Raw genomic sequence first — 72,089 nt, forward strand, 5'->3', positions numbered from 1 at the left:
TACAATGATTGGTGTTGGAGTCCAGCCGCAGCTGGAAATGCACAGGGAAACAATAAAATTTTAGAGTTGTAAGTACTGATCTCATTGTAGAAATCTGAGCATGGCCACACCATGCTCATCATAGCAGTGGGAAAAGAACCCATGTCCAATTCTCCTTCTCAACCACTAAGCTAACCAGGCAACATTGTGCCAATCTCATGTTCAGATCAATCAAACATCAAATTTATTAATAAAAAAATTATTCTTGCTTCCATACCTTAACACAAACTGCCTTTTTCAGAGTAGATATGACTCTAACTTCCCTGCTGAGAGACACATATTCTTTGTGCTAAGGTGGTAATTGCTGGTAAGAATCAGTATCCATTCATAAGTAAAAGAAGACAGATTTAACTTTTCACAGAACCATCATTGTGTCCTGAAACAATAGGATTTTACAAATTCGAATGTTGGCTGTCTATGAGAATATCTGTAGCTGAGAATTTACTGGTGCAGTTTGAGAGAGAGAGAGAGAGAGAACGAACCAGCATAGCATAGTGGTCAGAATGCTGGACTAAGACTGGGAAGACCTGAGTTCAAATCCCCATTCAACCATGAAACTCAATGGGTGACTCTGGGCCAATCATTTATCTCTCAGCCTAACCTACCTCACAGGGTTATTGTGAGGATAAAAATAACCATGTACACCACTCTGAGCTCCTTGGAGGAAAAGCAGGATATAAACGTAATAAATAATGTAATAAATAAATAAATAAATAAATAAATAAATAAATAAATAAATTTTTAGCAGTTCTTTCCTGCTGCAGAATATTAGGGGGGAAATCAAACTGTAGAATATTCTTTTCCAGATCTAGTCCCAACATCACTTTAGTTTAAGCATGAGACACAAGTTGAGGCAGTTCTGTGTAACATACAAAGCTGCCTTGCTTGTTCCCTTGCAGCAGAATCATAGTTCTCCAAACCTGAGTGGAGAACAGATCTGTTCAGGCAAGAAAATGAGTTTTCTGTTTCTTCTCTTTCAGCCCATTCACAATGTGTTCAAAGCCCACGTTTATATACTACTTTTCAACAAAAAGTTCATGAAGTGGTTTACGGAGGAGGAGGAGGAGGAGGAGAAAGTTCCCTATCCCCAAAAGGTTCACCATCTAAAAAGAAACACAAAAGTAGACACCACCTTTGACTCCAGCAACAGCTACTGAAGTGATGTGGTGCTGTGGTTGAATAGGGTGAATTGCTGTTGTAGGGAGGAGAGCTGGTCCTGTGGTACCAAGCATGACTTGCGCCCTTTGCTAAGCAGGGTCCACCCTAGTTGCATATGAATGGGAGACTACATGTGTGGGCATTGTAAGATATTACCCTTAGGGGATGGGACCGCTCTGGGGAGAGCATCTGCATGGTTACATGCAGAAGGTTCTGTTGCTAGCATTACTCTTCTGCGGGCTCCCAAAGGCCTCTCTACTTTTTTCTGAGACCACAGGCTTCTGGCTCTCACTCAGGAGCCTCACGGGATCATGAGCTCTCTGTTTGTTGGCACTAGGGCTATGCACAAACCCAGCCTGGCCTGTTTGGTTCAAATTTGAACCAGCTTCGAACCAGGGTGGGTAGATTCAGTTTTGGTTTTGCTTGAAAAACTGCCCCTCCCCCCGTTTAATTCAAATTTGAACCCAATTCAAACCGGTTCTAAAATGAATACATAGAGTATAATGGGGACTTGAACTGGCCCATTAATCCCTATGCAGAGCACCTAGAATCACAAAACCAGGGTGGTTGGTAGGCACCCTGAGGTGCCAACTACCACCCTAACCCCAAAGCAAGCAGACACTCCTGTGATATTTACTGATTTTTTGAAGATTTTTACAATTTTTGCATTTCTCCAATAAGGAATAACGGGGATTTGAGGCAGCCTCTTCCCCCCTTTGGGTGTGTGTGTGCCTGGGTACCCCAAAGTGGGTTTGGGGGCACAGCAGCTTGTGCCACAACTCCCCCAAGGGAGTCCCGAGCTGGTGGGGATTATGCCCCCCCCCGAATCTTTTAGTTCACACACTAACAGTCTATCAGAATGGGTTCTTAGGGTGTGTGTGTGTGTGTGTGTGTGTGTGTGTGTGTGTGTGTGTGTGAGAGAGAGAGAGAGAGAGAGAGAGAGAGAGAGAGAGAGAGAGAGAGAGAAGTTCCTCTTAGGGATTCATTGAGAGAACTCATACAGCAAACAACAATCCAATTTGTGTTGGGCTTGCTGTTATATGAGTTCTCTCAATGAATCCCTAATATGAAGAACTTTCCATACATATATACATAAACCTAAGAATCCACTTAGACTGTTAGTTTGTTAAAGAGGCCAGAAACGGAAAAAAAATCCTGGGGGAGGGACCATAAATCCTACCTATTTGGGATTCCTGGGGGCGGGGAGTTGTGGCACAACCTGCCATGCCCCCAAACCCACTTTGGTTGCCCAGGAACCTGCCCAAGGGGGGAATGGGCCAGCTGGGCTCCCTCAAATCCCCATTGTCCCCTAAGGGAGAAAAGCAAAACATGAAATAATCTTTTTTTTAAATCACTTAAAATCACATGAGTGCCTGATTGCTCTGGGGTTTGGGTGACACAACATGCAGTGACACAACTAAAAAGACACCAAGCTGAAAACCAAAAAACCACCACAGAGACAGATCTGCTACTGTGCCCACACAACTGCAAAACCAAGGGAACCAAACCAAACACCACAGACTACTACAACAGCCACAGACAAGCTGGACCTAGCAACAAGAAGGTTCAAGGCAGTAAAACCAAACCAGCACGCAAACTGAAAAGAAAGAGGGGCAAGGCAAAAATAAAACATCACCTTGAAGGAGAACTTAAAGTAACACACTTTGGTTTTCTTCTCTTCGTGCATGTGTTTTGCCTGTAGGGAAAAGCGCCTCGGAGTGGCAGGTCCACCACATCTTTCCTGGAGGCCACACAGGCCCCAGACGCATAGTGGAACCAGACCACATAGTCATCATCGATGTGCATGTGTGTTTAGTGTGTGTGTGAGTGCTAGACTGAAGAGAGGAAAGAGAGGGGGCCCTAAATAAATTAAAAGGAGAGGAACGTTGGACTCAGAGACGGGTCCAGTGTAGGCCAAATACGACATAGTGTGGCAGCAGACCACTTACTCATCATTGCCGGTGCATGCATGTTTGGGGTGTGTGTGTGTGTCAGAACTAAACTGGAGAGAGAAAAGAGAGTGGGGTCCTAGATAAACACATTTCACAAATACATATATACAAGTATATACAAATCCATCTATACAGCTATTACACACCAACTATCTACACAAACCAAAGCTAACAAAACAGTGAAGCTATTCTCACGATGACTGAAAAGAGGGCTAAGGGAGCTTAGCCCACTTCCCAGGGATCATGGGAACCATTGGGCTTGCAGGCGAGCCCGGTGCTCTCAAGGTGGCTAGCCCACCTAATTACCCCTCCCCTTTGATGAGGTTTACGGAGCGAGTGCTCCGTTAACCTCATCTTTTTGTTCATGTGTTGCCACGGCGTACGGTGACACACGAACAGACCCCCGACCAAGAGGCTGCAAGTAGCCTCCCAGGCTTGGGGGTCTCTCCAGAATGCCCATACACTTGTGCAGGGCACCCTGGAACTTCTGGGGGTCATGCAGCCCCTGATCCCCACAGCCCCCACCAGCTCCGTGACAGAGCCGGCAGTCGTGTGGGTGGCCAATCCGACCGCCCAGGGCTGCCTCTTGACGGTCTGCGAGGAGACTGGGCTAAGTCCGCTCTCCCCGCAGAACCCCGTCGGGCGCTTCACACCGATCATGTGAAGCACCTCACTATCTACACAAAAGAAAGAAACCTTTACTGCCACCCATGCAGTATAACCTCCATGCACACACATAGCACTTCTACACAAGCACCTACGTATATGTGTTTGTATGTGCACCCATCCTCCCCCTGAGTGCTGTGGTTAGGTGGAACCAGGGGCTTGTTCAGCATCGGGTTACACCAGTGGGGGGGGAGGTGTCCCATTTTCATGTCATAGCACTAGTGGGCACGCTGTGACATGGCACGGCTGAAGAAGGAAGGGGGAGGGGAGGGATCAGTAGAAGCTGTTTCCGGGCCGGTGAACAACACCATGGTTCAACCATGGGCCAATCTCTTGTCCAGCTCAACCTCCTGCTCAGGGTAACCCAGAATGGGGGAGGTTGGATCTCCTTGACTCTGCTGGCAGTGCTACTGTGCCTAGTGTGACTGTGACTAGCGCTGACAAGGGCCCTGCCAAAGCTTCCATGAAGCAGGGCACACTGCCAGTCAAGTGGTGGATGCAGTCATCAGGCAAGAAGCCTTGTCATGTCATGTGGACCCACGTCTCCTCACACACCTCATAGGGGAAATTATGGCCACCGAAAACCAACCTTTTCAGTTGGTCGAGAATGAAATTTCAACCTCAGAAAATTACATAAGGAGATGAGTTGACTGATGGAATTTACTATGTCCTTGGAACATACACTATAGGGACAACTACCTCACCAAGTGGCTAGAGCCAGCATGTGGTAAAGCAGCAGTCACGGCAGTTTGCAATTACACATTTGAATAGTGTTCTCCTCAATTCACATATTGTTCTTTATAGGCAGTGCTCTTTTATCACAATTCAAGTTTCTCTCATGTACACAGGAAATATCTTTAGAATAGGGCTGTGCATTACATTGGAACAATTTTGTATCAGATCAGTTCCCATACAAAATTGTCTAAAATTGGGTGATTCAATACAAATTTGTCTAGTATGTTCCATACCAGAATGGAATGGATACATTTCTTCTATGTATTTTTGTTGTTGGTGTTCAAAACTTTGCATGTTTTTAAAGCTGTTAATGGGGTGGTTTTTCGATCGTGGAAAATGCTGAGGCAAAGGAGAGGTGGCCAATGAGGGAATGACTTTTCAGAGCATGCTGCAGTTGATTGATCTGATTTTCCATTCCCTTCCAATCACAGTGGTTCACAGAGAAATGTCATAATAGTGCAAGGGGGAGGGGCAATATTTGCCCTTTCCTCTGTTGCCCTGAAAATATTCCCTGAAGGTCCCACAACCCTCGGGAACATATTTTCAAGTGGTATAGGGGGAAGCAGAGAGATGCAGGGATTAGTTAAAATCACTCCTCCTCCTTGTGCAAACATGATACTATAGTTCTTCTAAACTGCTAATCACCTGCAATTTGGGAGGAAACATCCCCTCAGAAGAGACTACGATGTCTCTAAGCATCCAAATAAAGTTTTTTTTTAAAGGTAAGGGTGTGTGTGTGTGTCTCATTATGACTTAAAACAAAAAAAGTTATAGGGATTTCTGTGATTTCCTATTATTTCCTGTGAATGGTACATCAGTTCCAATCCAATGCATCAAAACGGTTTGACGTGGATTGCCATTTGTATCAGTACCAAAACAAAAATTGCCTGAATGAGATCAGAATAGGATCTGGGTGGTGGTGCTGGTTGGCTCGAGATCAAGCTGAACAGGGGCAGGTTTGGTTCAAGGCTGGCTCAACGTCTAACCCTAAAACCGGGCATGTTCGCCACTGAGCTGGTTCGAATTCGAACCTGTTTGCACAATCCTAGTTAGGCTGATGTTTCTGCTCAGCCCTTATTAATTATTATAAAAGCTATATTATTGCAACTATTAAACCATTTACAGGACCACACCCAAATAAATAGCGAAGCTGTTGTAGAACCTTTAGAGTCTATGTAACTTCAGCAGTGTTAGAAACCCATGAAAATAATTTTCGGGAAGGCATTATGCCATACACTGCTAGCCATGTGTAAGGTTCTTTCACAATATTTTCCTGGATAAATTGTGCATAAACATGACATGTATGTTTGTTCAGAGGTCCCATCGAGTTCAGTAGGGCTTACTCTTCAGTAAGTCTGCAGCCTTAAGAATTGCCACACAATACTTCCTAAGTAAGCAGATGGCAAAATCAACTTGTAAAGTGATGCAGAGAAAAATGTTACAGGAAAAAAGAATATCTCTGTCTTCATTTTCATGGGTTCTACAGTATACAGATATATGTTTTATATGAGATGCTGTAGCAGCTTCCTGCTTTGAGGAAAGGGTTGGAATGGAAGACTCCACAGATTCAAAATTCTATGATGTTATACAAATCCATGTAAAGACTTGGGATATTTTCATAATTAGTAAAAATCTATTAATATTCAGGAAAATGATCTGTTATAGCAGTCTGCTTAGGAAGGCTTATGACTGGGATCTAAGGAATTATCCAGCTGGTTCTGTATGTCGAGTAAAATGGGGCTTTGGCTTTGTGTTTTTCAAAATGCAGCTCCCCTATGTCACATGACTAAGTACTTTCACACAGGAGTTGCAAAGGAGTTTGCTTTATGGTATGGAGTCAATTGTCCAAAGTAAATAATCTCACTGGACATGTCCAAACCCTTGGGCTCATTTTATTAACTCTTTGGATCCCAGTATATAAGCTTACTCTTAAAAAATCTTGCTCATTATAAATTTTTATTTATCTAAAATATTTATACTCTACCCCTCCAGTACACTACTGCTCAGGGTATCTTACAACATTAATGAAATAGATACAATTACTAAAATAGATACAATATAGAGCAAAAAAAAAAAATTAAAAGACCAGACTAAAACCACATCTAAACATTGAACTTTACAAGTTTCAAATTATAAATTATAAATAAAAAGCTAATAACTAAGAAACCTACCAGATAACAGTGGATAAATTATTTAAAAGCCTCTCTAAAAATATGTGTCTTCAACTGTTTCTTTAAAACACTGAGGGATTAAAAGGACATCTAGACTAGTGTGTTGATAGTGCAATGAGAGAAGTTCCACATACTTAAGAAGTTTGCAGAGCTGCACAAAGTTGTGGTGCTCCATAATATTGTGCACCCATAAGTGAAAGATATCCTCTGGAACATTGCCAAGGTTGGGCTACCTGTTGTGCAACCTGTCAACATCTTCTGCCAGCACAAGGGCTAGTCTGAAACAGACATTCCTTTATTTGCTCAGTGTCCTTGCACTATGTCCTTGTCATGCTAGTGCAATACTAATCTAGACGTAGGCCATGGTAGTTTTGCATTCTTTTTAATACATATAGAACGTGGCTGCCTTTGGACATAACAAGGAACTGTGGGTCCACCTGAAGTTCTGTGCCCCCTCTGCCCTTGCTCTCCCTTTTGCATTTGGATGTACTGGAGAGCATCCTCATTCATGAAGGACAGCCTGCACAGCCAACAGCAGCTAGTGATGTACAAACAGGTTTGGCATTGATATACAAACAGGTTCATCAAACCGAACCCACCCCCCTCCCCCCACCCCTGGTCATTCAGGGGGTTCATGAATTTTTTTAAAAAAATAGAACTTACCCCCTCTGGGGGACTTGCTCTAGGTGGTAGTGGGTCTGTGGGGGTTGCCCCTACCCCTGCCAGCCTCCTTGCCTCCCAAACCAGCCTGATTGGCTGGTTCTTCAGCCCATTCAGGCCTTCACCCTTGAGTGCGGTGGCCATTTTGGAGGCCGCTGCACCTGCACAATTGGCCTCTGCATGGCTTGGGCCTGGGCAAGGAGGCTGGCGGGGGAGGGTGAACCTCCGTGGGAACACCACCACCACCTAGAGCAAGTCCCCTGGAGGGGGTAAGTTCTAAAAAAAATAATTTAAAAAATTCATGAACCCCACCCCCCCAGACCAAACCAAACCAGGGTGGGGGGAGGTTCAAGGGGGTGCCAGATCGAACTGGCCCAGTCTGGTTCAGGTCCAGCTCAGACTCAAACCAAACCGGGCCAGATGGTTCTGTGCACACCTCTAATAGCAGCCAGAGCAAGCTTCCTCCCTGAACTCTGATTGGGGAAAAGGCTAACGGTGGTGCCAGTGTTCAGACGTAATGTTGGCTCAGCTAAACCAGAAGTACAGGTGGCAAAACTTTATGCAGACCGAAGGTACAATTCTCTGTTTGGGCAGGGAAACTGGAGTCCATTTTTTGCTTAAACTGTGGTTGGCCTCATTTGGACATGCAGTTTGTGAAACTGCAGGTGAAGGGACTGGTTTATAGTTCTGGTTTATAGCTCTGGTTTATCGTTCTGGTTTATAGCTCTGGTTTATAGTTCTACTATAATAGAACTATGTGACAGTGGATTCGGTCCAATGCAATTGATTCTATCATTCATGTTTGTTTGATATAAATTCCCCTAATGAGGAGCTAATTGGTACAAAACACATTATAATTCACTTATTTGTTGTAATAAACTCTTCTGTGCATCCCATATTTGTTATTTGCTATTGTTCCATAAATTTAACAGCCATCCCAGATAATTCCACATTGTTATGTGACCAGGCCAGTGCTATAGTCAAGGTGGCAGAAAGCAGCCTGATGAAATTTTGATCTTGATGCCAACACTTTCAATGGGCAAAAAGTATAAAGTATTCCAGTGGTGTCCAGTTTCAATTTCGTGAGGCCCCAAATACCTTGTGGCTTCACTGCTCATTTCCTACTATGGTGTAGCACAATAGGAGACCCATTAAACTATTAAAACACCTTAATCATCTGTCATGTATTTCACTATTAATTGTTAGTCCACATCATTCTGATATTAGCATGCCTCAGGCTAAGACAAATATAACATATTGAGCAAGTTCTTACTGAAACAGGAGGAATGCATTCCAGAACTGTGGACCAGACACCAAACATGTCTACATAGATACATATTAATAGTATTTATTTGTTCTACAGTTGCTAGTTAATTCAAGAGCATATTCTGGAATTATGAGAAACTGACATAGAACACAGGGTAGAAGTAATCTACTGAAGAGCCAACTATGAAATTGAAAATTTGAACAAGGATTTGAAATTCAATTTATGATTGGCAAAAATTCTAGTAAAGCAGGCTTTTCTCTTATACAACAGACCTTCCAAAACTAGTCTGAGACAATAGCAACTATGTTTCGTGGCTGTAGGGGGATGGGGAGATACATCACACTGAAGGGAAGGAAGGTGAAAGTCCATTTTTTTAAAAGATTCTCTTTTGTGTCAGTATAACAGGGAAGACAACAGAAACAACAAATGATCACAAATTTGAAGGGAACTGGGAATTTGGCAGGATCAATATGTTGCAGCTTACTTTCATTTTGGTCTAGCAGATAGAATTTTATCTTTGGTAACCACACCAATTATTTATAAGGGTGGCAATTGGCAGTGGAGCAATGAGTACAGCAAGTAAACATCATACACCTGGTACTTCTCTAAATGTCCATTTAAAATTTTTCTTTAGGTAAGAATTTTACTAAATGATCTTTACAATAAACACCTTCATATGTATAAAATTGTAGGAAGCATTCAGTCTAGCATTTCTGTGAATAGAAGAAATTCTGCTCATGTATTTTCTACCAATTCCCCTCTGCTGTTTCCTGCATGCACATGTGCATGTGTGCGTGCACACACCAACCCTCAGGGACATATTTCCTCTGGGCACTGGGGGCTGCAGAACAAAGTGGGATCTATAAAAATCTCCTTTCCTCCCTCACACAAGCAAAACCATTTTTCCATTTACTGGATATTATCCTGTTTTATTTCTAACCATGAACTTGTTCATTGTCTTCCATCATGATCTCTTTGAGATGTATGATACCCAGGATTTTTAAAATAAACTTCATGCGTTAGTCAGTATTCTACATCATTGCTGAAAATTGTTTTCTTGAACTTCACATGAGATACAAAAGCACAATATATGATATGTCTAGTCATTGTTTAATAAAAAGCTATTGTCATTTGCTAAAGAAAGTATTAACCTTAAGTACTTTGGCATTTCTAGTACTATCTAAGGCAAGGAAACAAGAAGGTAGCTCTACATTCTTTTATTTGAATGGTTTGTAGCTGGGCTAGAGGCCTTGGTATATGCATATTGTCACAAATAAACAGAGCTCCTGTTCCTTTCTCATTTTCCACCCTCTTGAAACTCAGGTTTCTTAAAATATGTACATTAAAAAATGTAACAAGGAATAACTGAAAACTGAAACATTTGAAAGTTTATGATGTTGTATAATTGTAAGTATGTGCTGTATAATGTTAATTTAGTAAGCAATCCTGTGGGTACTAATGTCTAAACTTCATGGATGTTTTTAATGGATGGAGAAACCATAACCAAATAAGATAACTCTGGAATTCATCCCACTTCAAAGAAAGACTATTCTTTTCCACTTTGTTTCTTTCAAAAAAATCAACTATTAGAAATTTGTCTTTTAGTGGAAGAGACAGGAGAATGAAATTCTATTAAATTCTTTCATTATTCTAATATTTTATGGATTTAAATAGTGTTTCTGTTCCTAAATCTTATTGACTTGACTCACTATATCATGACAATTTTACCCATTTACTCTGAAACAGACCTAAAACTAATAAACATCTCTAGGTTAAGACTGTTCAACTTTTTCCATAATGCGTGCATACAGACAATTAACTTGTCTTATCTGATAAGGTCCTTATCAATGTCAGTGTGCGTGTGTGTGTGTGTGTATGTGTGTGTGTGTGTGTGTGTGTGTGTGTGTGATGGTATTGATAATCATGTAAACGGAAAAGGAAATAGCTAATTATTAGGCCTGTGTATGCTGGAAAATTGTCCGATCTGAACCAATCTGATGCAACAGGGAAATGGTCAGGAAGGACCAACATGGACCACCATCCCCCGCCCCCCCCCCCCAACACTCGGGTCAGATCAGGTAAGAAATCCAACCATTTTCTGACATTCTGTCAGAATTTGAAAGTAAAAGAGGTTGCCGGGCAAAAACAGAAGCCTCCTCTCAGCTGAGAAGCAGATTCTGTTTTCCATGCTTGGGTCCAATGGGCATGCTGGAACTGTGACAGAGTTCCTCCATGAGAGTAGGAATTTTAGATGGAGTTCCAAATGTTTGAGATTACTCCTGTCATGGCAGAACTCCTTCCAACAATGCCCCAAAGAAGGCATATCTGGTCCAACATGACATTTGGACTGACATGACTGCACAGACCTATTAGTTATCAGTGGGGACTGCATGTTACATTTAAGGGATGAATGTGTGAATTGAACCCAGGTGATACTTACATAATAGCATATCTCACATTCTATGTTTATAACTCAAACAGACTCTTTAAAAACTGATTAATCCAATTGTTCATCACACAAATCGATTGTAATTGAGACTATTTTAACCTCTAAAGTAAAGGTAAAGTTGTGCTCTTGAGTCAGTGTTGACTCCTGGAGACCACAGAGCCATGTGGTTTTCTTTGGTAGAATACAGGAGGGATTTACCATTGCCTCCTCCCACGCAGTATGAGATGATGCCTTTCAGCATCTTCCTATATCGCTGCTGCCTGATATAGGTGTTTCCCATAGTCTGTAAACAGATATGTCTGGGAAATGTCTAGGAAACAGAAATGTCTGGGAAACATACCAGCTGGGATTTGAACCAGCAACCTCTTGCTCCCTAGGTAAGTTACTTCCCCACTGTGCCATTAGGTAGCTACTTTAACCTCTACTTATACCATTTTTTATTCTACTTGTTTTTTTCCTAGCTCCTCACATTCCACTAGCAACAGCAAAAAGAAAAAAGGAAAGAAAAGGTATAAATGATAATTACATTCCTTAATGGGTGTCATTAATAGCAATCATAACAGGACACAATAATGGTATAATGCTGAAGGTGAAAAGACCAAAGTAAGAGACTCATTAAAGGCAAACCACTAATAAGGACATATTAATACCTCTAGTTCCAAGACAGGTGCCACAACACTTTTCCTTTCTGTGAAACACTCTCTCTACAATCTTTCCTTTTCAAAAGACTCTGCAGTGTTCATTATTTTTTGATATCTTAATTGAAATCCCATTGCTTTAATGTTAATTATTTTAGCAACAATTGTTACCTTTAAGGATGAACAAATTCCTGTGAGTCAAAACTGCAAGAGGTTTGCACTGAGGCGGACTGTCAGGTGAAAATCTGAGAAAATCCTTCCATGCTCTGAGCTGAGTAAAATAGCCCAGGAAAAGGTAATATTCCTCCCATACCACCACCATATATACTTTGAAAATATATCTCTAAGTCTGAGTTCGGACGTATGGGATAACCACAGTTATGGCTGGCCGAGGTTGTAACTGCAGTAACGGGCCAAAAGCTAACTCTGGTTTGCCTCACCAAACTCCAGTTGGACCCTTCATTTATAGGCTTCATTCAGACATCACAGGAACTGGCTTAGAATTGCAGTTTACAGATAACATTCTACTGGGGATCGCATTGCAGATAATCTGCCATTCCCAGTTTGGGAAACTGCAGAGGCTGGTTAGAGGTTCCCCTACCATTTTATGGTGCTCCAAGCTTTGTTCCACCCACCTGTACAGCCATGACAGTTCCAGGCTGTGGGCATGGCTTCACAGCTCCAAGAAATCACTCATGGGGGTGGGGCGAGGTTCTACAGGTCCACTGCATCGAGCACAGATCTACCACTGCCGTTGCTGCAAGGATCACAGACTTCAGGCAGTACTCCCTGGTAGTGTTGCTGGCCCTTTAATTATAAGAGCAGCAGGGCCTGGTGTGCCTGTTGGCAGGCAGAAGAAGAAAGAAGTGTGCAGGGAAGGGTGTGGCATTCAGTCAGGGAACACACACTGGAGTGCTGGGTGAGCCCTAGAGCATAACCGCTATTGGTGCTGCTCCAAGCTGGCCTCTCATTGGTCGCATAACCTGTAACCACAGTTATAGAGGTGGATGCATACAGACAACACAACAGCCCCTTCTAAGAGAGGTTTAGAGCTGTGAAACTGAGGAGTAATCCCAGCTCCAAATTCCAGTTTGGTAAGTAAACTGAACCCTGTAGTTTGGTTGTGAGGCCGTGGTTGAATGCATTCAGACATGGCACGAAACTGGAGTTACAGATTTGCTGGTAACCTGTAACTCATCACCGACAACTAGGGTTTTGTCGCTGAAGCATTAAGCCCAAATGCTGACTCACCTATAACCATGGTTTCATGCATATTCCAAAGTCCAGTCACAGAGGCGGTGGTGATGTGCCTCGGTGGATGGGCAGCAGGGAGGGGCTCCCCTCTCCTTCAACTGGATTTTGGCTGGTCACAGTTTGGTGAATATCTCTGGAGCAGAGTTCATAATTAAAACCTCGGCCACGCTTAACTCCATTTAACTTGTACGTCTGTATTGGGCCTAAATATAGTGGAACTGACACTCGTCTACTCATCCCTGTGAATGCAATGCCTTGATCAACATAGGCTGAGCAGCAAGTATCTGAAGCACTGAAACGATGCATCTAGTCTCTGAAATTAATCATCCTTATGGTCTAGATCAGGCCTGTATAACATAAGGCCCGGAGGCCGTATCCAGCCCACAGGGACCTTTTTGCTGGACCACAAGTAGGACTATCCTGCAGCAACAACAGTTACCCTGAAGAGCTCTCTCAATGCAGTTGGCTGCTTGATACCAGCTGTCTCTTGCCCCTGGGCCAGAGTCCACTGACACCATCCCTCTTTCCCCTCACCTTTACCCTGATTCCAGCCCTCTGCGCCCTCACTTTCATTAATAGTTTTAATAATTAATTTTAATGTAATGATTAACATGCCAAAAATTGACCTCAGCCTCTGCACACTGCATCATGGTTGGCTCTGGCCCACCAGCGCATTTGAGTTGTGCATCCCCCTGGTCTAGATGTTAATAACTACCTAGATGTCACTAATTACCCAAGTTGATGGAATCAATCTACCCATCTAGCCATTATGCAGCAGACCACCCAAATCTAGTCCAATTATTAAGCAAGACTTAGGCAGCAAACCTGGGGCATAATTTAGGCATGGCAAATTTAGAAGAAATATTTTTAGGCACATATGCATGCCCCCAAGCCTAACATCAGCAGCTCCAGCCTCTTTTATTTAGGACATGAGAAATGCCACCCAGAGAGCACTTCATATGCCATTGCTTAGAAATGGTGCATCATTCCATGAGAGAACTTGTGTTGCTCCCATAGGATGTGGATGCCTCAGTAAGAAATAAATACATCTCATGTCAGTTGTGAATGGTGCACAGATCTTCAAATCATGGCTGTTCCTCAAGGAAATACACAAAAAAGCAATCAGGAAAGGCCTACTTTTGTGTATTTTGCCACCAGAAACTGATTGAAATGTGCACGTACCATTCATTACTATTGTGAGACAAATATGTATACCTGAATAAAAAATGTCAAGGGGGAAGAAGCCTTTCGACATAAACTTTTTATCTTAGAAAATAATAAATCATATTATACTACATACCTTCCAAGCAATCTGCATCTTATCAATGTGGCTCTATTGTGTACTTTTATGGCTGTACTTGTGTCTTTTATGGCTGACTTCAGCTGACCTTTCTGTCAGTTCACTTTCAGAATGAGATATTTTCATTGAGAAGTGAAAGAGAAGCAAATCTGACATTTGCCTTGTATGATGTTTGTGATTATTGATGCCATTATGATGTTTCCAAGACAAATAAATGTTCCTTCCCCCTACCAGTGGTCTCTATGGGTGAAATTTCTAGCTTTAACAGTTCACACTAAATACAGGTCAAGTGTAATGATTTAGAAGCCTTCAGTGTGTGGCTTGCCTGAGGAGCTTAAAATGAGATTTTTATATACCACCCTGAGATCTTATATATATTGCCCTGAGATTTTTATATTTATATACAGATATTTTTATTTATATACTGCCCTGAGATTTTATATGGGGCAGTATAAACACATTAAATGAATGAATGAATGAACAAACAAACAGTGGAAGAAATCTGTACTTTATAATAAAAACACAAAAGGATAGCATTCTTCAGCTGTAGGGTAACTTCTGTTTCATAACTCAAGCAATTTGATGAACTCTGAGGAATCAATGAGAGATGGGCTTTATGCTCTATACTGTCCTCTTCTGCACGATGCAAGTAAACAGAATCTCATTCATTATCTTTTTGCAGCTGCTTTCTCTACAGTCTGATGTGAAATCTTATTTCACTGTAAGCTGTGTGATCAAAGAAGGAAGGCGGCAATTAAAGCTGAAGTTCTACTGCTACTGTTTATTGGGGCTAGGTTTCCTGTTAAGGACATGGTTTCTTTTGTCTTTGTAGAAACTCTGAGTTATATGCATTAGCTATAGCACCTTCCTGAATGGAAGGTGAACACTGAACATAATTTGTAGGAATGGTAAGTGTGAAAGAGACAACAGGCTGCCATTGCATGTTGGTCAGTGGGCTTACGCCGACTAAGAAACAAACTCAGACATCACAGAACATTAAGTCCTCTAATTATCACACTTATAGTATGACATACAAATCTATTTCCTGAAGCCAAAATTTATTTATTTATTCATTCATTCCTTTGATTTCTATACCTCCCTTCCAAAAATGGCTCAGGGCGGTTTACACAGAGAAATAACAAATAAATAAGACCGATCCCTGTCCCCAAAGGGCTCATAATCTAAAAAGAAACATAAGATTGACACCAGCAATAGTCACTGGAGGTACTGTGCTGAGGGGTGGATAGAGCCAGTTACTCTCCCCCTGCTAAATAAAGAGAATTGCCACATTAAAAGGTGTCTCTTTGCCAAGTTAGCAGAATGAGAAAGTCTTCCTGGAAAAATTTCAGGTAGTATCTTTCCTCCAAATCATGAAGGAGATACTGGATCCACCACAAGGTATACAGGGACACTTCAGAAGTGACTGCTTCCAAAAAGGCAAAAGTATTTTTTCCCTGAGCCTGTTGAAATGAGCGGCCATAGTCCTAGGGTGAACAATTGCAACAAAATACAGATTACTTGTTCATTTAATGGCCAGAAACCTTGCAGGGAAGAAGACACCTTAACATCTGCTTCCCAGAGATGTCTGCTGCCCAGTGGTGAGAGAGCCTGTGTTGCTGACATCTACTGTTGTCAGCCTGTCAGCCTGTGTGCCCCCTAACTTGTGGGGATGTGGCTGTGGCCCTGTGGGTGAGTCTGTGCAAGATTGTGGCCAGGGGGAGTGAGTCAGCAGTTCCTGAGGGCCATCTGCCCAGACTAGCCACCTTTCTGGGCTTATAAAGTACTGCTGCCCTGTGATGGTGGGCCCACCACTGGCGGGGTGACATCATAGGGGGCCGCCCCTTTGGGGGACAATGAGGGCAAGATATTCTTATTTTGGCTTCTATTGTTTTTAGGCCCTGGCTGTTTTAGATGTGTCTTGCTTTGTCTGTGGATGGGGAAACAGGGGATGGCTACTCCAGTGATGGTGGGGAACAGAAGAAGTAACGTTGGCAGGTTAGGGTGAGCCATTATAGGGGAAGGGAAATAAGAAATCTATTAGCCATTTCCTCTTCTGCCTGTCTCCCTAAATGCCTGCCTGGAGGCAGTGATGGACTGGATGAGGGATAACAAACTGAGATGGAATCCAGATAAGACGGAGGTACTTATTGTGCAGGGTCGGAACTCGGGAGATGATTTTGATCTGCTTGTTCTGGATGAGATCACAGTTCCCCAGAAAGAGCAGGTATACAGTCTGTGGGTGCTTCTAGACTCAAACCTCTCCTTGGTGTCCCAGGTTGAGGGAGTGGTCAGAAGTGCCTTCTATCAGCATCAGTTGATATGCCAGCTGCATCAATTTCTTGAGATAAATCACCTCAGGACAGTTGTACAACTGCTGGTCACCTCCAGATTTGACTACTGCAATGCGCTCTAAGTGGGGCTGCCTTTGCACATAGTCTGGAAACTGCAGTTGGTCCAGAATGTGGCAGCCAGGTTGGTCTCTGGGTCATCTTAGAGAGACCATATCACTCCTATCTTTAAAAATCTACATGGGCTGCTGATAGGTTTCTGGGCAAAATACAAGGTCTTGGTTATAACCTATAAAGCTTAGATTGTGAGCCCTTTGGGGACAGGGATCCATCTTATTTATTTATTATTTCTCTGTGTAAACAGCCCTGAGCCATTTTTGGAAGGCTGGTATAGAAATCATATTATTATTATTTCTTGTTTACACAGTCAGACAGGTGTTATTGACTGGTTTGTTTTATCTAGACATCGAGTCCTTCCCAAGGACCTGGGATGGCTGAATTTTATTGTCAGTTGTTATAGATATCGTCGCAGATTATAGGCTGTTCCCAGTAAAGCTGCTTTTTGTAATTGGCTGATGGTGATTTCTGTGGCCCCTATGGTGTTGAGGTGCTCTTCAAGGTCTTTTGGGACTGCACCCAGGGCGCCAATTACCACTGGGATTATTTTGGTCTTTTTCTGCCACAGCCTTTCAATTTCAATTTGTAGATCTTTGTATTTGGTGATTTTTTTCTATTTCTTTTTCTTCTATTCTGCTATCCCCTGGTATTGCTATGTCCATTATTTTGACATCTTTTTCTTTCTTCTAGACTACAGTTATATCTGGTGTATTGTGTAGCAGATGTTTGTCTGTTTGTAGTCGGAAGTCCCATAATATGTTTACATCTTCATTTTCTTCAACTTTTTCAATTTGATGGTCCCACCAATTTTTGGCTACAGGTAGCTTGTGTTTTTGGTCAATAATGAGAAACTATTCAACACCAATGAAACAAAGCAGGCCTACAAGAAAGAACAAGCCAAGAACCGAGCAGAAAAATGGAAAAAATAAGCCACTGCATGGTCAATATTTGCACACTATAACTGGAAAATCAAACATCACCAAGACCTGGCAATGGCTTAAGAATGGCAACTTGAAGAAAGAAACAGAGGATTTAATACTGGCTGCACAAGAACAGGCACTAAAAACAAATGCAATAAGAGCAATAGTCGAAAAGTCAACAACAAACAGCAAGTGCCGCCTTTGCAGATGAAGCAGGTGGGAAGCAGATGAATAATCAACATAGCAATAACAGGGGATAGCAGAATAGAAGAAAAAGAAATGGAAAAAATCACAAAATACAAAGATCCACAAATGAAATTGAAAGGCTGTGGCAGAAGACCAAAATAATCCCAGTAGTAACTGGTGTCCTAATTGCAATTCCAAAACAACTTGAAGAGCACCTCAACACCATAGGGGCCACAGAAATCACCATCAGCCGATTACAAAAAGCAACTTTACTGGGAACAGCCTATATTCTGTGACAATATCTACAGGTATAAAAATAACAGCAACAACACTGATAATAAAATTCAGCCATCCCAGGTCCTTGGGAAGGACTCGATGTCTGGATAAAACAAACCAGTCAATAACACCTGTCTGACTGTGTAAACAATACACACAACAAAACAACAACAACAACAACAAACAGCTTAGGCACTCGGTATTTAAGAGAATGTCTTCTCCGCTATGAGCCACACCACCCACTGAGATCTTCAGGAGAGATTCGTCAGCAGTTACCACCGGCTCGTCTGGTGGCTACTCAGGGACGAGGCTTCTCCACTGCTGCCCCAAGGCTTTGGAACACACTCCTTGCTGAAATAAGAGTCTCCCCATCTCTTACATCTTTTAAAAGGATTCGGGTTCGGGCCAACTTAGATGGAGACTCCACAATTAATTTGATGTCTGAACTGGATATGTCCAGCAATTCTTCTTATATGACTTAATCGACTAGATCAATTTCAGTTTGTGACTCCTGAGGATGTGGACAAGCTGCTTGGATCGGTGAGGCCTACCACTTGTTCTCTTGACCCTTGTCCAACATGTTCTATCTAGCAGGGAGGTTGTTGTAGGTGGCCTGGTAGAAATCATAAATGCTTCTCTGAGGGATGGCAGGATGCCTCCTTGTCTTAAGGAGGCAATTATTAGACCTCTTCTAAAGAAGCCTGCACTAGATCCCTCAGAGTTGAGCAATTATAGGCCTGTCTCCAATCTCCCGTGGCTGGGCAAGGTAACTGAGAGGGTGGTGGCCTCTCAGTTCCAGACCGTCTTGGAGGAAACTGATTATCTAGACCCATTTCAAACTGGCTTTTGGGTGGGCTATGGGGTGGAGACTGTTTTGGTCGGCCTGATGGATGATCTCCAATTGGGAATTGACAGAGGAAGTGTGACTTTGTTGGTCCTTTTGGACTTCTTGGTGGCTTTCAATACTATCGACCATAGTATCCTTCCCTAAGGGGGTCGGGGGTGGGAGGCACTGGTTCTGCTCCTACCTCTCGGACAGATTCTGCTCCTACCTCTCGGACAGATTCCAGATGGTGTCGATTGGAGATTGTTGCTCTTCGAAATCTGAGCTTAAGTATGGTGTCCCTCAAGGCTCCATACTCTTTCCAATGCTTTTTAACATCTACATGAAATTGCTAGGAGAGATCATCAGGGGTTTTGGAGCTGGGTGTTACCAGTACGCTGATGACACCCAGATCTACTTCTCCATGTCAGCTTCTTCAGGTGATGACATATCCTCCCTAAATTCCTGCCGGGAAGCAGTAATGGGCTGGATGAGGGAGAATAAAATGAAGCTGAATCCAGATAAGACGGAATTACTTATTGTGCGGGGTCAGAAATCCAGAGATGATTTTGATCTACCTATTCTAAATGGGGTCACATTTCCCCAAAAGGAACAGATTTGCAGTCTGGGAGTACTCCTGGATCCACACCTCTCCTTGGTTTCTCAGGTTGAGGCGGTGGCCAGGGGTGCTTTCTATCAGCTCTGGCTGATAGTGTCATGTCCCCTAGCTCTGACAGCGAGGAAGAAAGGGAAGCTGTCGGCATTCCAGCCGAGTCTGGAATGTCTGAAGGGCAGAGCCCGACTGCAGTGGAAGTAGCTGACGGTTCAGAACAGACTCAACAGCCTGAACCAGCAAAAAATGTCAGCGACCAATCGGGGGATGATTTAGGCATTGGAGCTCCACCAACGCCACGGCAACGCAGGTGTTTCAAATGCAGGTCACAATTGGAGGCGGTGCGGAGGAGCAAGCGCCTGTTATCGAAGGCTGACAAGCCGTAAATCCTGACACCTGGGAGCTTTCGACTGGCTCCATAAATTGGAGCCTCTGACTCCCACTCATTGCTGAGTTTCAACAATTGTCATTCACCCACAGCAAGCAGCCGAGCCGTGTACTTCGCTGGCCTTGGGCCAGACCTTGACAGATACGCCAGCTGCGTCCATTTCTTGAGATCACTGACCTCAAAACAGTGGTACATTTGTTGGTAACCTCCAGATTTGACTTCTGTAATGCGCTCTATGTGAGGCTGCCTTTGTACGTAGTCTGGAAACTTCAGTTGGTTCAGAACACGGCAGCCAGGTTGGTCTCTGGGTCATCTCGGAGAGACTACATTACTCCTTTGCTCATGGAGTTACACTGGCTGCCGATAGGTTTCCAGGCAAAATACAAAGTGCTAGCTATAACTTATAAAGCCCTAGGCTTAGGCCCTGGGTATTTAAGAGAGCGTCTTCTTCATTATAAGCCCCACCGCCCATTGAGGTCATCTGAGGAGGTCCGTCTCCAGTTACTGCCAGCTCGTTTGGTGGTCACATGGAGACGGGCCTTCTCGGCTGCTGCCCCGAGATTGCGGAATGTGCTCCCTGCTGAGTTATGATCCTCCCCATCTCTGGCTATTTTTAAAAAACATTTGAAAACCCTTTTTTTTTTACCCAAGCCTTCTCAGGTTTTTAATTAAAAAGTACTGTTAATTTTATGGTTTTTAAATTACTGTATTGTTTTAACTTTTATATGTGTTATATGTTTAACTGTTTTAACTTTTATATGTGTTTTAATTGTTGTTAGCCTCCCAGAGACGTAAGTTTGGGCGGGGTATAAATTTAACAAACAAACAAATAAATAAATGGGCAGTCAAGACACATTTGTTCACCCAGGTTTTTAATTAGATACTGTTTTAAAAGTTTGATGGGGTTTTTAAAAATAGTTTTAACATTGTTTTAAATTGTTGTAGTGTTTTAACCTTTTTAATTGTTATAAATAAATACTAGCTGCATGGAAGTGCTTCTTACCCATGCAGGTTGTGACATTACAAACTACACCTTTCTTAATTTCCTCTCCTGCACAACATGAAAACAGGTGCACCAACCCTCTCCTATATTCCATCTAGACAACACCACAATATTTGGATGAGAAAAACCTCAGAAATTAAGAAAAACAAGTGATAATAATTATATTGCCAGACTTCGCAGCCCCTTCCTGATGCCCTCTCCATAGCCTCACAGTATGTGCTCTTCCCCTGTGCTAATGGTTTTGCCATTGTTATCAGTTCTGAACTTGCCTCCATTGTCTCTATTCAACACTAAGGGAGAAGTCCTGCTTTTGAATTCAAGGGTATATTAGTATCCTCAGTGTTCTCAGGGGAAGTTAGGTCATTGCCAGCATAAGGACTGCTGTGGCCTAGGTTCCTTTCACTTCCTTTCAGTTGTCCAAGGCTAGAAGCATCAGACACAGTGGCTGACATCCTAAGAAAGCCCATATGTTAGGAGGGTCTGTGGGTAGGAGCCATGAACCTCTGCACAACTTCCCCAGTCCTCCTGCATGCACTGTTGTGCAGAGTGGGCCAAGCACTGCTTGCACTCTGGAAGCACTCTGGAAGATTCGAAACATGTCACTGAGGGTGTGACCGTGTTCTGTGTTAGTGTGATAGTTCACTCCACCCTGTTCCAGAATCTCTCTCTTCTGAATTCCATATGCCCTGGTTTTGTAGATAAACTTGCTTACCAAGATTCAACAGTTTCTGCTAGCTTCTCTAACACTGTAGGTCATGCTGCATATGCACAAAAGCACTGAACACTGGCATGGTACAATTACCCAATCACGCCATTACAATGCTAGAAGCTTCAGCACATGCATACTTTTACCTATAATATCAGATAAGCACTCCAAACCTGCAGTACAACCAGCTAATTTGGGAGTCCAAGTTATGTTCTACAGGGAAATTCACAAAACTTCCCTCAGTTTTGTTTTGAATGAACAGAAGAGCAGCCCTGCTGGATCAGGCATAAGGCCTATCATGTCCAGCATCCTGTTTCCCACAGTGGCCCACCAGATGCCTATGGAAAACCCACAAGCAAGATGTGAGGGCATGCCTTCTCTCTTGCTGTTGCTCCCCTGCAACTGGTATTTAGAGGCACTTTGCCTCTGAGGCTGGACAGAGGCGTAACTAGGGAAAACGACGCCCGGGGCAAGCACTGAAATGGTGCCCCCCCACGTGCCCCCCCGCCACTCCCCCCAACATACTACATTATACTTAGGTTTTTCCTCACAAGCGCCCACCGCCGCCGCCAAGCCAGGCCACTGACTGGCTGCCAGGCGCCAGCAAAGCAATGGGGGGTGGGGCGCAGGCAGTGCAGAAGGGACCGCTCGTGGGGAAGGGGGCACCGACGCGCTCCCTTGACTGCTGCAGCGCTGCTGCACTGAGCAGGAAATATTTGTATTAACAAAAAAATAATAATAAATAAATAAAATTGGTCATGGCGGCGCCCCCCACGTGACCAGAAAAGATGGCACCCGGGGCACGTGCCCCCCCCGCCCCCCCTATAGTTACGCCTCTGAGGCTGGAGGTGGCCTATAGCCACCAGACTAGTAGTTATGGATAGACCTGTCCTCCATGAATTTATCTAAGCCTCTTATAAGTAGATGTGGAACACTAGTGCAAGAAAATTCAAAGGCCAGTAAACAACAATCTTATTAATTTTGCATTTTTAAAAATTTGCAGATCAATGAGTTGTTTATCCTGATAATATTTTTTGTAGTATAAATTGGTCCAGAGCTGCTACTATAAACTATAACACAATTCTGCACTTTATTGAAATGTAGTTAGAGTCATCTTTGGTATTTCACAGTTTGGCAAAAGAAAGGGAGTAGGACTGAATTTGCTTAAAATTGGCTTCTGTCATTGCTCCACAGTTTCAGGATCCTCTGACCAGCTCTCTCCTTCTGCTTAGCAATGCCTTAAAGCTACAGATTTAATTTTTCATTTTACAGAAAAGTTTGATTTATTGTAGGGAATATGGAAATAATTTTATATGGCCCAAAGAATGAGATTTCTGAGCAGTGTAGAAAACTGAGAGGTAAGCCTTTTGAGAAATGTGCTGCTGCTATCAGAATATTGAGGTGCACAGGTAATTTTGGAGACCTTGCTGACTCTGTGATAAGAAGTCTTAAAGTGCTAGGGATACAAGATGGCAAGCTGAGATCCAAATTGCTGGGAGCTACAGACTTCAGTGCTGGCAGAAGCAATTGAAATATGCTAAAGCTATGGAAATGATGCAGAAGACTTACTGAAGCAAGACAAAAATTACCGGTAGAAGGACAGAATTGCATGTGAAGTCTGAACAATTTATAACAAACCTGATGTCATAAGGAGGCTTGAGGTTTCAAAGTCAAAAGGTGAGGGTAGGGTTACACAGGATCACACAGCCCTATGGTGAAAACTGGCAACCATTTTACAGATTTATAGATCTATTTAGATTCCATATGCTCTGGTTTTGTTGATTTATTTATTTGGTTATTTACAATTTATTCTATGTCATTCTGAAGGCTAAGGGTGAAAAAAAAGTTAAACTAAGTTAAAATATGGATGCATATAAAATATTTAATCTATAGAAGAATAAACACAGATTAAAATATAACATTTCAAAACTACATATAGTTGTCAAAACTATAAAATAGTTGTTCACTAGCTCCCCAAACCCTCCCAAATAAATAAGCACAATTGTGCAACATTTTGAAAGACGCTCTGGCATCTCAGGCTGACTCCAAGAAAAGGCAAGTCAACAATTCTGGGACAGTCACCAAAAATATCTTTCTTTATAATATGGACTGCTCTCACTTTTGTATAAGTGAAATAAAGAAGAGAAGAAAGGAGGAGGAGGTTTTTTCTTCTCATTCGCTTTGATTTGGCCATGTAATGTAATAAACTAGAAACCTGAAGAAAATGATGAAGTAGACCAGGGCTGCTCAACTTCGGCCCTCCTGCAGATGTTGGCCTACAATTCCCATAATCCCTGGCTATTGGATTATTCCCATAATCAATGCCTGGGGATTATGGGAGTTGTAGTTCCAAAACAGCTGGGAGGCCTAAGTTGAGCACGCCTGAAGTAGATGTTTCTTCTCATTCAGTCTTAGTAATCACATTAGGATCTGAGGAGGAGTTGGTCTCCTAAACCATTAAAGACTCTATACGTATTAAACCATATCTTGAATTCTCCCTGAAATACAAGAGGAAGCCAATGTAGATGCTTAAAGACTAGCATTTATGGTCCTATAGACTTAGCCCAGTTAAGAAGCAGGCTTTACCTCTATGTGCCAGCTTTCAAAATAGTTTCAATGTTTAGTTCCTCCCCTTGGTTACCAGGCCCTGTTGTACTGGCCTTACTATCAGTGTCTTCTCTCCCTATTTACTCCCTCTTTTGACAAGGATAGATTGATAATCAAATATCCATGACACGAAAAACCAATGTGCTCAGCTTGTGATTCACCAAGCTGAACTCAACCAATCAGCCATATAAGGTCATCCACTGGGATGGTTATTGCCACCTGTCTGCTACTGCAGAAACAGGAAGGTTGTCAAGCACATGGACTCAATATATGGCGAGTTGTGTTTGGTTTGGTGAGTAACAGGTTGTTCAGCTTGTGCTAAATATTGTCCTTAAGACTAAATTATGCAAGTTCTGTGCTCTGTTCAGTTCCCTGTCCTAAAAAGAAACATAAGGTAGACACGCGCAACTGCCACTGGAGGGATGCTTTGCTGGAGTTGGATAGGGACACTTGCTCTCCCCCTGCTGAATATAATATAGGGATATAAGAGCATCACCACTTAAAAATGTGCCTCTTGGCTTATTTAGCAGTTATCTAGATGTATGTGAAACCTAGAATTTAAAAAATGAGATTTGTGCTTGCCAATTCCACTCAGGAGATCCTACAAGTGTGAGTGAAAGAGCCCAAATATGCTGCAGTGCCGCAGAAATTACAAGACTCTACCATCCCTGAGATTCTCTAATGTAGCATTGCCAAAATTGCCAGAAAAGGAAATTCCACACATTCTTCCTAATTTTATCTTTATAAAGCAACGTCTATGGTGATGAAGTCTTGCTTCTCAAACGTCTAGTCAAACTGTCATTTCCCTGTTCAACTGTCCATTTTGCAGGAAACTGACCAATCAACAGGTCAGTTCATTGACTCACCACTTTCCACCGCTTCATTTCAAAGCAAATTCTAACCGATTTGTCTAAAACGATACAGATGTCAATATTTTAACATAGCAAAGCTAGCTAGGCATGCCTTACACAGCACATTTAACTTATATAGAGTTTCACAGCCATTGCCGAAGTACATACATCAGATCACTTCCTCAAATGTAAGTAGAAGAGTGCTGAAATAAGCTATTTAAAGGCTCAAGCGCTGTTGCCTCCAGGTTATAGATGGGGGAAAGCTTTCAAGAGATTTTCTCAATGTTGCCTTTAGGAAAACTAAATAGATGCAAATTGCTGGCTGTTTATGTTCATTACATAGACTACATTTCCCATCCTAGCTTATTCTGTGTTCCTCATCCTTGGCCTTCATCAGAATGATGAGATCTTGTCTTGTCTTGATGATACAGTCCTGATGACATTCACTCAGCAAATAACCTGCCCTGATAATACGTTTTGCACTAATATTCTGAGAACAAGGGCAGTCTCAGCAACTGGATGTGGCTTGCCTGATACCTCCAAATACATTGTTCTCAACTGCTTAACCAAGTCACTGGTGCACAAAATTGAAAGAAAGTAAAGGCTATCAGAGTGCAGGAAAAGGAGTGGGATTTGTGTATGGGCTTTAAGAATAAGAACTGTGTGAAAAACACAGTTTACATATATGTGAAATAATCTATGAATGGAAACATGTCTGTATTTGTTGATCCAATATTTTATTTTGAGCTTCATTTCTTAAATGATGATAAATACTCAGAGCTTTCAAATGTTGATAGTGGTCTCATTAATCTTCATAGTAGTAGTGGTCGGGCACTACTATTCCCATTTTACAGATATTATAGACGGGTAACTGAAGTAAAGAGATTAACACTTGAAGAAGGGCATCTTTAAGAATATGGCTGAGCTAAGACTTTGAAAATCAGTATTCCCTAAAAGATTAAGCTCTATTCACACATTGAGGCAATTCACACGATGGGGCAAAATCGGGATAGCGGAGGCTAGCCCGAATTTGCCCCAGCGTGTGAACCACCAGGCTCGGCTGTGAGCCCGGTGGTTGATAGGCGGGTAACCCACCTAAGTACCCCTCCCCTTAGCCCAGATTTGCAGAGCAAGCGCTCCACAAAACTGGGCTATCTGAGTAGACCCCCGGAGGGGAGGCAAAAAGCCACCTCCTGGCTTTGGGGGTCTCCCGCAGGGTATACTGCGCTCGCACAGGGCATACTGGGGCTTCTGGGGGCCGCACGGTCCCCAAGCTCCCCAGTCCCCGCTGGCTCCGACATGGAGCCGGCAATCGTGTGGGCAGCCGATCCAGCCACCCAGGGCTCCCTCCCCGCTTGTGAGTGGGGAGAGCGGGCTTAGCCCGCTCTTCCTGCTCACTGCAACAAACCGGGTCTCACGGATTGTGAGACCTGGTCCATTATGTTTAACACAAGTAAAATCTGTGTAGAGTGTAGGCATTTACAATTATTCACATGTAATGTTCCAACAGATGTACAGTAGTATATATCCAAAATTCAGATTATTTGGTGTGTTGTAAGTTTTTCTCACAATGAATCCCTATGAAGAACTTATGTAACATAAAATAATCTAAACAGTGTGCTTAGATTCTTTGATGCTACATAAGCTCTTCATAGGGATTCATTGTGAGAAAAACTTACAACACAGAAGAATCTAAAATACAGAAGAACATCCCCCAAAAATCACCAGAGTGCATGACTGTGTTGGGGGTTGGGTGGTAGTTGGCACCCATAGGTCTGCTGTAGATCTCTATTATTCCCTATGGGAGAAAAGGAAAAAACAACTCCAAACTAAAAAAATTCCTTTAAAATCACTGGAATGCCTGATTGCTTTGTGGGTTGGGTGGTAGTTGGCACCCATGGCACCCTACCATCCAGCCCATTTTGGAGCACTTAGGTGTGCCACCACCCAAAACACCAAACACTTCATTAAGAAACACAAACCTAAGCAAGGCTTTAAGAAACCAAACTGAAAGTTACAATAAACTAAAAACCTAGACTCAGGATGCCACAAACCTAGCTACAGACAGTCAGACACCACAAACCAAGCAAACCACAGACCTAACTACAAACCACAAACCTGACCAAGACAACAAGTAACCACAAACCAAACCAACAAGATACTACTACAACAAATTACAAGTCTTAGCCTGTTGCTGGACCCAGCAAGCCAACCACCACAACCCTAACTGCAGAAACACCACAAACCAAGCATACCAACCTAACAACAAACCACCAAACAAAACAAACTACAAAGAAAGCATTTAAACATGAGTATTTTTTTTTAAAGACAAGCATTTAAAATGAAGAATTTTTTTAAAAAACACATTTAAAACATTCAAAAGGCTTTTAAAATAATGTACCTCAAGAAGTCTTCGTTTCTCCACTTCCTGGATTCTGAAGTAAAGAAAATTCCATCTCAAACTGGCAAGAGCACCACAGCTTTGCTGAGAGCTTGCATTGCAATGCTCTCAGACATGTGGTGGCACTGGACTTACTGACTCATCACTGGCAGTGCATGCATGTATGGTGTGTACATGTATGAGTGTGGGTGCTAGAACTTAGGAAGGAAACAAAGCAATGATATAAAACAGTTTTAAAGCATTATTTACTAAGGTGTGGACAAAACCAGTTTGCCTGGTTCAGTTTGAGTCTGAAGCAGACTCAAACAGAACTGGGAATGTTCAGTTTTGCTCCCTCCTGAACAGAACCCCCCCCCACTGCAATGGCTCGGCTCAAATTTGAGCCAGTTCAGGGGTTCTAATGTAAAAAAAAAACAACCCTATAAATAAACTCACTGCCTTGGGGGGAGGCACTGCCATGGCTATGGGGGGGTCTCTGGAAGTTTCCCTTCCCCCTGGTCACAAATGGCTCTGTTTGGGCCATTTTTGGCCCATTCTGGGTCTCTCAGCACTGGCAGTGGCCATTTTGGAGGCTGCCACGCATGCACAATGGCTATTTGCATGATCAGGGTGAATGAACCAGGAAAAAATAAGGCAGCAAAGAAAATCCAGGAAAAAATAAGGTGGCAAAATAAATCCAAAGCACAAGCAAAATGGCAAACTTCTTCATAGAACAGAAATTCTACAGCATGCAACAGCTCAGGTGAGATGGTCAGCAGGTCAGCAGGTCAGCTCAGCTCAGCAGCAAAACAAAGGAGCAGCAGCAGCTGCCGACTCGCTCTGATGAGAAGCTCAAAAAAGAATAGCTTTGCAAGGCCAGAGAGTGGCTTTTAGATAGAATTTGATTCCCTCTCTTTTGCTGCCCCCTTGTCTCTCATTTTCCTCCCCTTTTTCCCTCCCCCCTGGCCAATGGGGTGACATTTGCCACTGAGTGGCACAATTGTCAAGCCAAACCAAGCACCACACACATCTGTCCAGTCAGGGCAATGGCAGCTCCGCTGAAAGTGATACATAGGGTCATGTATCATGTATAGGGTCATGTATCATACAAAATGGCCACTGCCAGTTTCCCTCATGAAATGGCAGCTTGAGCCTTCAAGCCACCTTCGAGTAGGTTTGGCTTGAACTGGGCTCAGCTTGGGTTGGCCCTATTTTTTTCAGTGGCAGGTTCAGCTTGCACTCAAGCCTTCGATCTGAGGCGGCTCAATTTCAAGCTGGCTCACACATCCCTTAGACTAAAGGTCCATCTAGTCTGGCATCCTCTTTCACACATTGTCCAACCAGATGCCTCTGGGAGGCCCAGAAGTAGGACTTGTAGGCAAATGACTCACTGCCATTGTTGCTTCCCAGAAATTAGAATTCAGAAGCATGCTGTCTTTACCTTGAACTAGCATACTTCAAGTAGCATCACAACTAGTAACCATTGACAGATCTTTCTCCCATGAGTTTTCCTATATATCTTTTATTTTATTTTATTGTTTACTTGAAATCTTAGAAAAATATTATATATATATATATATATATATATATATATATATATATATATATATAACTTCCATTAAAATTATTACAAAAGAGAGCAGACCCACATTCAGCTGAAGATAATCATGATACTTGTTCCAAAATATTATTTAAAAATTTTAAAAGTCTATGAATTTGCTTGTCATCCATTATGAGCTTTCCTAAGTAAGTTTTATTGTGATTGCTGGATCCTATATTTTGCATTCCATTCTGGAACTGATAGTGTACGCAGCACTCTGGTGCTACACTACCAATTTTTGCAGCTATAAGTAAATTAAAAATCACCTATAGATATTCTTCAACAACCAAACCTTCAAGTAACAAAACACTGTCATAGGGAGTTACATGATAATAAATAGTCATCTCATTTAAATGATTTAAAATAATTTATCAAAAATGCTTTTATCCTTAAGCAAGTACAAAAATTATGCACCTAATCTGCATGAGTGGCTTCACATCTCCAGCATAAATCATTCATCTGACTGTAGATACTGTTGGAATTTTAACTGTGTAACTAAGCATTGCCTCTTTTCTTGCCTAAGACATACTATGTATGGCTATATTCGCATGTCACACAGACCCACGGGTCCAATGGACCCATAGTTCCACTCCCCACCCCTGCCAATCAGCCCAATTTTAGCACCGAAGGCACCCCCTATATGATTTTGGATTGCATGGAACAGTGTGAGGCTATTGGATGGTAGCTCCCATTTTGAACTTTTCACCCTGCTCAAGGTTGACAAAGGTTCACAGCTGGTTGCTTGCACAAGCAGCGATGGGCAAAGTGCCTCAGGTCAGGCCAGCATAAACCATTTCTTTACAGAGAGGTATCACCATGCAAGCAGACCTCCTTTTCAAGGTGAACCATTCAGGGAAGAGATACTTCCTTTGGCAACGATAGACAACTTGAAACACTCTTTAGGAGTAGCATAGATAATGATGCATTCTCACCTCATAGGTTAACCAATTGGCTGACAAAGACCTAGAGCAGAGACCAACTCACTAAAAACTGGGAGCCTGTGTCTTTTTGCAACCGGAAGACATTTTCATTCTAAGATAGCACTCAAGTACCACCATTCAGGACACATGCACATTTACATAACCTACTCTTGCCCTTTTGTCTGGCAAGTTATATCTAAAATTTACTAAGTTCATGTAGCAATTGACACCTTTGTTTGCATGAGTTTACCCCTGCTCCTCCAGCGAGGGAGCATGGCTTGGAAATTGCTTCTGGACACGTTTTTTGGTACCCCCAGTCAAAGCACATGGCCTCAGAGTTCTAAACACAGCTCCACGGAATCTGTGTGGATTACTATCATATAGGCTCTCAGACACACAAGTAGTAGTCCTTCACTCCTCACTGTTCTTCATCCCCGCTTCCCCTGCTTGCTACTTGTGAGGAGACCAGCGTGCAATGCACACACCAACTTACCTAGTAAGGATAGGCACATTAACCTCTTGCTCTCCTAAAGCCTCCTCGCCACTTTTTTCCCTTCTCTGCCTCCCTCCCTGCTTTCCAGACACTTTTAAAAGCAAACTTCTAGCCATGCTCTGGCTTAGAACCTCAGCCAAAGTTACTGCAACTAAGACTTCAATTTAGAATATCAGCCAGATTTATTACATTTGCCTAACTGAACCTCTTCTCTCTCCTGTACCCCCATTTTACACTTAATAAAGCTTTTGAGCTGTATTATGGTTTTCTCGTTCATTACAATACACCAAAACTTGCTTAAATTGATACTGGAATCAAACTGCTCCCCAAACCAGATGTGTGTGGAGGGAGAGCAGGCTAAGGTTGTGATGCTGATGCTTCTGCTTTATGGAGATTGAATGCATATATCTAATCTCACCCTGCCCACAAAGCAGCCAACCTTCCATGCTCCTAAAAACCACTAAAATCTGTTGCACTTAAGCACACTTGAGCTAGAGGGGGGTCAATGGGTTTCAGAGGATTTCTTCACCATAAACTATTTTCTGTTAATTAGTTAAAAGAAACTTTTCTGATCCAAGTGTAACCTCTATTGGGATATTTTAATATTTTAATTGGTTAGTTAATTGCTTAATCTGTTAAAAGTAAGCTTAATTAATTGGAAAAAAATGTAAATCATTCAGCAGCCCTAGAATCCATAGAGGATTATATTTTGGGTTATAGATTGTGATAAAAGAATAATACTCTTTCCATTCTGAATAAAAGAGGGATCTCAGCTGCCTTGTTTCGAATAGTGGAAACAAGGTAATGGGTCTTGGACCTCAGGTGTTGAATTCAGGGTGTTGTGTAAACAAATTATACACAACCCGGATTCCAATGTAAACTAAAAATAGCATATTGATCTTCGATTCAGTGCAGTTATGTATGTCGATTGATGAACTGGTTAATGTAATGCTAATCTGCTATCAAGTTGATTGCAGCTGTGCTCCATAAATGGAACTCTCCTGCCAAATTGGCAAAGGGGTAAATGCATTGATACTAGCAATCCAGTTCCAAACATTTTCTTACTTTGGGAGAGGATTTAGTTGAAATCAATGAGTCACTGAGCAAAAAGCATGTTACTGCTGTCAGGAGGCAATATGAATATGTGTGCACAGTAAATTGATGTGAACATATTTATGTACAAACAGGCTTATACAATTGCCTTTCTCCCATTCTGAAACTATTTGTGTAAGCCAGAGATCTTAATGAGATGAGGTATTGTGTGTATTTGGTTTCCTGGGGGGGTAGCACATTATCAACAATGTGGCTTTCCGTATGCATTGTACTTGCAGAAATAAATGAATGTCAAATCATGTTACAATACTATGGGGAGGGTGCTATGGGATGATTGAAACTACTGTTGCATGATGCAGAGAAAAAGTGATAATGTGAACTGGCCCTAAGTGCCTTCTGTTTCAGTGTGGGAAATCTGATGAATCTGCAAGGTCTAGATTCGAATCTGCAAGAGATTTATCACGTGCTCTCCCCCCTTGGTGAATTCAGTTTGTTAGAAATGCACAGGTCAGCATTAAAACCAGTTTCTCTTAAGATAGTCAAAGTAAGTTTACTGGGCTTGAGGCAGAAAATACAGGCTGCAAACCTTGCTAGCATATCACCATATGGCTATTTATCACAGGAGACCTTTGCTTCCTGGCTGTGCATGGCGGGCTGGAGGCAGCCAAATTCCCACCACTCACCTCTACACAAAGATGTGCTCTGTCCATGCAGAACCAGGAAAGGCCCTTAAAGAGAACCAGAGCCAAGGCATGCCACGGTGATTTCTGGGAAGGCAACATGAAGTGCTGGGAAGTGAAGTCCTTCCCATAGAGCACTCTATATAAACAACGAGGCTGTTCACACGTGCGCAGCAAAGACCAGGCTTAGGCAGCCAAGCCGTGTCTTTGCTGCATGTGTGAAATGCCAGGAGTTGCGCAGTTCCTGGAGGCAGCGCAGTGGCAAACCCTGTAGGGAGCCCTGGCTGTTAGCCATGGTTAAGGGCATGAGCCCCTGGTGGCGCAGTGGTAAAACTGCCGCCCTGTAACCAGAAGGTTGCAAGACCGATCCTGACCAAGGGGCTCAAGGTTGACTCAGCCTTCCATCCTTCCGAGGTCGGTAAAATGAGTACCCAGAATGTTGGGGGGCAATATGCTAAATCATTGTAAACCACTTAGAGAGCTTCCAGCTATAGAGCGGTATATAAATGTAAGTGCTATTGCTATTGCTATGACTGCACTCTTACCCCTGGCTAATTGGTCGTGTGTTGGTGCTGCGCGACTCCGTGAGGCACCTACACACAAGTAGCCTCCTGGCCTGCATTGAGAGGCTCCTCAAAATGCACTGAGCACTCACACGGCACATTATGGCAGTTCTGGGGGCCTCCCAGCCCCAAAACCTCTGTGCTGCCGGGAACAATCCATCTGGTTAGGCGATCCAGCAAAGGCAGGGAGATTGCCTGGAGGGGAAGTACCCATTTTGAGGATTCCTCCTCTTGCCCCTTTTCAGCCCTTTCTCCCAATTGTGAGAAAGGGCTCGTTGTGTGATAAATTAATCAGTTATGTACTAATTAAGGGTTTGGCCCTAATATATCTGGGTCCATTTTCTCTAACTTATCACAGGACTGGCATATCACTGTTTCCTCCTGGATTAGAAAACAACATACTTCTGCAGTGATTTAGTTGTGTATCCACTTCCTCTTGTTGTTTTTAAACCCTTCCCTACCTTCTTGTTCTAGTCTGGAGCAAGAACCATTTTATCACTCAATGCCCAACTCATTTCAACTTCATTATAGGCTTAGAAATAGAGACAAATATATGTCAGCCAATTTCATGATTTATACACACTGTACAGTCTTTGGCATTATTGCTTCTGTGAGTAATGTCTCTCACTCTTCAATTAAAATGGCTTTTCTTCTATTGAGGCTTGGAATTAGCTTTCTCTTGAATCACATCTTGCGTACTGTTTGGAATATCTGAAGCCCTGGGTACTGGTGAACAAGCATGGAGACACACTGTGAACCATTTTGGCTGTCTACTTAAAATTATTTAACATGCTGCCTGTGGAACTTTTTAATTAATTCCTGTGATTGCTATCTTCAGTTTCCACAGGGTTTTTGCAAACAGACTCTTTCAGCTAACTTACATTTTGACCTTCTTGATTAATTCTCTTTACATTTCTTTTCTTTTTTTTAAGTATGGCATATATAAGTTATGAAATCCAGTGAAGGCAACATGTTTAGTAGGAAGTGAAGACCTTTGTATGCAGTGCAAGGTAACCACCATTTGCAAGCCAGCCTCCAAACCATGTAGAATAGCCCACAAGGGGCCTGATAAACAGAGGCGTATCTAGGGAAAATAGCGCCTAGGGCAAACACTGAAATTGCGCCCCCTGTCCAAGCATCTGACACCAATCTTTGAGATAATTTTACCATAATATCAGCTGAAAAATACAAGTCAGGCTCATTAATCTTTTAATATTTCAAAAACTATTTTAGCAGTGGACTTTGCCAGACCAAAAAATGCTGGAAAACTACAAATTTCAGTATGCTGGGGCTCATGAAATATCCAAATACTATGTGGAGGTGTACTTGGAAAACTAAACAGAAGTGCCTGTCTAATTCTCTACTATGCATTGTAGCATCACCATTACATAAGTTTTAAAAATCAATGGAGAAATTGACTTTTCCCAGATACTCTGTAAATAATTAAAGGATATGCAGAGTAAACTTTGTCACTGCTTGGAATATATTCTAGTCTTTCAGAAAGACAGTTAAAATGAGAGAAAGAGAGCAAGAAACTCCCAGTGGGCCTTAATATTAAGGATTTCACACTGATTCAAAGACAAATTCACCATTAACAGCCATATTAGCAAGACATCACATTTAACTCACTTATCACAAGAAGCAAAGTAAGAGCAAATGAATACAATCCTAGCTCATAAGCATCAGCTCAGTATTCACAATCCCTGATTCTCTGTACATAGTGCCAATCTGAATATGTGCACAGTGACTTATATTATATATTATTATTATTTTACCTGTAGCCCCTTCGGGGGGCTTCCTAAAGGCTGGGGGGTTTGCAAAGGTTCCTCCTCCCCCCACTGGCCTCTAGGGCCTCGCAGGGACCATCTGAGCATGTGCAGTGGCCATTTAAAAAAATCTTTTTTAAAAAAATGGCCACTGAAAACAAAATGGCCATTGCGCATGCTCAAATGGCCTCTGCAAGGCCTGGCATGACCTAGGGCCTCACAGAGGCCATTTGAGCATGCACGGTGGCCATTTTGTTTTTGGCAGCCATTTTTTAAAAAAATTAATTTTACAAAATGGCGCCCCCTTCAAGTGGCGCCCAGGGCATGTGCCCTGCCTGCCCTACCCCTAAATACGCCCCTGCTGATAAATCTCCAATTTTTGCTGCCTGGCTGAGACTGGAAAAAATAGGTGTGTGGAGCATCTGCCTTATTTTCACAGGGCATTAAAGCAACACCTGGTAGGGACTGACATTGAGCAGCAGATACCCAACCTCATGAAGTTGTAGTAGGTTGTATGTAGTAAGGTCTGGTTCTTCAAGATCTCGGAGGAAGGCAAATGTTGCTACAACAAAGTCCAAATATCAACTGAACAGGCCCTATTGGTTGGTTATTGTTGTACAGTCAGTTTTACCTTGCCTTGTTGAAGAGAACCTTCCTCTGAGACAGGAATGAGAGGGTTTTCCAGATTTCAGTCCTTTATTGTTATTTAAATTCCCTCTGCCCTACATTCCACTCCTTCCAAATTCTAGTTTAAGTAAGGGAATTTCTAAATTTATCCCTGCAATTTGAGCATCCTCAGTTTGCCATTCTTTCTGTTCCTTCTGTTTATTTGTGTTTTCCCTACCCCCTAGGTTACCTATGCACATGCATGCATTGAGAGAATCATGCAAAAAAAACCCAACAACCCCCAAACTAATCATGGTGTGGTGATATGTATGACTGCATGATGATTATTTCTCTGCAGTGCTTTACTAATGTGCACATGTGTTTCTGTGTGTTAAACACCACAAACAATATCTTGATACAACCATAAGCACAGTCACATAATCATAGCCTTTTGCAGTATATTAGGAATGTGCACATATGCACTGATATGGTAAGGAGATAAATACGAATTAGCTGACGGAAAAGAAAGTTGCAACAGTGTTCTGTACAAAATATGGGAGAAATTCAGAAGTATCTCTATTCTTGAGACCACAATGTAGGCCTCACTGAAGCCTTAAAGTGCTTAGAAAATGTTTTCCATGAGTTGTTTTGTTTTTGAGTCTGTATCTCCAAGAGAGCCCTCTCACTCTCCAGTTTAGAAGTGACAGGCTAAAATATGCTGTGAATTATCTACCATTCATTGGAATTTTCAGGTTATGGCTATTGCAGATGGTACTCTAATTAGACCCTTTGCATATTCTATTCTATTGCATTGGAGGGAATTGTTCTCAATGTATGAATCCATTCCCATTGTAATAAAAGAAGCAGATGGTATAAGGCAGAACCAATATCAGTCAGCACTTTCTAGTCTTAGAGGGAACATGAAAAATTCATTTTAAACAATATTGCAAATTGCATATAATTAAATTATTTTGATTTTCCACAATTACATACTGTTCAGTCTATATGTAGTTGGCACTTTTTATTTTGAAGAGAATTTACCTCAGTTTGACTTGTACTTTCAGATTCTCAATAGTCTGCTGTTTCTATTGATTGTAGGTACAGCTGCATAGATTTAACGCTTATGAGAGGTCTGTGGAAACAACCCTGTTGCACACAACAGTTTGGTTTCCTAAGAATCTTGGTGTTCATTTTTAAAAATTCTTGTTCTCATGGTTGTGGACATATTTGAAAATATGCTATCTCATCAAGACTTTTGATTGAAGCTGCCTGCCTGCTCCTTACAAAACTTCTTGATTCTACAAAATCCATATTCCAGCCAATACAGTATTGCTTATACAAAACAGCTAGGATGCAAGCCATATGGAGCTTGATTTGAGGTGGAGGTGTATGGACAGAACCTTTCACATCAATGGAACAGAAAAAAATCTGGGTGCATAATGGGGTACCATGACAGGAGGAATTCTTCTTGTCATTGATCCCCATGCCTACACTGCATTGCACTACAGATAATATTAAAATGTATGAAAATTGATCTAACCTTAAGCCAGAAGTTTGGTTTCCTGCAGACAAAATATGGATTTTCTTCTGTGCAGAATATACTCAGAACACACACAAGAGGGGCAACAGATGAACTCACCATTATGTATATAAACATTTTCGATCTTCTGTCTGCTAACTTTGAACAATACCTCCTTATCCCATATGCAATCTGTAGTAGTAGTAGTTGTATTATTATTATTATTATTATTTTAAAATCTTAAATTTTTTGCAGGTTTACGTCTTGTACCAATACCCAATATCACACATACATCTTGCAATATATTTTTTAAAAAATCTGTTGTACAGCAATGCAGAAGACAGCTGAATCTCAGCACACATTTGGCAATACCATATCCCATGTTTATGAGTTCCAGTTACTGTACAACAATATGTTTTTAGCAAAAGTATATTTCTGTGCTATGTGTTAGGCCCAGATAATACATTCAAGGAGCCATGAGTGTAGCCCTTTGAAGGGCAGCTCCATCTGGCAAGCCATCTTGCACAAGTGGCTCCAGTTAAAGAAGAGCTGGTTAAGACTAGGATCTGGTCTTACTGGTTTATTACAGAAAAATAGATGGGGATAAGCCTACTGGCCCTGTCTCCTTATTGATGCAGGAATGCTGACCCGCAGGCAAAGCTCTCAGCACCTAGCGGTGTCCCCATTTATTTCAGCAGAGAGAGCAGCTCAACACATACCTCCTTTTAGAGCCCCTGGTGGCGCAGTGGTAAAACTGCCGCCCTGTAACCAGAAGGTTACAAGTTTGATCCTGACCAGGGGCTCAAGGTTGACTCAGCCGTCCATCCTTCCGAGGTCGGTAAAATGAGTACCCAGAATGTTGGGGGCAATATGCTAAATCATTGTAAACCGCTTAGAGAGCTCCGGCTATAGAGCGGTATATAAATGTAAGTGCTATTGCTATTGCTATTGCTATTTTATACTCACAGAGATGTCATCTTCATTGATGTGGAAGAGGAAGGTCACTTGCACATTGGAACATGCAGCTCTGGAATGGGAACATAATATGGGAGGACAGATGCATTGCAGGTCATTGTGTATTTTCCGTGCCAATGAAAGCAAAATTATGTCCCCAAATAAACCAAGTCTGGTGCCAATATAAGCTTCAAGCTGTATACATTATGCAAATTGTACAAGTGTGTGTACATATACATGTATATTTACAATTTACTCTGCTTGGAGCATCTTCATACAAAGTTCCCCATCAATCAAAGACTAAGATACATAACAACTCCTGCTGTAAACCTCACGCAACTGGAAGTCCCAGAACACAGAAGCGCATTCACCTTGGCCCGCTATGGTGCCCTACCTTTGGCTGTGTTAGAAAGCAGATACAGGAACGCCTGTGCCCCTGTGATTCTGGGCATGTTGAAACAACAGAGCATGTCCTCCTCCATTACCCATTCTACAGAGACATTTGTATCACCCTCATTCTTCCATTCCTATTTGAGACCCCAGGGCACTCAGGCCAATTTTAAATCTCTCCTCTGATCTCGGATTCCAACCCTGTCATCACACATAATGTTGCCAAGTTCTGTGCAGCAGCATGTAAAATATTTCAGGTCCTGACCAACAGTAACTAAGCAGGCACAGCGCATGTACACACAGTTTACCCATTTTAGCATATTCTGCTGTCTTAGCATTTGATGTTTTTAATAGATTTTACAGACTGAGTAAAATTTAAGATTTTAACCATTTAAAGCATTTATATAGTCTTTTCCATTTAACATTAATTTTACCCATTTAACTGTAGTTTTAAGATAGCTTACTGCAGTGTAACAGTTGCTATATAACAGTGTATAGCTTTTAGCCTCCCTACTGTCTTCACAGTTCCATGTACAGCCTGCTTTAATACTGCCGAAAAGCCATTTTAATGTAATCTACTTTATTCTGGTCAAAGACCATAATAAAGATTGATTGGAGCATCTCAGTGATGGAACGCTGCACATCATGTCATTCAGTCACCCCATGCACACAACCATGCACACCTGGGTATAGCATCTGATCTGGTTAAGCATGGTCAGGTGAATGGGTGTTTGTACACACATGCCCATTCGTATGACCATGCATACCCATGTTAGAGGCTGTACCCAGGTATGCACAGTTGTGTGAATGGAGTGACTGTGTTAGATCGCTAATTGCTCCATGTGTCAATTCTCTTAATGGTGCAAACAAAATGCTGAGTTCCATCAGTCAAGATATGAAGCACTGTTCAGTTCTACCAAAAGGAAAAGGTAAAAGAAAGTTCATTTTAGTCACAGTAAAATTGTCTCCATGTTTCCTCAACAGACTTTTTAAGAAAGGGGAAAAAGGAGAAAGAGAACAACCTTAATGTGCATTTATGCTTTTATAACAGGCAGGGTTATGGAGGAAGAAGTACAAGTGCTTGTGGAGGAGGGAAAGAAATCTGTTTTAGCATTTGGCTAGAAAAGAAATATATGAGCACCTCCGAGGAGATTAAGATACCTGCTATGTTCCACTGGGAATTTTGAAATATATTTACACGTTGATCAGGAATTGTATACTCTCTACTGACAATCTTACAAATTGCTGATCTAGGAACCTTGAAAGGCTTAAATGCATTTTCTGTCCTCTCATTGTATTCTGTGAGGACAGAACGAAATCCGCAGGAGGGATCCCTGTGTTCTGCAAAATGAAAAAGAAAATAATTTTATAGTGCAAGTGAACTACTATCATAAACAAATTGTAACAACTTAATATGTTTATTGAAAGCTACATTTTCTGCATTTTCAGCAGCTCTCCTGCCCTTTGGGATCTATTGTATAGTTCAAACAACCAGCTAGCTGTCCCCTCCAGCAATAAAATGTTAATAGACTGAAGCAGTTGGATTGCATTGCTCTTTGAGTGATGCAATTTAATTTTATAAGAAGCCATCAATAAAACATAAAAGGTATTGCACAATACAATAGGCTGATTTTAATTCCTACAAGAAAGTTGGAAGGAACACTAAGGGAAGTACAAAAGTACATCAGAGTTGAAAGAAGGGATGGATTGTGTGAACATTTCCCTCCGCTACACACACACATCACCCTCCCCATTTTGGTGAAATTTCCATACCCTTTTGTGAAAAAGTACAAAACTGTACTCAAATGGGGAGGTATGATGGGGGAAGAAAACACATCATTATTGCTAAGGCAATGATTAGCAAACAAGCATTAGGCATTATGATCCTTGTCCCCAATCTAGTTGCCCACAGTTGATTAGCAGGGGCAAAATGGTGATGGGGAGCACATTCAGCTATACAACACAGGAATGTAGTGCAGATGGGTGCTGAGGTTATTTTGTACACACTGCATTACTTTAAATGAGATGCACTAGAGATTCACCTAGGTAATTTTGGAGCCTGGACCTCCCCACTTCCCCCCACCCCGCTGCTGCAAGTTAAGCATCATCCCACTACACACACACACACACACACACACACACACACACACACACGCTATTCCCACCATGGAGAGAAACCAGGCTAAGGGAGCCCAGCCTAGTTTCCCTCCATCATGAGAACCACCAGGCGAGCCTGGTGGCTCAACAGCAGCTATCCCGCCAAAGAAGCCCTCCCCTAAATTGAGTTTAGTGGAGCACTCGCTCTGCTAACCCTGTTTTAGTGATCATGTGCTGCTGCCGCGTGGCTCCACAGCACAGCAGCATATGAGTAGACCCCCGACTGGGAGGCTACAACAAGCCTCCTGGCCTTGGGGGTCTCCCTAGACTTCTGGGGTCCAGACGGCACCTGATCCATGCCGCTCCCTACCAGCTCTGTCACAGAGCCAGTAGTCATGTGGGCAGCTAATCTGGCTGCCCAGGGACGGTTCTCTCCTCGTGTGCAGGGAGAGCCCGTTTATGCTCCACACATTGATCCTGTTTAAAGCCTCACAGTATTTTTTAGCACATGGGTTCTTGAGTGCACAAACAGCAACTGAACTCACAAGAATCTAAAAATATAAAACAGGTATATTTATGCAAATATGCATTAGCAGAAACATTTCAACACACAACTTAGCATATTCCTATCCAACATATTTCTTTCCCCACTCCCTCCTCTGTCTCTAAAGCAGAGGTCATGCTTTGGCATGGAAGAATAGACCAGGCTTAGTACAAAATTAATAGGTATATTGGTACGTGGTTGGCTGCCAAGGGTGGAGTATTTATCCCTCACCCTGAGTTGTGGCTGCCCGCTCGGAGTTGTTCCAGGCTGATGGCGTGCATTTGACCTCGGAGGGTTATGGTTTATTTTTGTCAGACTTAAAGGGAGGATTGGTGGCTGTATTGCAGGCTGTTGGATGGTGAAGGGGGTAAGCTAGGCTAACCCCTTCTTATGGCAGGTACAGTGTGGTTTCTTGGGTATTTGGCTTCTGCTGAGCACCTTTTCAGGCATGTATTTGGTGTAAGGAGAGGTCATTGCCGGTTCCTAGATGCTTTCTGGCTCAGGGAGTGCTGGTGATCACTTACTTCTTCCTGCCAATAGGATTCAAAACCCTCTAATGCTTTACAGCTTGGGGGTGGCGAAGACTACGGCATGTGCCTGCACATCTGGTGGCTATGATTGGCAGTGGAGGCCTTAGGCCTGATGCTGCCTGGAGCAGAGGTATATCACCCTAAATTATTCTGGCTGGCTTGTGCGTTTGCAGCAAGTTCTTCAGAACCACACTGTGGCGGGTGGAGTGCCAATCCTCTCCTTTCATTATCCAATTAATAAAGTTGTGGCCCTATCTGAAGCCATACAATTTGTCTTGTGTCTTCGTTGTCTGGGTGCAATATCTCTTTTGCAAGAGATCTAAGCCACTTAAAAAAAAAAACACCCCTAAATACAGCAGCTAAAAAAGTTAAAGGATCTAGGAAAATAAAAAGGGTTTTGCCTGTTGCCAAAACAGCATCAAATAGGGCCCATGTGACCCTGGGAAGAGCATCCCACAAAGGGGGTACCATAAGCAAGAAGACCTTGTCCTCAATTCCCCCCCCCGAGCTCAAAAGGCAAGGAGAGCCTCCAAAGGTGAGTCTCAGAAACATCCAAGAGCAACACCAAAGACTTTGCTTAATGTAAGTATTGATATCTGAATGTTTTTCCTCTCACACTTACACACAGCAAGCTTCTCCCATTTTGTCCACATCTTCTATTATTTACCTGGTGTTATCACAGAGCAGAAAGAAGCATACTTTACTCCCATCTTCACAGACAACTGTGGAGATTTAAAAAATGTAGGATGTAAATAGAGAGAGGAAATATTGATGACTTTTCCTCCTCCAAACAATTTTTGCTTTCTTGGAGAAGAATGGAAATTAGTGACAAAACCTTTGTTACACAGCAGTAAAAAAAGAGACTTTTGTGCTTCACATTTCCACTGCTTGAAATTCCACCAAAAATTAAAGACAGAACATTCATACTTGGAAGAAACTATAACAGTTAAGGAATTTTGACAGGGGGATATCATATGTGAAATACTCTAGCAAGCTGCTTTGGAGTGGGGGGGGGGACCCACAGAGAAAGCATCCTTTATAAGCATATTATCTGAATCATTCAGATGAGGAGAGGCTTTTAAAATCTGCAGTTAATGCACAAGCTTATGACATCTGAAATCAGATTGTAACATGACATGAGGGATACAGCCTGACAGAATGCATCAGCTGAAGCTGCAGCAATGGAAATCTGAAAATGCTTTTTTCTCAGCACTGCAATTCTGGGAGAAGCAATTTTGTTCCACAGAATAAACTTGTGCACCTACTGCTGACTACCAATTTCTGACCTGAATGAAGAGAGTTCATGTAGGTCATGCAAACAAGGGACGTTTAAGTGAGCCTATGCTGAAAAATTAAAGACCTTGGTTGCTGGACTTGTTTGGTTCTTATTTCTAAGCCTAGATGGGAAATATTTAGTTTTTCAAAGCAGAACTGTTTTCAATATGAATGGCAGGAGGACAAACCCTCAGATAAAAGGTGGCATACAAGGAAACACTCCACATTGTCAAACAGCCATTGGTTGTTTATATACCACTCTTCAACAAAATTCTCAAAGCGATTTACATAGAAAGTACATAAATAAGATGGTCCCCTGTCCCCAAAGGGCTCACAGTCTAAAAAGAAACATAAGATAGACACCAGCAACAGCCACTGGAGGGATGCTGTGCTGGGGTTAAACAGGGCCAGTTGATCTCCTCCTGCTAAATATAAGAGAATCACCACTTTAAAAATATGTCTCTTTGCTCAGTTAGCAGGGGTTACTAACTGGTAACTTACTACCAGTTAGCAGGGGTTTCTACCAAACTTGGTAAATATTCTTCAAGAGTGAGGTTCAATGTTTATTAGGACCCAATGCATTTTTATTTTGTTTTTGACAGGAATGATTAATTTCTTTGAGATTAAAAAAAAAATCTTAGGCTTCTAGATTCTAACTTGAATCATTTCTGAAAGTAGATTCTAGAACTGCTGCTACAGAGACAAACAGGAACAAGTGGGTGATCTCTGCAAAGTACCCATAGTCCCCGAGTGCCAGAGTGCCGCTGAGAAGTGATGAGGATGATGTAAAAACTATTTCAGGAGGGCACACCAGCTGTCCCACCCCTAACTTATTCATCAGAGAGCTGCATAGAGGAGAGCAAAGAGTAAGCTGGTGAGTCCTCCCTCAGGGGCCCAAGGAAATCCCCCCCCATTTCAATTGTAGCTAAACACCTGCTTGAATGCACCACACTATCAGACCCAGCTCTTACAAAGGCAGCCTGAAGCCAGTAAGAGCACACAGATCTCCTAATTCAGGGGATGTCAAGGTCTTGACTGGACTTGGCTGCACGCTGTCGACATATAGTTTGACGAATGTTGTTTTTCAGCACTGAGTAGCCAACTGATGACGTGATTTATAGTGCAAGCCACGAGAGCTCCCAGCTGGCAGGGATTTAAGGCTTATCAGCCCTCTGCAAGAGGCGTTTGCTTTTCCTAATAGTCTCCAATTGATCCCTGTGTCTCGTGACACGCCACTGTTGGGGGGGTCAGCGGGGGTTGGTTGCATAGCTCCTCTTCCGATTGGTCTTTCACGATTTCTGCTGCCTCAGGTTGTTGTGCCTGCTCAGAGTCATTATCCACAGCTGTTTCATGAACACTGACAGCCGGGCTCTGCCCCTCAGACACTCCTGCATCGCCTGGAAAGTTGACAGCTTCCCCTTCCTCCTCACTGTCAGAGATTGAGGGCGTGACAGGGGAAGGCGATCAATTTATTGTGGCTAGGGAGCATGGGAGCTATAATTCAACAACCAGTTGGAGAGCCAAGGTTGCCTACATTGGTCCTAGTTAGGGGAACAACAGTAAGTTAGGGGAGTGACAGTAGGAGAGAGGGCATGCCCTTAGCTCTTGCCTGTGGGCCTCCCAAAGGCATCTGTGGGCCACTGTGTGAAACAAGATGCTGGATTAGATGGGCCCTGGGCCTGATCCAGCAGGGCTTTTCTTATATTCTAAGTTGTTCAGAAGCAAGCCTAATCCAAGAGCTTTAATAGGAGATGAGTCATCATTTGGCTTGCTCTGTTAAGGACACTTTCTTAGCTGAACTCCCTGAGGTTTCCTCCTTTGACTAAAGTATGAGCTGAGTCCCTGTCGGCAGATTCCTCAGGTTTCCAGTTGAATTAATCTGAGGAACTTAAGTCTTGACATATATAGAAAGGAATATTACCCTGGATTAGTTCACACATACAACTGGCAGCTTTCCTCTCTGGTCAAATTCAGATGTGACACAAAACCGGAGTTAAACGGGGCAGAAGTTGGAACTCCAGTTTGTCTGAATTCGTGAAACGTGGTTTTGAGCCAAAAGCAACCTGCAGTTTGGCTTACCAAACTCCAATTTGAACTTTCAGTTTGCACAAATATTTGCCACCAAGACCTCTGGTTTAGCAGCTGAAGCATTACGTTTGATCCCAGACGCTGCCATAGCTGGGGTTTTGTGCTGGTTTTCAAAGCACAATAATAGAGAAGGCGGTGTAGACCTGCCCACTCCACTGCTGTGGTGCTTCTTGCTGGCCACCTCTCCGAGCACCAGCCCTCCTGTCACCTAGCCAGCTAAGGAGTTGCTCAGCAACAGGGATGCCACCATGTCCCATCTGTCAAGCAGCACAGTCACACAGGTGAATGCCCTCTTCCCACTCTGGCCTTTGCTCCCGCCACCTGGCAAGCAGGAGGGAAAGGGGAGGGAATGCCAGGAGGGGCACTAACTGCTCTGCTCCATTAACATTCTCTCCCCAGAAATGAATTGCCAATGTATGTTCACAAGCACAAACACTCCAGGTGGCAACACAAGCAGGGCATCCCATCACAGTCCTGGGAGGGTGAAAAATGGCTGGCGGAGGGTACCTGGGGTTGGGTTTATAAGGCAGCCCCAACCAGTGATTTTCGAGCAGCCAAGTTCTATTTCCTCCCCCCACCCCTGAAATATTGGGGAAAGGTGGCACAGCCCCTTCCCCTTTGGGTGTTTGCAATCCCTAGGCTTACGCATGAGGAGGGTCAGTCACCAGGGTGAACTTTGCTCCAGTCAAAAGGAGTGATTCCTCATATGAGATGATGATGGATGTTGCCCCAGTGTGGACCATGCTCACTCAAGAGAGTGCCAGGCCATGGGGACACCCCCTCACAACTCATGAGAAGAACTGCAAGAGGGGAGAGGGGAGAATTGCCAAGCAAAATCCCTAATAATGTGTGACAACAAAACATCCCCTTTTCCCACTGACTGCTCTCTCACAAGAGTGTCAGGCCATTGGGGCTCTATATCAAGCCAAGTTGCGGTATGGAGGAATGCTGCAGGGATGAGTACCTCGGTAACTTCTCTCCCTGTCATGGTGACTGCCATCAAGTAGCTGTCATATGTAGATGTCCTGCCAGCCCATCTACCCATGTGGGCATGTGTACCATTACTTGTGCCCCAAAAGGGCAACCCTGCTCTCTTGGGGGCACTGGAATCTGAGACTCTCTTCTCCCATGATCTGCATATGGCGCAATGCTGAACCAAACCCAGGAATCTATACATGCACCTGGTGTTCCCCTATCTGCACATGCGGCCAGGCTCTGAGATATAGAGCATCCAAATCTCCTTTGGGTGCATGCAAGGCTTTACAGGGAAGGAGGGAATTGCAGCACTTCTGTTCTATTACCATGGAGAGTTGGGGGCCCCACACAAGTGTGATTAGCTCAATTCATGAGCATGCAGTCCGATGGGAGACCTAGGGCTTACAGCCCGATGGTCCTCCTCCAGTATACTGGCCCCCCTCATGAGAGGGATATCACACTGGAAGCAAGCTGCCAGTGGAGCTGGGGTGTGGTTTGGTCTGCATGGACTGCTTTGACGGAATGATCCATTGCAACAGCATCCCTTGTCACAGTGGGACACAGACACACCCGATCCTTTGCCCTCTCTCATATACAAATCCTCTCCTAGCTCTGCATGTTCTCTCCCCTTTCCTGAGTAACAGGGAAATAGTATCCCCCAATATCCCACCCCACCCCCCATATCATGCTTGTTTGCAACTATTAAAGTGCAGGACTCTTAGGTGCCAGTGATATCTGAAGAAGTACTGGCATGGCATTTAAAGGGCCAAGGTGGTTAGGGTCACCCTGTTGTGCAGAGGCCCACTGGGCATGCACGGTGGCCTCCAGAATGGCCACCCAACAGGGGTGAGGCCCAGAACGGGCTGAAGACTGCCTAAACAGGGCAATTTGAGCCATAATGGAGGCCCATGGGGGAGGGGGAACCTCTGGAGACCCCCTGTGGCCTTGGAGAAGCCCCCCAGTGGGGTGAGTATAAACAAAATAAAATATTTTTAAAAACCAAAAGAGCTCACAACCCCCCACCCCCCAAAAAACCCGCTGTGTGTGTGTGTGTGTATTTTGGTCTGATGTCTAGCCAAACCAGGGGGGGTTCAGCTCGACACTGAGCCATCAAACTGACCCGGCTCGATGTCGAACCTGTTCAACATCGAACCAGTTTGCACATCCCTAGTGGGCCGCTCCAAAAATGCATGACTGCACTCAGCATGTCCCCTTCAGGATCATGGCCAATCCATTCTGCTGATGTGCTGTCACTTTGCCCACAGTCTGGGATTGGCCTTGACAGCCAAGCAGCAAGGAGGGAACTCCAGGAACTGGACATTGGCAGACCATGGTTGGACGAATATATATATATATATCCCCCTCACCATCCCTTGGCATGGCATTACATGGGGGAAATATGAGTGTGAACTGGCTTGTATACAGATACAGCCATCTGTGGTTGGTCACAATTTCTCTGTGACCCTGCATTTGGAGATGATCAGGAAGGATTTCATGGCAGAAAAGGCATCTGTTTGCAAATGCAAGTCCTTTGAGAAGTTTTAAAGGGGTTCAGATTATTAGAAGGAAGAGTAGTTGGGATGAAGTTAGAGCCAGTACCTGACTTGCCCTTTTAATTTCAATGGGACTATTTTGAGCAATTTTCCTCATGTCAACCAAAGTGGTTTAATGGTTTGATTGTCAGACCAGGACCAGAGAGCTCCAAATACAGTTCTCCACTTCTCTTTGAAGCCCTTGGGCCAGTCACATTCTTTCAGCTTAACTTGCCTCACAGGGTTGTTAACCTGAGAATAAAAAGTGAAGGGAGAACATCATGTAAGCCACTCTGAGCTCCTTCGGGGAAGGCAGGAAAAAAATGTAATGTAATCAATTATCACTGTCCAGAGAACAAGAGAACTGCATTACTCACCTGTCAAAATAAAAGTTCTGATAATCACATGTATCCTTTCCCAGAAGGGAAAAAAGTAGCTTTGTAATGATTTAATTTTTCAGAACAGCAATACAATTATCAAGCAAAATGAACTTCAAAAAGTTTGCAGAAGCTTTATAACCTGTTTGCAGAAACTTTATAAAAGTTTGCAGAAGCTTTATAAAATGCCCATCCTCAGTTCAACTCTGCAAATAACCCGCAACAAATGATTAAACTGGTCTGGATTGATTAAACTGGAATGATTAAACTGGTCTTGGTAAAGAGGCAACTTTTAACGTGGTAATTCTCTTTATTTAGTAGGGGAAGAGTAACTGGCCCTATCCACCCCCAGCACAGTACCTCCAGTGACTGTTGCTGGTGTCTATCTTGTGTTTCTTTTTAGATTGTGAGCCCTTTGGGGACAGGGAGCCATCTTATTTATTTGTTATTTCTCTGTGCAAATGGCCCTGAGCCATTTTTGGAAGGGCAGTATAGAAATCGAATAAAGAAGAAGAAGAAGAAGAAGAAGAAGAAGAAGAAGAAGAAGAAGAAGAAGAAGAAGAAGAAGAAGAAGAAGCAGCAGCAGCAGCAGCAGCAGCAGCAGCAACTTTACTGGGAACAGCCTATATTCTGCGACGATATCTATAATAACCAACAATACTGATGATAAAATCCAGCCATCCCAGGTCCTTGGGAAGGACTCGATGTCTGGATAAAACAAACCAGTCAATAACACCTGTGACTGTGTAAACAAGAGATAATAATAAAAAATAACACACTCTCTCTCTCTCTTTCTCTCTCCCCTAAATGGTCTCAGTGGCAAGGTGCCAAGGGCCCACTGCTAATCCCTGAGACCACCTCTGTGCTCATACCCTTGACCATATGACAAAAGAGCAATTCTCTCTTCCATCAAAGACATGGCCAAGTTCCTTTGGCTATGAAGACAGAAACCGAGTTTGCCAACAACCTTTTATATCAAAGAAATCAAAACTGGGAATCCATTATTTTCTACTTATTCCCTTGATGTTCTTATTCTTACTTCTCCATTAGGGAAGTTGATCTAATGCAAGATGACAAACTTTTTGTAAAATGTGGGGTAAAAAAGAAAAGTGTTTAATGTTGTGAAGATCTTCTCTAATAACATTAGGAGCCTTGTTTTTAATTGTAAGAGATGAAACAAATGGATCAGTCATGGCCTTTTCATTTTAATCTAGATTAATGATAGTGACTAGTTTGGGTATAAGGGCCACAACCTTATTAAACAAATAATCAGCCAATCAGGTAAGCAAACTGCTTGTGGAATAAACTCCACCTCCCAACAATGCAGGCCCAACAAAGGCAGGGTTCAGACATCGAAGTCCTTGCCTATCCCTTAAATGGGCAACACACCCTGACTCAAGGATAGAAGCAGTGCAACCAGCTTCATCGCTATCATTGTCAACCCACAAGGGTCAGGGCAATTTCTAGGGCCTCGCACCTCCCGCCTAAGCTGTGCAGCCTTTGAGGTTTTTGAAGCCCTGAGGCAGGTGGCATGGCAAATTGAAGTCCTGAGCCACAAAACATTTAAGGACTGATTGACCAATGCTTTCCCATTGCTGAACGGTGCTCACCAATCTCAAAACCCATCTATACCTCCACCCAACCCTCACTGAACCTGCCATACAGGAAGGTCAGCCTAGCGTGGCCTTCAACCCCCACCCCCACCCCCACCACTTCAACAAGTCCATGCTGCAAATTAGCTAAATATAGATCACACCCCTCAGCAGATAAATAAACCCCGTTGGCCCGGAAAAGGCTGGGAAATGTACAATTCTCAGATGTGGGATAAATGTGTCCACGTGCAATACCACATGCTTACCCATGGTGCAGTTCACCCTTTTCCTAGCCTGCTCTATACCACTCAAACTCTGGACCCCCCGCCAAACTCTCTGCTGCAGCCAATCAACCCAAACAATCTCTACGCCAGGGAACCAGCCACGAATTGTGACAAAGTCAGCTGTGGCTTGTTGAACCAAGGAGAGCCCAGTTCACTTACCCAAGTCATTCTCACCCAAATGCACAACTAAAACCTGGGGAGGGGCACTACTCACTAAATATTTCCATAAAGCTGGAAGCAACTGGCTCCACAGCATACTCTGCCTACCCAACTAACGCACCCAAACCGAGTTGGGTGCCCATTTGTGATGTAGTGGCTCATTTGAAGGCCCAGAACACAATGGAGTGGCCACAGATCACCACATGCACAGGAGCCGCTGCTCCGCCAGCACCTGCCAAGAGAAGAACAAGAAAAGGCGAACTCCCGGCAACTGGCCAAGGAAATGTAACACCACTAACGCACATAACGCAAAGATCCAGCATGGTGTAGTAGTTAGAGTGCTGGACTAGGACCGGGGAGACCCGAGTTCAAATCCCCATTCAGCCATGATACTAGCTGGGTGACTCTGGGCCAGCCACTTCTCTCTAAGCCTAGCTTACATCACAGGGTTGTTGTAAAAAAGAAACTGAAGTATGTAGTACACCTCACTGGGCTCCTTGGAGGCAGAGCGGTATATAAATGTAACAACAACAATAATAATAATAACAATAAAAACACCTTGGACTTCTATCGTCCTATCCACTTAATCTCTGCATCGTCAAAGCCCAACTGCCGGCCGCTGTCGCAGCCCCAGTCCGAAAGGAATGTAGGCTAAGTAGGCGAGATGGTTCACGGAGCTGGAGAAGTGCCTTCTGCAACACAGCCCAGAGCTATTACTGGGTCAGGGGTGTGCCATCAGCATGAACAAATAAACAGCCACTGATAGGTGGATGCAACCCCACATAGCACCGTAAAGTGAGGATCGGGCATAATGTATCACTGCTTGCCTCTGCAAGCTGAATCGTCTGTCTCCTGCCCTTCTGATCAGTCCTGAATCTTTGCAGGAGCAAATAGACCCCTGATCCCACAAAGGCTAGGTCAGCAAATTGAAGACAATCTACCTGGGAGGTCTGATTGCTACATGGAAGGACTTCGGCTGGCCTAAGAGCCCCCAAAAACTACATGAGCACGGCTGCTTGAAAGAACACTACCTCCCACAGTGAGCTGCAAAGGGCTTGTAACTGTCCATGAATGGCTCCCGAAAGTGCAACAGTAATGGGATACCTCCAATCTTGAGCCCTTGGAGTCTCCCTGGACCAACCCTCCAGCATATGCCTGACTCTACTGTCCCCGTACCTGGGCCTCAAAAGGACAGCCAAATAGCCAGCTAAGGTGGAAACTGCCTGCCCGGAGGAGTACAATTGTACCTTGTAGTGGACAGTGGTGTGCCCGAACCGGTCCAGAGCCATGCAAAAGGCCTCTGGAATGGTCCGGTGGTCGGGGGGAGTGTCATTTTAAGGGCAGGGGGGTAGTACTTACCCCTCCTGCTGCTCTTCCCCCTCCGGTGCTCGACTTTAAGGAAACGTTTTTGGGGCGGCAGGGTTCCTCCCTGCCACCTCTGCCCACATCGTTGTCTGCAAAACACCAGAGCAAGTAGAAGCTAGCGCCATGCATGCGCCTGTTGCGGCACGTGCATGCCCGTTGCCGCCGCCGGCGCACATGCGCCACATACGTCACACGTTTGGTGCACACGTGCTGCGATGGGCACGTGCATGGCTCCAGCTTCTACATGCTCTGGAGTTTTGCAGACAACGATGGGGGCAGGGGCGGCAGGGAGGAACCCTGCCGCCCCAAAAATGTTTCCTTAAAGTTGAGCGCCGGAGGGGGAAGAGCAGCAGGAGGGGTAAGTACTACCCCCCGCCCTTAAAGCAACACTCCCCCCAGTGCTGGACCATGCCTCCGTGGTTCCGTGCACATCCCTAGTAGTGGATGAGATGGTCAGGTGGGATAAGCCAGATGTCAGAAAGGCTACCCTGCTACCTGAATGCATGGAAGGAAGCTACCTGACTGGCATAACTAGCCCTGGGACTGGGGCCAAGAATACATCAATGGCCTGCTGGGCTTCTATCCTCCACTAGGGATGTGTGAAACGTTTCGGGTACAGAATGATCTGTACCCGAAACAGCCAATTTCGGGTGATTCGGATCCGAACTGAATCACCCTTCTGGCCCTCCAAAATTTTTTGTAGCCGAACCGAATCACCTCCGTTTCGGCACCAAATATTTGGATTTTGACGTCTATTTGAATTTCCCGCCTTTTTGCCTCCCATTGACTTCAATGCAAAAAGGGCTGAAATTATTCTACTCGAATTTCGGGTCCCAGGGGCAAAATAGTGCAGTGGGGTGGTAGTGCCTAATGGGTGGAGGCTACCACCCCAATTGTAGAGTGATTGGGCAAAGGGCTGATTTTTGGTGAATTGTTAAAGTTTATGCATCTTTAAGGTTTTCCCCCATTAGGTATATTGGAGGGTGTATCGCTTCATGTCGGGGGGAAAGGGGTGGCCTAGAGCGGTGTGGGGCAAGGAAGCTACCTGAATTTTTTCAAAGGATTTGTGCAGAGGGCTGATTTTTGGTGAATTGTTGAAGTTTACGCATCTTTAAGGTTTTTCCTCATAAGGTATAATAATGGAGCTTTCAGCAGCCCCATAAGTGCACTTGGGGGGTGCTGGGGTGGCCCAGAGCGAGTGGTGGTGTAGTGCACATAGGGTGCCAACCACCCCCATGGGTTTCTAACCCATGGGGTACTTGGTTCTGTTGTTTCTGAGGTGTTCTGAGTGTGGATTCTATGATAGCAAATAAGAGTGGATTCATGGTGTCTCATTGAAAATCTCATTTGCTCGCATCCAGTTGGCACTGAGATCTACCATAAGTATCATGATTTTCTCACATTTCCCACTGACCTCTTAAGTAAGAATCACCAGGAAGTTTCAACACTTATCAACACGTGAGGTATTCCAAGTGTAGATTCTCTGGTAGCAAATGAGAGTGGATTCATTTTCAATGACAAACAATGAATCCACTCTCATTTGCTACCAGAGAATCTACATTCAGAATACCTCAGAAACAACAATACCCAGTACCCCATGGGCTTGTGGGTATGAGGGTGGTTGGAATCTTATCTGCACTACGCCACCACTCACTCTGGGCCATCCCGGTGCCCTCCAAGTGGAGTTTTGGGGCTGCTGAAACCCTCATTATTCCCTATGGGGGGAAAGCTTAAAGATGCACAAACTTCACAAATTCTTTAAAAATCAGCCCTTTGTCCAATTCCTTTGGAATCTGGGTGGTAGCAGGCACCCATTGGGGCACTACCACCCGATCCACTGTGGCACTCCTAGGAGGCACCCACATGCAGAAATGGGCACAGTCTGTCCCCATTGTCCCAGAGGGTGGATGCAGCACACATCAACAACAACAATAGCAACAGCGCTTTGCAAAGAACAAGGTTTCCAAAGGCCATACACATCCGCTGTGTCACTCACCACATCCACTGTGTCCCACCATCTCCCCCCACAAAATGCAATTGATCTACACACAACAATGTGAAACAACAACAATGAAATGCACTGCCCCACACTCCCCTTTCCAATGCAGGGTGACAGCAGCAGCCAGCAACAAGCAAGCAAGCAAGTGTGATATCACAGATGCAGCAGACTAGGGCAGCAGACTAGGGCCAACAACAGCATCAAATGTGCCCTGCCCTCCCTCCCCCAAGCATTTTTCATCCACAAGCAACAGACACAGCTACATCTGTAGCACCCGGCCATAAAAGCGGGTAAAGTGAGGATGCAAAACAACAACATTATGCCAGTGGAACAGTGAGGTTTAGCTCCCCCCCCCAACCTACACAAGTAGAAGAGTTATGATGACAGCGATGGCACACAATATTTTGGCATATTTCTTTGACAGTTCTGCAACATATTGCCTGTGCCACCAGCATAACGTATTGTGGATGCAAGCAATCTAGTCTGAATAAAAACACTGATACTAGAAGTCACAATATGACCCAATCTTCATTGCAAAGAAATCAGAGAGAGAGAGAGAGAGAGAGAGAGAGAGAGAGAGAGAGAGAGAGAGAGAATGGCACAGGAAGCCCCCAGAATATACACAGGCACAACAAAAAACCAAACCAAGGCATTTGAATGGCATTATATATAGCTATAGCTATAGCTATAATTAACAGATACAACAACAACTAGGGAACGGATACAACAGGCTGCTGGCTGGGGTGGTGGTTTCTTTGTTTAAAGCAAAGTTGGGGGTGAGGAGTGGGTGGTAAATGTAAATGAGCGCAGGCAGGAGGCTAGAGTGTGTGCCCACTCATAGTCTGTAGGCTGCTGGGCAGAGAATATTAATACTGACAGATTATGGGAATAGAGGGCTGGAAGACAGGCTTCGGTTGTGTGTTTTTTTAAAAAAAATGCCCCCCCCACAAGATCTTTGGAATGAGAAAAAAGACAGAATTGTTTTTTAAAACCATGAAGTTACGCTACCATTCTAACCACTTACTAGTAAATGGGATCCCTCCCACACAGAACCCCTGTTTAAACTTCTTCTAAACTAAACACCACACAACTTTTAAAATTCAATTGCAACCCAAAACCTCTGTCCAAATTGCGGTGGCGGGGGAGAATCCAAGAATACAGGATTCCAGAGAGGGGTGTGTGTGTGTGTGTGTGTGTGTGTGAGAGAGAGAGAGAGAGAGAGAGAGAGAGAGAGAGAGAGAGAGAGAGAGAATGAATGGGGTACACTCACTCAGTCTAGGGCTTGACTCACATTGTGTGTCCAGTTGTCCACTTCTGTGGTCTGGTCTCTGAGTCTACTCTTTCTTCTTCAGTTTTCTTCTTGACTTCTTCTCCTTCAGTCTTCAGATTGGGGGGGGGGCTGGTACAAAAGCCTGGGAAATCTGGGGGGAAACGGGGTGGCTGGCCAGGTGGCCAGTGGCCACAGGGTATGGTGCTAATGGTGGCTAGCACAGACAGACACAGCAGGCACAGGCAGGCAGTGATTCTCTCAAGGGGGTGAAAAAAGAATTCTTCTCAGGATTCAACAAAAAATTTTTAAAAAGCAATGCAGCAGAGATAATCCATTCCCAGGCTGGCATGCATGCCGTAGCCACACTAGCCACTAGCCACAGGGGCAGGCAGGCTGAGTGGGTGGGCAGGCTGGGCTCAGGCTGGCAAGGCAGAAGGCAATAGGCAAAGGCAATGGTATGGCATGGCAGCAAGCACGCAAGGCAAAGCAAACTCTCTCTCTTTCTCCTACTATGAGGCAGAACAAGGCAGAATGGTGGCTGCTGCATCTTTAAATCTGCATCTTTAAATCTTCATCTTTAAATCTTTAAATCTAAATCCCTCGAACCCCCTCCCACCTTTGGCCCTTCTTCGACCCTTCCCCTGGCCAATGTGGGGTCAGTCAGGAGTGGCAAGAACCAAAACAGCCAATCGGGAACAAGGAGACAATTGTCAGCAGATCAGCCCATGCTTTTGTTCACTGATCTGAAAGCGGGAAATTCAAATAGACGTTAAAACAAAATGGAGACTAAAATGAGATTGCCACAAAATGGAGGTCCAAAACAACAAATCTTTCAGAGCCGAAATTTGGGTATTTTGTTTTGTTTACAAAACTTTCTGAAGTTGCAATCGGGCAATTTCTTATGTATACAAATCACCCAAAACGGCCTGATTCGGGTTCAGAACGTTTTGTACCCGAAACATTTTGCACCTCCCTAGCCTTTTTTGTTCAGCTAGTTTTGTAATCAGCTCCAAAACACAAGTGAAAATGAAACTGGGAAGCAAAAAGCCTGAATAGCAATTGCAGGAACCAAGTACACAGATAGACTGCATTGCAGGTGCCTTGTAACTTGCTGGCTTAGTGCGCCGGCTCTATGTGTGCCAATATACATTGGATCAGTTCAGATGATACATCCAAGCCAGCCCCACCAACACACAATTATGAGCACATGTACAAGAACATCCCAGTTTCTCCCCTTCAGCATGACTTCCCATCTAATTGTGTGAGCAGAGTTCATACAAACCAGTCTCACAAGTGTAATTTAAATACCACATTAGATTGTATGTGAGGGGGCAGTTTGGATCAAATGCTTTCCTTTTCATGATTAAAGGAAATGCATGCCAAGAGGGGGAGAAGAGGCTGTGCTTGTGTTTATCCCTAGTTATGAGCTGGATGGGCTCTGCTCAGATATATTGTCTGAATGGGCCCATGGAGAAGGGGGCGGGAATGAAAGATGCCTTTCCTTCACATTCTGGATATTGCACAAGATACCCCCAATTATATCTCCTGAATTTTTGATATATTCTTGAAAGCCTATATTACATTTGTTATTCCCACATTATATACCACATCAAATTGAGAAGTCTTTTTTAAAAGCCTCATTGGGGCCAAAAAAAAAAAAAGTATTCCTTTCTGTGAACGAATCCTAAGAATATTCACCATTACATTTATGCAGTGCATCTTTATTGCTCCCACAAGCTTCTCAATAACAACTCTATAATAAACTGCTGCTTTTAGAGATACTCAAACAATTTAGGGTGAGTTGATAGTATCTGCTTTAACAGACCATACACCCTGATAAAAGCACTCCATATGGTGATATCAACATTCAACCGTATGAATTAAATAACTGAAAAAATTATCTCACATCTGACGTAGCTGACTTTTGATTTCACTACTGGGGGAATAATTTTATATTATGACAGAATGAAGGTGACATTTATGCGTCATATTTGATCATATAACTCAACCTTCACATACATTTTACAGGATCTCTTGACACTGGTAAATTAGAGGTGAGCTGAATTTTTGTGAATTTTGATTTTTGTGTTGAAACATGCAAGTTCATTGCAAAATGTGTAATGAGACACCTTTGTTGTTGCACGGCTAAGTAAATAACATGGAAATTGAAAGCATTTCTCTACTTTTTGTCCAAGTCCTGGACAATAATCACAGCTCAGTCAGAATTGAGTGAAACCCTTCAAAGACCAGTTTTTTTACGTCTGTGCAATTTCTGAGTTAGCCCACAGGAAAGAAACTCTTGAGCCTTGGAAGCACAGAAGCTGTGGAGCTCATTTCAACAGTCTTGAAGAAGCTTCCCAAACTGATTAAGGTAAAAATGGTAGTTGCTTTATATATTCTTTTTAATGCCACCCCATCTGCTCTATGGCTGAAGGCAGGACTGGGCTTTACCAGCCATATAGGTTAGTTGGAGGACTTACAGAGTGTAGATAAGGGTCAAGTTTTGTCTCAGTCACACTGCAATTGGTCAGAGAAGATCTGGGATGGTATAGCTCTCTTGCTCCCAGCAGGGCACAGATCTGGAGAAACTGTCTAAGAAAATTCATTAAAGTTCTGCTTTGGGAGGTACCCTGAAATTCTCCTTAGATTTCATTTCTCCTTGGAGGAACCCTAAAATTCTCTTCAAGTTTCACTTGGGAGAAATTTTAGTTCTAACAACAGAGAAGATCTTGCTTTTCCTGGGCTGTGTCTTGTCAGCTAGCTCAGAAACTCACCACCTTAACTCTTTTTCTGCCTTCCTTCTAGAATCCCAGGAAGAAAAAAAGATGAGATTTGAAAGAGCAGTCAAAAAGCATAAAGAAAATCAGGTGGTTTTGACAATAATGAAAACAAAATTTTAAAAAGACTATTTTGGCTCAGCATTAGTGGTAATCTCAAAAAGCAGATAAACATTTCTTTAAAAGCTTTTCTGGTCACTTTATATCAGTGTATCTTTTGGTAAAGAAATGGCAACATAACCATGGAAGAGCACCATATTAATTTCCAGAATGATCTCATTCATGAGAAGGGCTGCATTGAAATCTAGTGAACATAGAACAATTAAAAGGATCTTTCACATTGCTGTGAAATCTCCCTATAAAGAAAGTATCATGTAAACTTATTCCCAAAACTGTTTCACATGCTCCCCCCACCCCCGCTCAGATCATTATAATCACACAGACTCACTTTGTGGTGATGCGACACTTAGATCAGTACACCATTATGAGAAACCGTAGCATACCTTAGCTTCCCAGTGCACAAAGTGAATTACAATACATAACAATATATATGTGGGTTCTATTTGTTTTTGATGCAGGGAAAAATTATTAATGTGATGTGATCCACAGACATTTGGTATATACAGGTTAAGGTTTACACAATATACATCTAGAACTGCCCTTACTTCCTAATTATCCCACATAATGCTACTTTAAATATTATACACCGATATAGTCAAGGCACTGGGTGGGTTCACACAACCACCAGCAAGTCTGGAAGTGAGGAGAATTTCAAGGATATCTCAGGACATGAGAACATGTGAGATTCTCCATACAGGTGAAGTACCCCTTATCCGGACTGCTCAGGACCAGAAGTGTTCTGGATTTGGGACTTTTCCGGATTTTGGAACAAGCATAAAAAGAAAGCCTAGAAGACAAAGGCACCAAAACATGTGGTGCACAGTTTTGTAGCAGCAGTGTGCTGCTGGGAGCCACCGGAGAGTTAAACTGTCCGTGACGCGTTTGAGCAAGCGGCTTCTCCTGCAGGTGGTCTGTCAGCAGCGGCACCCCCACAGGATTCCCTCTCCACGCCTCTTGGGCCACCAGGCCAGCTGACATGGCAATGGGCGCCATCGTGCCACCCGTGAGCCTAGAAGCTGCCATGCTTGTAGGGAGGGAGGACACAGAGCCTCCCCAAACACCCTGGTACCTTCTCTGGAGGAGGAGGGCAGAGCACTTCTGACCCCAATCAGGATGCGGCGTAAGTAATTTTTGACTGCATGTTTAAAACACTGAGGCATTTTGTTTTTTGTTTTTATTATGGCATGGTGTCCGGATTTTGGAGCATTCCGGATCTCAGATATCTGGATAAGGAATACTCAACTTGTACAACATTCTCCCAACTCCTGTACCCAAGTCAGGAAATACTCTCAAGATAATGTCAGAGAGTGTGTGAATCTAACTTTAATGGGTTCAGACATCTTGCTTGCTGACAATGCACTGTCACATCATGACATATCCCAAACATTTCCCCCACTTCCACACTGGACAATGGTCATGTGAACCAAACCACTGTGAAATACTATAATTGAAGACAATAGGTTGGATCCAGAAATTACAAGTGGTGTTCAACTCATAGAAAGGGGTTACTCCCTCCTCATCACTGCAGCTCTCAGGGCGCCAAAAAGCCAATCTTGATGACTCAAGAATACATGTAAAATATGGCACTGGAGAATGCAGATAGAGAGAGCTAAAATTGCACCCCATCTTGAACAAGTTTTTCTGAATACAAACATATACATTGCTCACATTTGCAGTAGTTATATAATCTGGGTTCTCGCTTTGCAGATTTTATATATTACTTTTCATGAAAATATGATCAATAAATAAGTTGCTATCTTTCTGATCATACAATGAAAACGTTCCAGTTCAATTACTTCTCATGTACTACTAAACTAACTCATTACTGATCTGTGGAGACAGATGTTATTTAAAACTGCATTAACTATAATCACATGGGTTAAAATTAAGAGAGCAGAATGAGCCTCTTAAATCAAGTAAAATGTCACTAAAGAAAATCAGATTTTAAAAGAAGCTCAAGCTTCCCAAATCAAGAGTTTGGAATATGCTGTCCAAATGGCTCATCTTTTTTACACCCCATTACTCTCAGTCTTTTGTACATTTAGAGGAAAAAACTATTCTCTTCTACCATTATCAGGCTATCATTAAAGTATTCAGCTCAGTAGACTGCACAATTTTATGTCTATATCAGCCCCTCGAAGCTAATAGACTCTCTCCCCCCATAAATACTTTGCTTTCGTAGTCAAACTTTTTTGGAAAAGAGACTTTAGAAATATTACTTTTTCTATTGACAAGCAAAAGGACAGCAAACAGAAGAGGAAGATATAATAGTACCTAACAAAAAGATTTAGCATACTATTTTTAGTGGCTCAGACATTTGAAATTGCTATTGAGAAGTGTGGGCAACCTATTCATTTTAAGTTGAAGAAAAGAGGCCAAGTGTCTTCCTCATCCCAAGCGGGCTTCCTGGAACTTACCACTTCATCATCTCTACAGACAATGGAGAGGAAAGGTCTAAAGAGCTGGTGTAGATTGTGAACCAAAAGCTCCCACAGTCAAATCTCACTTCAGCCATGAACATAGTAGCTGGCCTTAGACAAGCCACTATACAGTATCTCAGCTCACAGAATTATTCTATGATCTCACTTACTCTCTCGAAGCCTGTCTCCAATACTAAATTATACTTGAGTATAACTAACTAACAGATTCTTCGGGTAGAATGGCAGGTTCTAGGCAGATAAGGGTAGAGTTTTAGTCAATCACTGAAATTAACTAGAAGTCTGGAAAATGTTTAGTGCTCAGCCAGTGGTATTCTCTTATACATGGATGATTTTCTTTCATTCTAAGAAAACGAAAGCAGTGCACTTGAGGACACTCTTGCAAAGACAGAAAAACATGACATCCACTCCCAGTGCTGGATGGCCTCACTTTCACTAATAGGGATGGCACAGAGAGATACAATGCGTAAGACCCCTTCTGTCACAGCAAAGCAAAAGCCCTTCCTCTGCACACACTGAGGCTATTCTCACGACCTCTGGAAAGCAGGCTAAAGGAACCCAGCCCTCTTTCCAGAGGTTGTAAGAACCACCGGGCCCATCTGCGGGCAGGGCTCTCTGCTTATCTGCAGGGAGAACTGGCCAAGCCCGCTCTCCCTGCAGAACCCTCCTCGGCTCTCCACACTGCTCATGTGGAGAGCCTCACTGTCTGTCTGCCAAAAGGACAATCTTTTTTTTTTTAATGGGATAACAGTATCTATATATTTAATTCTCATAGATGTGCCGGAAAAAATGTGTGGCGTAGATCTCGCAAGAGTTCATGAGCAGGACAGAAAATGGCGGAAATCTTGTGAGAGCTCTGCTCCCGGGCCAACTAGTTGATTCTAAGTCTTATATAAAAACAAAGCTTTTATGTGTTTATATAAGACTCACATAAGACTGCCCATATGAACAGACGTTCATAAGTGAGGCAGCAGATATTATGGCTATACCAGTTCTTAGTCTGCCCTAATAAAAAAAGTCAAAGGCAAATGATGCTTACTGCATCTCTAAGTCCAGCTAAGTTTATTAGAAACACTTGGAAGAGCTTCCAGAATACTGTGGTGAAGGCTGCTCATAAAGGCATGCTTTTTAGTAATGACCAGCAATTAAGAATTTACAATAGTATCATGCAAGTGTAATCTATCTTTAATAAAAACAGGTGGCAGTGGAGCTCTTAAGTGGCCTCCTTCCTGTTGCAAAGAAGTCCTTGTCAAACAGAGAAGCTGGACCGTTGTTACACCTGTCTCTGCTCAGGTGTGGAAGCTATCTGATGTTTTTAATCAGTCAGAATAGGCTCTCCAACACAAAGCTGCAGCAATACCTTTAGGGATAGTACAGAAGCCAAGAATTATGACAAAAGCATCTGCTGATGCCAGAAATGCAGAACACAAAGCATCCTTTCTGCACACAATGGAGAGGAGCAGTTTGGGCTATTGGCCACTTTGCAAAAGTTTGACTCGTCTTGCTGCACCCACTTCTATTCAAAGTCCATATCAAAGGAGTCCCATACAAAACTTCTGCCCACTCCTAGAAGAAACAATTCACATTTCAGGTCCACTAATTGTTTGGTATCCTTATAGGGGGTTTTTTTTGGGGGGGGGTGTTTTGTTAAACCACCCCCAAAGTGGGTGATGGTTAAGTCAAACAGAATACATTTCAAGAATTTTTCCACAAATGCTGCTGATTATAATCCACTGTTCATTTATCAAATAAAGCTCCCACTTCTTTGCATCTAATTTTAAATGCTTGCAGCAGCTGCTTGTTATTAAAACTGCAGTTTGCTCTCTCTGCACAGAACATGCCATATTTAGTAATTAATCATATAATAATGTATACATCCACTTAGATGCAATTGTAAGCTAGAAGTAATTGTTTTAATAAATTCTAGTATGCAAAGTAATTTGCTTCACAAAGCCACCAGCAGTGAGTATTAAAAAGAACATGTAACCGATTTAGAGCCACACATTTTATCAAGTGAAATAAGTTAAATAAATAGTTCTTATTATTTATATGCTGGCTCTTCTCTCCCCCCGCCCCAGAAGCAATGTTAGCAGTCTCGTGGTTGTTCCTAGCAAGACTTTCACTCATATAGCACTGAAAAAACCATTGCTGTAATCTGTGTACTACTTTTGCCATTGAGCCTCGTTGCCTCAAGATGCACCTAAGTGATTGCTTAGAAAGCCAGTGGGGGCAGCTTGTAACTGTTTGCTCCTTCTCAGCTGAAAAGCTTTTAATAAAGCCTGTCAAAGGTACTCAAAATTTGAGCGTGAAGCTTGTTTCTTCCACAGGGGGTAGGTTCCTTGGGGTTGGAAAAGGGGGGGAAATAGCTTTAAAAGGCAGAAATTAAAGAAATAATGTACCGTGCCATGCTGTGCAGGTCTCCAGCTGCCCAGCAATGCCGCCTAAAAGCCCCAATTCCACCATTTTTCTGTGAAACATCACAGAAATCTTTTTCTACAAGAAAGAGCCATAAAATTGCTCTGTTTAACAAAATGATGTTAGGAACCAATTAGGAACCACGGATAGGCAAATTTCAAGCACTTTTAGATCCACACTTAACAAGGCTGGGTCCACATGGCCCAACCACAGATACGCGAAACCGTGGGTGCTGGGGCTGCGGATGACGAGGGCCACTGTACTCTAAGGATAGTGATAACTCTTTCTGGCAGCTTTATTGTGGTAGGGGGGAAACTCAACTTCCTTGAAATAGAAATACAGAGTCTTGCTACCTTGGACTACGTGTGTACCCAATTTCAGAATTCTAAGCCCAGGCATTCTGGAAATGCAAAGGGGTGGGGGCATGGGGAAGCAAAGGGAAGATTCCTTCACATGGAGGTAGAATGATGGTCCCGGGGGGGGGGGGGGCTTTAATTCCAGAAGTTTTTGCAATTTTTCTGCCATGAAACAAACCACTTAAGACTTTTTTTTTATTTTTAAAAAATCATTAAAAGTCAGTGGATCAACTGATCTACTTCAGAATCAATACACAGAATTCTGATAACCTGTCTACATCTTTCAGAACTCTAAGCCAACCCATTCCAGAAATATAAGAATGACCCTCTTTTTCCTTGGGGAAAGTCATGGGGCCTAGGAGAGTGGGCACATGGACCTGGCCTCATGGTCAATGACTAATGATGCCCCTGTGTACCCTGAATCTGGTGCTCACTAGACACCCAGATGCTGTGGAACCCCTTGTCCTGAGAATGTCGTGTTGAGGCATGAAAGTTGGATCTTCAGCCTGAGATATATCCCTTCTTTATCAAGTTTTCATCTCCACTCAGCAGAACATGAAAGGTACAGATTGCTTTCTTTCCTTCTCTTCCCTCCCCTCCAGACACTTTGTTTTCCCCAATCTGTGATTGCTATCATCTCCCCCTCTCCTCATAGAAATAGTCTTCATATGCTCTCTCTCACACACCCACACCCACTCAAGCAGCCCATATTCAGTACCTAACTATGGTGGTCTTCTCTTTCAATAAAACATTCTGGCCTGCCAATTCTGTTGTGTCCTGGGGTACTTTGCAGTGATGCTTTACTTTCTAGACCTGATCCAAAGTTACACAGCCTTGCGTATCTGGTTTAGTTAATCTAGGTCATCTCTAGTGAATCAATAGGTGCCTGTTTCCCCAGCTGGTCAGAGTAGATGAAGAAGAGAATGGCTTCCCTAATACCTGAGTAATTTGCACAGCTCAGAGTAATTATCCCAGAGTTGACTAGTATCCCTGTTTGAGGCACACAAAACAGGTGCCCATCTGTGCAAGAGACATGGGTCCAAGAACAGCATGTTCACATAAAAACCACCTGAATACTTAGCAGACATGACTGCAAATAAGTGCATACTGCAGATGCCAGACATGGTCATGAGAGCAGAACAGAAATGTCTTACAGAATTGGCACAGCTGGAAAAATGCACACATTCACATAATTCTGTGTTGATTTCTATACCATATATTATGTATTTTTCAGAATATTTATATACTGCTTTTCAGCAAATATATTCAAAAAGCAGTTTATATAGCAACCATGAAAACAAATCCCCTGTCCCAAAGGGATTCAAAACCTGAGAGGGGGTGGGGTGGGCGGAAGCTACCATATTCCGAGTCAGACCATTGGTCCATCTAGCTCTGTGTTGTCTACATTGACTGGCAGGAGTTTCCCCCAGCCCTACTTTCGATACCAGGGATTAAACCCTTTTGTATGCAAGACAAATGCTCTACCACTGAACTATACCTGTGATACTGAAAATTATACTATGCTAAAACGAATAGCGTAGTGGTTAGAGTGTTGGTCTAGGACTGGGAAGACCTGAGTTTGAATCCCCATTCAACCATGAAACTCACTGGGTGACTCTGGGCCAGTCATGTATCTCTCAGCCTAACCTACCTCACAGGATTATTGTGAGGATAAAAATAACCATGTACACTGCTCTGAGTTTCTCGGAGGAAGAGTGGGATATGGAGATATATATATAATTATATTTTATATAATTATTTATATTTTAATGTTTTATATTTGCTGAAAGTGTGTTTTAGTTTTTCATGTAAATGTATTGTACTATTTGGTCAAAGACCGTAAATAAATAAATTCAATTCAATATAATATAATATAATAAAGTATAAAAGAACCAATGCTTAAAAGGTGAATCTTTGCCCAGCTAGCTAGGCAAAGTGCTGAGGGGAAACATTTATGGGTTGTTGTTTTTAGCACAGATTTATTTACAGCACACACAACACTTGCCCTGGCCATGTAAAGTACACTCCTAGATCACGATAAAAATGACTTACATCCTGACTACTGCAGGGATGCAGTGAGAGCCTGTGTGCTGCTCTGTTGCATTCTGAATTATGAGAATGCTAATATTTCTGGATACTTTCTCACACTACAGAAGTCCTCTGTGAAAGTACACATACTTTCTTAAAGCAGGGACATGATTCTGCTTCTATAGAGAGCTTCCGGAGTACAAGAGAGCACCCCGAAATATTAGTGCTCTTGCACAATTGCACTCATAATTCAGAATGCAACCAAGCAGTGTATGGACTCTCACTATAGTCAGGAAGGATGTCAGCCATGGTTTTATTTCCACTGAAGTTGTAAGACAAGCTACAAGAGTGAATGTGAAGGCACTTAATCCCTGAGGGAACTCAAAAGGAGGCCACATTTATGCACTATAACTTGAGAACTGAATCTTGCAGAAGTGTGGCCTTCTTTAACTTTATTTTTGCATGTGTCAAATATAAACCTTGGGATAAACTTTATCTTGGAATAATTAAAAATTGAAATCAAATGTGGATAGTCTTCAGAGGTTTCTAGCTCCAAAACCAATAGCTCATATCCCCAAATAAAATATGACTATCTAAGAAAGAATCAAGGTATTTAATTTTTCTCAACATTCTTACCTTGATGACCATGCAAGACCTGCCACCATTAGCTATAATCCCAGCAACAGCTAATTAGATTCCCGTTATTAAGCAACATGCCCACAGGTGCTATTTTCTCAGAGAATTACTTCTTGAGTTGCAGCATAATGCATGAACAGCTTCCTTAAACTCTTTCCATTACCCAAGCAAAAACAGTTTTGCATTTGACTACATTGCAAAATATGTCCGGATGTCTGACCTTCTACGTTCACAGAGATAATCTTAAGAAGCTGACTTCAGAAAAACCTGGTTGCTGGTGTGCTGCATTAAAGATATACTGTTTACCACTGGGAGGAGAAAACTCTTGCAAGATATCCCTAGTCCACCAACTAATGGCTTCTGTGCCTATTAAATCTGCTCTGCCTCTGCTACGTGCGCCAAAAATGATTTAAAAGCTTCAATTATTATAATTCACCAACCCTCTCAAACATGGGGATTTCAGCTGCAATTACTAATAATGTTCTTGTTTTCTAATTACTAGGAAAAAAGACGACGACTAGGGACATAGCAAAAAGAAGAGGAGGAGCCCTTGGTAGGGATGTGCACAGACTGGTTTGTGATTGAACTGGTCTGGCACAAACCAAGCCAGTTCAAGCAGTTCAACCATGAACCACTTCAAACAAGTTGCAGTTGGTTTGTCAGTTCAACTAGCCCCACCATTTGGTTCAACCGAATTGGTTCAGGGAGTGATGGTTAAGTCAAAATTCAAACCAAAATTGGACGAACTACCACCGATGGTCCATGTACACCCCTAGCCCTTAGTCTAAATACCCTCAAACCACACCACAAATGATTACAGGGAGAGATCAGATGACTGAATGCTCCCTGGTACAAAATAAAACCCTTCCCTGTGCATAGAAACTTGAATATATATGGACATGTAAAGCTGTCTTCTGCTGAGGCATACTGGATGTCTTTTATGTTTGAGGTATCTGAAATGCAAGTACTCACTGCTTAACTTTGACATTGAGCAGCATATAGACTAAAAGTTAGTCATAATTAAATCACATTGAAATTAATAGGACCATAGGTTAGTTGACTAACTTGCCTCTACTGATTTCATTGGTACTTAGCCATGACTGTCTGGATGCTGTCCACTGTTTCTAGAGTGGAAGCAGGAAAATGTCAATGGACTGGGTCTCACAATCAGTGAGACCTGGTATTTCCGAGTACACGGGGAGAGCGGGCTAAGCCCACTCTCCCCGCACACGAGCGGGGAGGGAGCCCTGGGCAGCCGGATCGGCTGCCTACATGATTGCCAGCTCTGTGATGGAACTGGCAGGGCTGGGGAGCTCGGGGGCCGCGCAGCTTCCGGAAGCTCCAGTATGCCCTGCGCGAGCATGCAGGGCATACTGGGGAGACCCCAGGAGCCGGGAGGCGGCTTTTCGGCGCAGCTGCTGGAGATCCCCCTCATGGCCTTGCAGCACCCCCCCCCAGGCCACCACATCCCTTGACAGCAGTAATTATCATTTAATTAGCCTACTTTCCAGTAGGCTTACGAGATCACCCAGAATTCTGTGTGTGTGTGTGTCCATGTGTCCGTCCATGTGTCCTCCCCCATCAACTTTGCAACGCCTGGTCCAATATGAACCAAATCGGGTGCATTTGTAGGGACACACAGCGACACCTCAATGGCATAGTTTGTGATGACGTCATCCACAATCCAAGATGGCAGACACATAAACCTTTGAGGTACAAGTGGGCTAGCTTGTGAACCGCCTAACCAATTTGAACCAAAATTGCTACAGCTGTAGGGGCACATAGGGATGCTCTAATGGCATGGTGTGTGGTGATTTAATCCACTCAAATTTAAGATGGGTGCCACCTGAACATCTGAGTCACACGCAGGCTAAATTGTGGACTGCCTAACTGATTTGAACCAAACTGGGTACAGTTGCAGAGAGTGACACACAGGGGCACCTCAATGGCATAGTTTGTGATGATGTCATCCACACCAATTCAAGATGGCAGGCACATGAACATGTGCAAGAGATCTAACTTGTGGACCTGTATTTGAACCAAATTTAGTCCAGTTGTAGAGAAAGTTAAAGGAAAGTAGGCTGATTAGTTCTTACTAGACCTAGAACTTGTTATTCTATGTATTGATATCGTATATAAACAGCTTTGATGAGCCATCAAGAAAAAAGCCATATTAAAATGTTCTAAATAAATAAGGCACAGCCTTAAAATTCACCAGCTGCCTCTGAAGAGGAGCGTGTTCCTTTTTCATGTATAAAAAGCATAGCAACAATCTAGCGATGCTACAGCCCCTCTATCAGCAGAATGCAAGAAGAGCTTCAAATAATAAAGAATAATAGTAGCAGTTATCTATGATTATTATGCACTGTCTTCGGCCAAATGCAAAGCTGTCACAGAGGCCCCAAAATATATTTGCTGAACATCAGCCCAATATGAAAACTTGGGAATATTATACTCTGCTTTTCTCTAGTATAAATCCAAACCATCCCCTTGCTTTTTAAAAAAATCCTACAACATGTATTTATCTCTAGTATTGCTAAATATGAAGGACATTTATAGTCAACACCAATCATTCTCAAGCACTTTCCCCTCTAATCAGCACTGAGGCAGTTGGATTATTTATGATCCCAATATTTTCCCCATCTGAACAACTATAATTGACATAATAAGCACCACTTCATCAGCAGTTTTTGAATTGCTGCTCCTTCCAAGGTTGATCTGCAAACAACTGAAATGCTAATTGTCAACCTAAGAAGCACTAAAATTGCCCTTACTCCTATTAAGCTGCCATTCTCCTACTTACTAGGGAGTAAAACCTGTTGAGCTCAGTGACACTTACTTCCAGGTAAACATGAAGAGGAATATGGTGCACATACATTTTTGCAGGTCTTGGCTCTATGTGAGTGAGTAAGCTATTTAGAGGTGGGTTAATTATTTGGGCACCCAAGATGATATGGTTATCTGTGTGAACCGGCAAATGTATTGCATTTATAATTTACAGCAAAGAAGAATCTGCTTTGAAACCACATTCATAGCTTTAGAGCCCCATTTCTTAATCCCAAATGCTGGGGATTGCCAGTAGAACTTCAGAGCAGATGAATCATGCTCAGAGAGTCTCCTTTCCAGATACAGAGAAAAACTCTCCAAGTAACGCATGACTTGAGAGACTCAGCTTCCACTCAGGGATGTAGCTATAATGGAATAAAGGGGAGTGGGGGGTGGGAGAGATGAATAGCCCTGGGTCCCTGAGGGAGGAGGGCCTCCAGCTGGGCAACAGGTTCAGTTCTGCTTCTCACACCTCTCTGAAGAAGAATGAGGTGGGGTAGAGATGTGAAGACATGGGGGGAAACTAGGGAAAGTACTTCCCCCCCCCCCCAGAACTGCACCACCACCCCTGTTTCCCGCCCCCCCCCCCATTCTTTTTCCAGGTCTTCATATCTTCACATCTTGTCCAACCTGGCTATGCCCCTATTCACTGCCTTGCTATGCCCCTGCTTCCACTGCCTTCCCAGGGACGTAGCTAGAGGAGAGGGGGCCCTTGTTCATCCCTCTCCCCAGCAGCCCCTCACAGTGAGGTAGATAATGAAGAAAATAAAAAGGGGTGGAGCTGGAGGGCCCTCAGGAGCTGCAGGCCCCAGGTTCTTTGAACCTGTCCAGTCAATTATAGCTACACCTCTGTGCCGTCCTATCAACCTCTGAAACATATGTCGAGTACAGAAGCTAGTAAACCTCAGTTTAAGCATTGGAAGAGTGCAGTACTGCATAGAAACAGGCACCCTGCAAGTGCCACCTCTGCAATGGTGCAGATTATTTGGCTTTGGTGGTGTAGAGGCACAGGCCTAAGGTATGCATATTTAGGCTTATTTCCCTTACTGTAGCCATGACAATGGCCTGCAGATAAATATAGCTGCAGAGCATTTTATGATATATGTTAAGTAAATTTTATTCTACATCCTTGTTTAGGGAAAAGCACTACTTGGCGGTATCAGTGCAAATATAATAATGCCCTACTTCATTTATTTGCATCTTCAATGGCAGGAGAAGTGGGTAAGATTCAGGGCCTGCCTTTTCAGGGCCCCAACCACATATCTATAACCCATACCCATATCTATAACCCTAACCCATATCAGGTTTAAAAAGGTTAAAGCTAGACTGGAATTGCAGCGGGAAGCAAATTGGAAGCCAGTGCAACTACTGTATTCTTAGGGAACCACATGGTACCTAGCTCTGGTAAGTACACTGGCCACAGCCTTTTGGACTAGGTGGGCACATTGCAGTAATCCAGACATGAGATAACTAAGGCATGTGTTACCATGGCAAGACCTGCCATTTCCAGGGACAGTTGGATCTAGGAACACTTGATCCAGTTGGACAGTTGGATCCAGTCTGTGCACTTGAATTTTCAAGGGGCTTGCTACATCATCCAACCCATTCCAGGCTGATTCACAGCACCTTATCTGGATTAAGTTCACTTTGTTTGCCCCTATTCAGGCCATTGCCAAACTCAGGCAACAGTTCAGACCCTAAATAACATCCCTGGATCCTGATGGGAAAGAGACACAGACGCAAGTTTTGGGTGGTATAGGAATGTTTTAAATAAATGAAATAAATAAATGAGGGACAGAATTGGGTGTCATCTGCATAGTGATGACATCATACTCCAGATTCCTAGACCCCCTCTCCCAGGGTTTCATGTAGATGCGAAGCAGCATGCAAGACAAGATAGAACCCTGTGAGTCACTATAGGGCAAAGCATCAAATAGGAGTCACCGAACACCACTTTCTAGAATAATCCCTCCTGGAAGAGTTGGAAGCACCATAATATAGTGCCCTCCAAACCCTGCCCTGGCACTGTTGAAATGGTTGATGGTTGAAAGCTGCTAAGAAGTCTAATCAACAAGGATGTATACCCCATTATCCAGTCCTAGCAAATGTCATGTAACAGGGTGATCAAAGCTGTCCCTTCCAAACGCAGGCCTAAAGCCACATGGAAATGGATCCAGATAATCTGTGTCATGCAGGAAAACATGGAGAAGCATTGAGACAACACACTCAAGCATCTTGCCCAAGAACAGAATATTGGATACTGGCCAGAAAGTATCCACCAACAGTGGGATCAAAGGAGGGCTTTAAAAACGCTATCACAACTGCCTCCTTAAGGTTTCACACTTGTTTGCAAGGAATATTGAGATGAGGGAATGGGAAGCCTAAGCATGTATGGAGCTCTGTCATGGAACTGCCCAGAGCAGGATAAGTGTGGTGACAAACACTGGGAGAATAAGATATCCCGCTGAAATCCAGCCTAGCTATCAGCCAGTCCTTTTTATAGCCAAGTTATTAACAGTTGTGACTTATTACAGAAACACCACCCCTTAGCTAATTGAGCACATATAAGCCTGTCATTTGTGCAAAGGTGTGACATGAAGTGAAGCATGTCTTAGGATCCTTTACACAGCATTTTCTCCAGAATAACCCCCAACAAATGAGATGCATAAATTATACACGTTCAATGTGCGGGACCTCAACCAAATTTTTTTTGATTAATTGCAAGCCATTAATGATAGCAATAATAAGCATGTCACTAAGCATACTATAAAATATGTAAAGCATGGGTAATTCACAGTAGATCTTGGCAAGTATCTCATTTAACCTTCACAGCTCATGAAAAATTGTCCAAATGTTCTGGGTTAAGATATGATAACTATTGATTGTTTACAGAACAGTGTGACCTTTGATGCCGAGAAGGGAAATGTATGGGATGTTGCATTATAATCCTGTCATACTATCAATTTCATATTATTGTGGTTTTTAAAATAGTGATGAAATTCTGCATGCAGACCATTTAAATCCCGTTGAATTAAGGGGTTTGTTAAGGGGTGAAAGTGGCTTTGTAGTTGACAAACTTCACTGTACATAAGATGAGGAAAGGTATTTTTGTGAGTGATAGAAGAGCCAGCAAGTCAACATTGTGAAAAGCTAGCTTCTTCTGCACTCCAGAAAAACAAGCTTCCAATGAGCTCAACCAAGTCAATAAGGTGGTAGGAAGGGAAGCTTCCATTGGCACTAAAACACATATGTCCTCTATCCAATTATCAGCTTGGTGTGGCTTTTTAGTTTTAGACAGGGAAGGATCTTGGTCCAGGACCTCCAGTAGTCAAGTTTGAGCCTTGCTGCTCCATAATGCTCTCCAGATACTAGAAGGAAAAGAAACTAAGTCAGACTTTTCAGAGAATGCATTTGCATATAACTTGAAACTGGAGGTCACAAGACCCGTGGTTTCAATTTGAAAGCGAGAATCTCATCACAAACGTTTGTCCATCTACAGTCCGGCAACCTCCGGTTTCAGGACAGGGGATCCCCTCTCCATTCCTGGTCCTCTGAGGCCACATCCCAGAAAGCTCCTTAGCGCTCATGTCGCCAGGCATCAGCACATCGGCAGGGCAGCTGCCATTGGCCACAATCTTCAAGAGGGCGGGCCAAAAAATCAAGTATTTTTTAAATGGGCCTCCTGCCCACGGCATGGACAGGACATTTAAATCCCTTTAAATGCCATGCCATGTCACGCCAGCACTTCTTCTGACAGCGCATGCACCACTACCCTCCTAAGAACCCCTAAACAAAACTGTCCTGAACAAACACAATTTCTCTGAGAAGGCACTGAGGGGCACTTTTTTCTTGTTACTCAGGCAAGGGAAGGGAACGTAGTGACTTCCTAGGAGGGGATCTGTATATGAGGGAGGGCAAAGGATCATGAGGGGCCTGTCCTACCGTGAGCTAGGATGCTCTTGTGAGAGCTCACCCTGGCAAAGCAGTCCATGCAGACCAAACCACACTCCTGCTCCCCTGGCAGCTTGCTGCTAATGCAGTACTACTCTGAGAGGGCCAGTCTACTGGGGAAGACAAAAGGGCAAAACATCCTTGGTCTTTTGTTGGATTGAGTGCTTATGAGTTGAATTGACCCAACAACAGTGGCCCTGCTTGTATGCCCCACCCTCTCTGGTTAATGATAGAACTTTGGCGTTGCTACCCCCTCCTCCACTAGGAAGGTCCCAAGGGAGATTGTGATGCCAAATGTGTCAGAGCCTAGCTGTGTGTGCAGACAGGGGGAAAAACTGGGTGTGAGGACCAGTGTTTCCCCACCACCACTGCCCTCCCCAATAGCAGCTTGGGCTGGTGGCTGTGGCCCAGTTCGGGCATTCAGAAACTGCAGAGCATTCAAGGCCTCCATGCATGTGCAGAGG

The sequence above is a fragment of the Hemicordylus capensis genome, chromosome 3 (genome assembly GCF_027244095.1).
Source record: "Hemicordylus capensis ecotype Gifberg chromosome 3, rHemCap1.1.pri, whole genome shotgun sequence".
Classification (NCBI taxonomy): domain Eukaryota; kingdom Metazoa; phylum Chordata; class Lepidosauria; order Squamata; family Cordylidae; genus Hemicordylus; species Hemicordylus capensis.